General features: G+C 43.6%; 1 protein-coding gene across 2 annotated transcripts; it reads right to left on the bottom strand.

Annotated features, from left to right (window-relative positions):
* Positions 1–3,963: 3,963 nt before the first annotated feature.
* TMEM14A (transmembrane protein 14A) lies at positions 3,964–34,440 on the bottom strand. 2 transcript variants are annotated; one of them, XM_073673137.1, is made up of 5 exons: positions 34,251–34,440; positions 28,799–28,878; positions 21,393–21,494; positions 7,823–7,910; positions 3,964–4,211 (listed from the first exon to the last, which is right to left on the bottom strand). In XM_073673137.1, the coding sequence occupies exons 2-5, from the start codon at positions 28,872–28,874 to the stop codon at positions 4,172–4,174; spliced, it is 306 nt and encodes a 101-aa protein (XP_073529238.1). In that variant the 5' UTR covers positions 28,875–28,878; positions 34,251–34,440; the 3' UTR covers positions 3,964–4,171. The 2 variants fall into 2 exon arrangements, with proteins under 2 accessions (XP_073529238.1, XP_073529239.1); XM_073673138.1 differs by lacking the exon at positions 34,251–34,440 and adding an exon at positions 33,826–33,981.
* Between the last annotated feature and the right edge of the window lie 30,110 nt (positions 34,441–64,550).

Raw genomic sequence — 64,550 nt, 5'->3', positions numbered from 1 at the left:
CCATTTAAGTGCCTTGCGCAAAGCTGGAACATGCCAATTCTTGCTCAGTTTTGCTGTAGACAACACAACTACTATAAGCTCTCATTCCTCCACACGATGATACTGTTGCCTTATTATCCTGGACATATACATCAGTAATAATAAAAAAATGAAAGCAATATCACCACCTGCACAGAGTATAACAGTCTGAATAATATAGCTGCCTATTACTGCAGGGGTTCTGAGATACTAAGAATTCACTCCAATTGCTGTCCACCCTGTGTATCTGATCTAATACTGGAGATACTTTTGGTTGCCACTGTGTTTTTTTTGTTTAAAAAAAATAAGTGATTACTTCTGTCTGGTTGTTGTGATGCCATTTCTCTGGTGATGAATTGAAACTGCAGGAAGTTGTCATCAGGCAAGACAACTGACTTCCAAAAGTTTTGCCTATACTATTTATTGAGAGTAATTCATTTTTTACAATGCCATAACTTAGTATTTTGTAGCATAACCTCTTGATTTAATTACTGCACCACACCGACGAGGCATTGACGCCACTAGGGTATTCAAGACATCTTGAGGGATCTTGTTCCATGTGCAAATCTGCAAACAACCCATATTTATTGCTATGGGTCCAGGCCCCAACTTGTCACCCTAACTCATCCCAAAGGTGCTCTACAGGGTTTAAATCAGGTGATTGCCTTGGCCATTGCAACAGGTGAATATTTCTCTTTGCTAACCAATTTTTGACTAAATTGCATGTGTGCTTAGGATCATTGTCTTGCTGGAATTTCCATCCCCTGCCTACTTTGATTTTACCATGTGGCAGCATTACATTCTCCAGTATATCTTTGTGCATCGTAGCATTCATATTTCCATCAATTCTATGCAGAGGGCCAATGGCAGATGAAAAGCAGCCCCAAACCATGACGTTGCCACCACTAGGTTTCACTGTAGATGTTTGGTACCTTACATCATTACGTTTTCCAATTGTGCAGTATATATAGTGCTTGCCATCACTACCAAACCGATTGAACTTAGATTCATCCAACCACAACACTTTAGATCAATCTCCTTCCACTGGCTTTGTTCTTTGGCAAGCTCAAGTCGGAGAGATGAAAGGCTTCTTGACTGGAACTCGTACATTCAACTCTACTGCTCTTAGCCGTCACACCACAGTTTGGCGATTCACTTTGACCCCGTATTCTTTGTTCATTTTCGTGCTGTACAGCACTTTGATGTCCATAAATTAAGGACTTTCTTAATGTGATCAACTTTGGAGGAAGTTTTCCATGGTCGTTGACTTCTAGGTTTGTCAGCTGTTCCATAACCTTCTTTTTCTTTTAATATACGTGACACTTGACTCTGAGAACAAATGAATTCCATAGCTACCTTTTTTTGGCTTTTGCCTGACTTCTCTCTCAGAATAATAAGCTAAAACTCCACCTAGTCGCCACTGTACCAGGAGTGCTGAACGAGTATGTTCTGTTCCGAATATGCTCGGGCGAGCTCCGAGTATTTATAGCTGCTCGGTGATGTGTTTGAATTGCTCCCGTGTGCATGATTTGCAACTGTTTGACAGCTTTATTACATGTGAGGAATGTGTAAGAAATAGACATTCCTCACATGTAATAAAACTGTCAAACAGTCGCAAATCATGCACATGGGAGCGATTCAAACACATCACCGAGCAGCTGTGAATACTCGGAGCTCGGCCCGAGCATACTCGCCAAAAGGGTTAATAGAACATACTCGCTCAACACTAGTGCTGAGGTAAGAAGATGCTGCTCACACTGCTGTCCACCATGTGTATCTGATTGAATTCTGGAGCTACCAGAACAGCCATTTTAAAGTATTACGATGATTACCTCTGTAGACAAAAAGTGTGATTTAATAAATAAGGCTTTAGTGAAATATTTAGAATAGTGTTTACTATAAGGGGTTCTCCAGGAAACAGATAACCAAAAAGATAAAAACAAGTGAAGTGTTACAACCAGACAGGCAGTGACCCAGATGTCATACAGAACTACAATTAATTTCCCACATATTTGTTGTGCAGGAAACAATAGCAGCACCGAGAAACCAAATGAGATCAATAAGGTCCTGTTCACATGAGCACAGATTTGCTACAGGCAAATTCAGCTTTAACTTGACTGCATGGAATTTGTTGTTAATTTTCTGAAGAATTAATTTCCATGTGAAATATACATGCTGTGGATTTTAAAATATGGACAATATTTCTAAGGCATGTGACTAAGGCATGAAATGGTCCAGCTACATGCATTTCTAGAGGAACATCAGTGGATTCTGTCTGGACATCCTGACAGAATCCCAAATAACTACACTGCTCAAAAAAATAAAGGGAACACTTAAACAACAGAATATAACTCCAAGTAAGTCAAACTTCTGTGAAATCAAACTGTCTACTTAGGAAGCAACACTGATTGACAATCAATTTCACATGCTGTTGTGCAAATGGAAAAGACAATAGATGGAAATTATTGGCAATTATCAAGACACCCTCAATAAAGGAGTGGTTCTGCAGGTGGGGACTACAGACCACATCTCAGTACCAATGCTTTCTGGCTGATGTTTTGGTCACTTTTGAATGTTGGTTGTGCTTTCACACTCGTGGTAGCATGAGACGGACTCTACAACCCACAGAAGTTGCTCAGGTAGTGTAGCTCATTCAGGAATGCACATCAATGCGAGCTGTGGCAAGGTTTGTTGTGTCTGTCAGCGTAGTGTCCAGAGGCTGGAGGCACTACCAGGAGATGTGGAGGGGGCCATAGGAGGGCAACAACCCAGCAGCAGGACCGCTACCTCCGCCTTTGTGCAAGGAGAAACAGGAGGAGCACGGCCAGAGCCCTGCAAAATGACCTCCAGCAGGCCACAAATGTGCATGTGTCTGCATAAACGGTTAGAAACCGACTCCATGAGGATGGTATGAGGGCCCGACGTCCACAGATGGGGGTTGTGCTCACAGCCCAACACCGTGCAGGACGCTTGGCATTTGCCACAGAACACCAGGATTGGACAAGTCGCCCTGTGCTCTTCACAGATGAAAGCAGGTTCACACTGAGCACGTGACAGAGTCTTGAGAAGTTGTGGAGTGCGATCTGCTGCCTGCAACATCCTTCAGCATGACCGGTTTGGCAGTGGGTCAGTAATTGTGTAGGGTGGCATTTCTTTGGAGGGCCGCACAGCCCTCCATGTGCTCGCCAGAAGTAGCCTGACTGCCATCAGGTACCGAGACGAGATCCTCAGACCCCTTATGAGACCATATGCTGGTGCGGTTGGCCCTGGGTTCCTCCTAATGCAGGACAATGCCAGACCTCATGTGGCTGGAGTGTGTCAGCAGTTCCTGTAAGATGAAGGCATTGAAGCTATGGACTGGCCCGCCCGTTTCCCAGACCTGAATCTGACCGAGCACATCTGGGACACCATGTCTCGCTCCATCCACCAACGTCACATTGCCCCACAGACTGTCCAGGAGTTGGCGGATGATATAGTCCAGGTCTGGGAGGAGAACCCACAGGAGACCATCTGCAACCTCATCAGGAGCATGCCCAGGCATAGTAGGGAGGTCATACAGGCACATGGAGGCCACACACACACACACACACACACACAATACTGAGCCTCATTTTGACTTGTTTTAAAAGGACATTACATCAAAGTTGGATCAGCCTGTATTGTGTTTGTCCACTTTAATTTTGGGGGTGACTCCAAATCCAGGCCTCCATTGGTTAATAAATTTGATTTCCATTGATGATTTTTGTGTGATTTTGTTGCCAGTACATTCAATTTTGCACAGAACAAAGTATTCAATGAGAATATTTAATTCAGATCGAGGATGTGTTATTTGAGTGCTCCCTTTATTTTATTTTTTTTTTAAGCAGTGTATATATGTGGCGTGTTGTTACTTACTAGTAATATTTGCTGGCTACACAAGATTTACCCATATAAAATAGACACGAGTACATTTAGAACACTTGTTTTATTCAATCCAGCTGAATTTATTTAGCAATATGAAGGAAAAAAAAAATAGATTCAGTCACATAGAACAATCAATACAATAGAACAGATTATAAAGAGTCAGTGCAAATTTCATTTTTAGCAAAATGTATAAAATTGATCCATATCCAAAAGGGTCTGTTTGCAGAGTCTTTCCATTAAGTGCAGACCTCTAGGTCAGGTTGATCAGCAGCTTCAAGACCACGGCGAGGCTGTAGAAATTATGAAGCACTGATGAGTTTTACAATAGTAACCAGTGTCAGAGACTGCTACATTAGTAAGTAAAAGTAGGTTTCAACAGGATTACATACAAGACACCATCAATATCCGACCCTTATTTAGGATGTTTAGTTAATTAACCCTTTTGTACATTTTGATTTAGATCAGAACATGTCATTTGTCACGCACATTTAGGACACGTTGCATTTTCCATCATTTAAGAAATATTTTATTTTCATAGACAATTGATGAGACTCAAAAGACTAAAGCATAATAGTCAATAGATTGGTTCTGCCAACAGTCTAATGTGTATGCCCCCCGCCCACCCCCCCAACAGAAGAAGTCAGGCCAGATCCTTTTGTCTGGCAGAGCAAGCCGGCTAATATAACAGCCAGTAGCCATCTAGAGTGTATGGGGTGAGCTTTAGCAGGCCTTACTCTTAAACGCATCGTGGGCACACAGCCTAAGTGTTTCTGCAGTGGCAAAAACACATGGTAGAAGGCCGGCCATGTCCCCCACTGATAATCTGAATGTGCTGTGCACATGCTGCGGAAATTTCCGCTGCGGATTATCATTGCGGAAAAAAACGCAGCACTACCAATTATTTTGCGGAAGTGCTGCATCTTCACCGCCATTGACTTGCATTAGAACGCGCCAATTCCGCAAGACTGCATCTGTACTTGCGTAATTGGCGCGTTCTAATGTGCAGATGGTACCCGGGTGGAGAGGAGAGTCTCATCCACACCCAGGCCCGCGCTGCGCTCCTCCTTGCTTCCCGGAACTTCGTGATGGAATGAAGGACCTGCGCTGACAGAGTCATGTGACAGGTCACACGACGCTGAAGTCAGCAGGTCCTTCACTCTACCGCTGCCGGGACCGAGCGAAGCAAGACAGCGTAGGCCATCGGAGGGTAAGTATATATTTAATTTTTTGACATTCTCTCAGGTCACTATATAAATCCATGCGGTTTGCATGGATTTATATAGTGTGACCAAGTTGTCAAGCACTTTCCAAGTGATGCTAAAAATACTTGGAAAGTGCTTGTCAACCAGCATACGGAAATGCAAGTGAAGAACGCTTCACATCCGCATGTCCCTGGCAGGAAAACGGATGTACAATCCGCATGAGTTTTTTTCTGCCAGGGAGATGCAGAAAAGCTCAGGAAAAAATCCTGAGCATTTCTGCATCGTGGGCACATAGCCTTACAGCTTAAAAAGGACAGCAACTAATTGATATTTTTATTATTAGGTACCGAAAATAAATTTGTTACACTGAATATTTAATTTTTTTTATAGATTTTAATATATTAGACGCAATTACTTCTAAAGTCCACACATGATTATATGGTTAGACACTTCACTATATAGATAACGTGATTAGTTACAGCATATAAAACGTCAGCTAAGAGATTCCAACCCCCGCCCCCCCCCCCAAAAAAAAAAAAAAAAAGTTTGGGAGCACAAGGGAAAGAGTGACATTTTGATGGAATGGTTCGTTTAGACATATCAGGGGCTTCCCCCTCCCCAAGTGACACTATTTTGGAAACTAAACCCCTCAAGGAATGCATCTAGCTGTGTGGTGAGCACCTTGAACTCACAGAAGTTTAGAACAATGAAAAAAAAAAAAAAAAAAAAAAAAAAAAAAAAGTTGTTTTAGCCCCAGATTTAACATTTTTCATATGGAAGGGAGGGGGGTTGGGACAGGTAAAAAGTGGCATCAAAATTTGTCACAGAATTTCTGCTGAATGTAGAAATACCCCATATGTGGATGCACAGTACTGCTTAGCCACATGGCGAAACTCGGAAGCAGAGCGCCATTTGCCTCCTGGTGTGCAGATTTTCCTAGAATAGTTTGTAGACTCCATACAGAGAGCCCCCAAGTGCTGAAAGAGCAGAATGCCCCCTTAAGTGACCCCATTTTGGAAATTATACCCCTTTGAGAATTTATGTACAGGTGTGGTGATGATTTGACTCCATGAGTGTTTTGCAGCGACAAGCATCAGTGGATGACAGACCCGAGTGGGCACTTGCTTTTTTCTGGATCAAGTTGAAGGTATTATTGGGAACATTTTACATTGTCATCCAAAATGTTTTTATCTTCCGCTCTAGGCAGAGCACCTACATTGGGGTTTCCATCTAAATCTCCGAATGATGCAATTAAGGTGGCATGCCTGACCGGTCCATTCACTATAGTGAGGCAGAAGAGTTACTCTGGACTCAGTCTGGCCTCTGTTCAGGGGAGTCCCTCTTTTCAAAAGTGCACAAAACTGGTCGACAAGCTTTTATGCACACCTAAAAAGATGGAGACTGCTAGATCATAGGCCAGACAACATCCAAACTGACTCCATCTGTCTCATTGTAGGGAATCTTCTGTTGGGTGTTCCGTCTGAATCACGCATTTCAGACACCTACGTGGAAACACCGGTTTAAGCGCAGGAGAGAGATGTCAGCTGAGTCTTACTGCGCTCTTTGGGAGGCAAAATGAATGAAACAGCAGGTGAACAATTGGATTTTTAACACCATTCCTCATACAGTATAAGTGATTAGATGACTAATCTTTGGGTCGGTGCAATCAGAATTATAATTTTTTAGGACTGGCTGCTGTCACACCAAGACACTATTTATCGCAGCATTTAGTGTGTGAAACTGCTGAGAGCGGTTATGTTAGCTTAACACCCGGTGGGGATCGAGTGTCTGCTCCTGTTCGCATGCTTGCCCATGTTGTGCAGTGGGGAAAATATTTGATACACTGCCAATTTTGCAAGTTTTCCCACCTACAAAGAATGGAGGGGGGGGGGGGGGGGGTCTAATTTTTATTGTTGATATAGAATCTAAAAATAAAATCTGGACAATCATAATGTACTCCCCCACCACACACACCAAAATGCTAATTATTTGATACAACAGAAAAACAGAACTAATATTTGGTACAGAAACCTTTGTTTGCAATTACAGAGATCAGATGTTTTTTGGAGTTCTTGACCACGTTTGCACACTGCAATAGGGATTTTGGCCCACTACTCCATACAGATCTTTCATGTTTTAAGGCTGTTGCTGGGCAACATGGAGTTTCACCTCCCTCCAAAGATTTTCTATTGAGTTCAGGTCTGGAGGCTGGCTAGGCCACTCCAAGACCTTGAAATGGTTCTTACAGAACCACTCCTTAGTTGCCATTTGTATTTTGCGTCTTTGCAGGAAAGCACCCCCAAAGTACGTTGTTTCACCACCATGCTTCACGGTTGGGATGGTGGTTTTTTTGGGATTGTACTCCTTCCTCCCAAAACAAAAAAATAAAATCATAAAGGGTGTTTATTTTTATATTCGGTCTCAGTTTAAGTGTACCTACGATAAAAAATTACAGACCTCCCCATTCTTTGCATGTGGGAAAACTTGAAAAATCAGTAGTGTATCAAATACTTATTCTCCCCACTGTATCGATACTGCAAATGTCATGTAGGGGTTAAGCCATAATTACGGCTTTTGTAAACAGTATTAATGGCACATTAACTTTCACTGCAACTCTTTTCATAGGACCATGTATGTGCATCATACAATTATTCAAGATTTTTCATATGCATCTGAATAAATTAAGTGAAAACCCTCACCTTATTATTGTTAATAATCCAGCAGGCATGAGTTTCCTACCGTGATTGTACCTCAGGCCCATTATTACTGCAAGAGAGCCCGCAGCAACTATGCAAAAAAAAAAAAAAAAAAAAAAACACAATTGGTATAAAAACACAGGTAAAACCAAAACAGTATTTGTAAGTGCACCTTCATTACATGCCATTCACATACAAAAATAGAAGAAGAAGAAAAAAAAAAACAACACACCACAAACAACCCACTATTGCAGAATTTGCTAGATTTTATGGCATCTTGTATATCTTTGTAGACTGAAGCCAGTTTAAATGATACAATTACTCAGATGATTTGCATTATTTTTAAAATTAGAGAAGAGTGGCAGCACAGTGGCTCAGTGGTTAGCACTACAGCCTTGCAGCGCTGGTGTCCTGGGTTCAAATCCCACCAAGGACAACATCTGCAATGAGTTTGTATGTTCTCCCCGTGTTTGCGCGAGTTTCCTCCCACACGGCAAAGACATACTGATAAGGAATCTAGATTGTGAGCCCCAATGGGGACAGCAATGATAAATGTAAAGTGCTGTGGAACATATAGATGAAGATTTAATTAATTCACAGGACCCTGGTACAGTGGCCATGCTAGTTGTCTTGGAACCCTGCGAGCAGCCTTCTACCTGCCACCACTGCCATCTTCTCTTGATTTGTAGCCCTGATGCAACATCATGCATGCATCACAAATCAAAACAGGAGCTAGTGAGGACATCAGGAGGCGGTTTGCAGGACACGAATCTGGTGACCACCAACATAGCTGCTGGACCACAGTCATGAGAATAGATTTGCTCATCTCTAGGTAAGATAACAAAAAGTGATTGACTCGCTTCTATTACACAAAAGAACCTTGGGTGCTGGAAAGGTGGGATAAGTGTCTAGAACTGTGTGCACTGGCACAAGAAAAAAAAATAAATATGAAGACATACCCTAGCTTATTGAGGAAAATACAAAAAAAAAAAACAAATTACCAGTAATGGGATTTTCCAGAACCATGGCAGCACCACTAGAGGTGATCCGCCCATCAAGGATAGGAAACCACAAAATAAGGGTGGTAGCTCACCCCCACATCAGTTGCATTACAGAGAATAAGAGGACCTCCATTAACAGTTATGCACATAATTAACCCCTTCAGGACCCAGCCTATTTTGACCCTAAAGACCTTGGCATTTTTGTCAATTCTGACCAGTGTCCCTTTATGAAGTGAAAACTCTGGAACACTTCAACGGATCCTAGCGATTCTGAGATTGTTTTTTCGTGACATATTGGGCTTCATGTTAGTATTAAATTTAGGTCGATAATATTTGCGTTTATTTGTGAAAAAATCAAAAATATGGGAAAAAAAAAAGTGAAAATTTAGCAATTTTCAAATTTTGAATTTTTATTCTACTAAACCAGAGAGTGATGTGACACAAAATAGTTAAATAACATTTCCCACATGTCTACTTTACATCAGCACAATTTTGGAAAAAAAAAAAAAAAAAAAAAATTTGGTAGGAAGTTTGAAGGGTTCAAAGTTCATCAGCAATTTATCTTTTTTCCAGCAAAATTTACAAAACCATTTTTTTAGTGACCACATCACATTTGAAGTCCCTTTGAGGGGTCTTTATGACAGAAAACACCCAAAAGTGACACCATTCCAAAAACTGCACCCCTCAAGCTACTCAAAACTACATTCAAGAAGGTTATTAACCCTTCAGGTGCTTCACAGGAACTAAAGCCACATGGAAGAAAAAAAAAAAAAAAAAAAAAAAATGAACATTTTTATTTTTCTAACAAAAATTTTCTTTTAGCCTAAATTTTTTAATTTTCACATGGGTAACAGGATAAAATGCATCCTAAAATTTGTTGGTCAATTTCTCCTTAGTACACCGATACCTCATATGTGGTCATAAACCACTGTTTGGGCACACGGCAGGGCTCAGAAGGGAAGGAGCGCCATTTTACTTTTTGAATGGAAAATTAGCTCCAAAAGTCAAATTGCGCTCCTTCTCTTCTGAGCCCTGCCATGCGCCCAAACAGTGGTTTATGACCACATATGAGGTATCAGTGTACTCAGGAGAAATTTACCAATACATTTTAGGATGCATTTTATCCTGTTACCCATGTGAAAATTAAAAAATTTAGGCTAAAAGAAAATTTTTGTGAAAAAAAAAGTACTTTTTTGTTTTCACAGATCATTTTGTGAAGCACCTGGGGGTTCCAAGTGCTCACTATGCATCTAGAAAGGTGCCTTGGGGGGTCTAGTTTCCAAAATGGGGTCACTTGTGGGGGAGCTCCACTGTTTAGGCACATTAGGGGCTCTCCAACCGCAACATGGTGTCCGCTAACAAATTGTCGGCTCAAGTCCTTCACAAATTAATCTGTAAAAATAAAAAAGTTTTTTTTTTTTCAACTTTTTCATTTTTATGAATCAATTTGTGAAGCACCTGGGGGTTTCAAGTGCTCACTATGCATCTAAATAGGTGCCTTGGGGGGGGGTCTAGTTTCCAAAATGGGGTCACTTGTTGGGGAGCTCCAATGTTTGGGCACACAGGGACTCTCCAAACGCAACATGGTTCCAATTTGTTAGTGGACACCATTGTGTAGTGTATGTCAGGTTGGTGTGCGGTGTGGTATATTGTAGTGTATATACACACACACACCAACCTGACATAGCCTCCTAAGCTGAGTACGCCCTAGACTGGGATGAGTGGGACGGGCAGGACATTTTGTGTGCGTGTGTAAAAAAAAAAAAAAAAAAAAAAAAAAAATAATATAGAAACTTTATTATAGTGTGAGTGTACGTGTGTGTGTGTACATGTGTGTGTACACGTGTGTGTACACGTGTACGTGTGTGTGCGTGTACGTGTGTGTGTACGTGTGTGTGTACGTGTGTGTACGTGTGTGTGTGTGTACGTGTGTACGTGTGTGTGTGTACGTGTGTGTGCACGTGTGTGTGTGCACGTGTGTGTGTGCACGTGTGTGTGTGTGCACGTGTACGTGTGTGTGCACGTGTACGTGTGTGTGTACGTGTACGTGTGTGTGTGTACATGTGTGTGTACACGTGTGTGTACACGTGTGTACACGTGTGTGTACACGTGTACGTGTGTGTGCGTGTACGTGTGTGTGTACGTGTGTGTGTACGTGTGTGTGTACGTGTGTGTGTGTACGTGTGTGTGTGTGTACGTGTGTACGTGTGTGTGTGCACGTGTGTGTGTGCACGTGTGTGTGTGTGCACGTGTACGTGTGTGTGCACGTGTACGTGTGTGTGTACGTGTACGTGTGTGTGTACGTGTACGTGTGTACGTGTACGTGTGTGTGTGCACGTGTGTGTGTGCACGTGTGTGTACGTGTACGTGTGTACGTGTGTGTGTGTGTACGTGTACGTGTGTGTACGTGTGTGTGTACGTGTGTGTGTACGTGTGTGTGTACGTGTGTGTGTGTACGTGTGTGTGTGTACGCGTGTGTGTACGTGTGTGTGTGTACGCGTGTGTGTGTACGCGTGTGTGTGCGCACGTGTGTGTGTGCACGTGTGTGTGTGTGCACGTGTGTGTGTGTGCACGTGTGTGTGTGTGCACGTGTGTGTGTGTGCACGTGTGTGTGTGTGCACGTGTGTGTGTGTGCACGTGTGTGTGTGTGCACGTGTGTGTGTGTGTGCACGTGTGTGTACGTGTGTGTGTGTACGTGTGTGTACGTGTGTGTGTGTACGTGTGTGTGTGTACGTGCACGTGTGTGTACGTGTGCGTGTACGTGTACGTGTGTGTACGTGCACGTGTGTGTACGTGTGCGTGTACGTGTGCGTGTACGTGTGTGTGTACGTGTGTGTGTACGTGTGTGTGTACGTGTGTGTACACGTGTACGTGTGTGTGTGTACGTGTGTGTGCACGTGTGTGTGTGTGCACGTGTGTGTGTGTGCACGTGTGTGTGTGTGTGTGTACGTGTGTGTACGTGTGTGTGTGTACGTGTACGTGTGTGTGTGTGCACGTGTGTGTGTGCGTGTACGTGTGTGTGTGCGTGTGTACGTGTACGTGTGTGTGTACGTGTGTGTACGTGTACGTGTGCGTGTACGTGTGTGTGTGCGTGTGTGCGTGTACGTGTGTGTGTACGTGTGTGTGTGTGTGTGTGTACGTGTGTGTGTGTGTGTACGTGTGTGTGTACGTGTGTGTGTGTACGTGTGTACGTGTGTGTGTGTACGTGTGTGTGTACACGTGTGTGTGTACACGTGTGTGTGTACACGTGTGTGTACACGTGTGTGTGTACACGTGTGTGTGTACGTGTGTGTGTACGTGTGTGTGTACACGTGTGTGTGTGTGTGTACGTGTGCGTGTACGTGTGTGTACGTGTGTGTGTACGTGTGTACGTGTGTGTGTACGTGTGTGTGTGTACGTGTGTGTGTGTACGTGTGTGTGTACGTGTGTGTACGTGTGTGTACGTGTGTGTACGTGTGCGTACGTACGTGTGTACGTGTACGTGTGTGTGTGTGTACATGTACGTGTGTGTGTGTGTGTACGTGTACGTGTGTGTACGTGTGTGTGCGCTTGGTGTAACCTTCTGCAGTCACGTGTGGGGGCTGTCAGGCGTAGGGGGCTGTCAGGCGTAGGGGGCTGTCAGGCGTAGGGGGCTGTCAGGCGTAGGGGGCTGTCAGGCGTAGGGGGCTGTCAGGCGTAGGGGGCTGTCAGGCGTAGGGGGCTGTCAGGCGTAGGGGGCTGTCAGGCGTAGGGGGCTGTCAGGCGTAGGGGGCTGTCAGGCGTAGGGGGCTGTCAGGCGTAGGGGGGGGGGGGCTGAAGAGATGGAGGAGCCAGCAGCTGCAGCAAGGGGGGTGATCACTGGGGCAGGAGCCGGCAGCAGCAAGGGGGGTAGGAGGCCGGCAGCATCAGGGGGGTGATTACTGGGGCAGAAAGTGGAGCAGGAGCCAGCAGCAGGGGGGGTGATCACTGGGATGGGGTGGGTGCACACTGGGGATGGGGAGTGAACACTGGAGACAGGGGGGGTGATTATTGGGAGATGGGGGGGGGGGTGATATCACTGGGACTGGGGGATGGTGGGCTTGATCACAGGAGCAGGGCATTTTACACTGAGCCTGCTGCTGCTGTGATCACAGTCCACCGGCTGTCAGAAGGAGAGCAGCAGCCGGTGGATGAAGACGTGGGAGAGGGAGCAGAGGCGGAGGTCGGGGTGCAGGTATGAAAGTGGAGGGGGGGGGGGGTGGAGGGGTCATACTACCTGATGCAGATCAGCGGCGGCAGCAGGCGATCAGCGGCGGCAGAAGCGATCCACGAGCTCAGCAGCAGAGGGTCCACGGGGGGGGGGGGGCAGCAGCAGAGGGTCCACAACAGCCGGCATCATTAAAAACTCCCTCCACATCTGATTGGGGCTAGTATCCATGTGACGCTAGCCCCCCAATCAGATCTGGGGGGAGGGGGAGGGACAGAGGTGACACTCCCCCCAGCCAATGGCTGATGCTGTAAGCATCAGGCCATGCCCAGATTTAAATATTACACCAATTTTCATTGGTGAAATATTTAATTCATACCGATTGGCTGTTTCATTAAAAGTGAAAATGAAACAGCCAATCGGAGGGGTCCCAGGCACGGGGGGGTTAATCCACCCCCCGGGGGGGTCAACTTCAGGATGTCCAGTTGCAGTAGCAACTGTGAAACCTGAGCGACCCCGCTCGCAGGCGCTGCAGGGGCTCTTTCCCTCCATGTCACAGATGCTGTGACATGGGTCAGGAAGGAACTGTTTTCCATGTCACAAACGGTGTGACACGGGTCGGGAAGGGGTTAAATACCAATCACCAAATCCGTTAACCTAGGCACCACAAATCCATTAGTAGTGACAGGAGGGAATAGAAGGGTGCCACCATGGATTCTGGAAAATCCCATTACCGGTAAGCAATTACATATTTTCCCTTTACCCATTACAGCACCTCGAGAGAGATTTACAGAGAAATTCAACTTTCAGGGAGGGATCAGTCTGTAGAACCTCTCCCAAAAGATAGATCAGCAGAAGAAGCCAAGTCTATATAGTGTTTATGGAAAGTGGAAGCAGAGGCACACAATGCAGCCTTACATATCTGATCAATAGAAAACTCCGCCCAGGAGGCTGCAATGGCCCGTGTAGAATGAGCCTTCAGGTTCCCTGGAACCACCCCATAACTTGTGGCATATGCTAACTTTATAGATTTTCTGATCCACCAAGGTAAAGTACTTGGTTTCCTTCCAGAAAAGATCTTAAGACCGCAAACAGCAACTGGCTTCTTCTCCAAAGTTCTGTGGCCAAGATGTAGTTTTTAAACAAGTACGTTGGGAGAGTGTGTGGCAGTGCACCCAGCCCACCACCACCCAGAAGTGAATTAACAGTTCCGGCTCAGAAGTCACCAGAATGCTTGTCACCAGGACACACTTCTTGATGGACCTGCTGTGGAAGGAAAACTTCTACCCTCGTCCTGCAACTAGACACTCTGGATGTAGGTTTCCCCTCAAGGACAGAAAACTGGAATTAGTCTTACCAGTAATGAGGTTTCCAGGAGTCCACATGACAGCACCATAGGAGGAGTAATCCCATATTCTGTGTAGGGACAGGAAGCACAAGAGGTTAAAAGCCCTCCCACCCCCAACCTGCTCAGTGATTTTCCAAGAACCACATTGGTTGGGTACAAAAATTTTTAAATTTTATAGACTGCTTCAACATATGTTAGAGTCACATACAGTAGCAATATAGGGAGGGAAATAAGGGTGCCGTTATGTGGACTCCTGGAAATATCATTACCGGTAAGACCAATTCCGGTTTTCCAGTACGTCCCCATGACCGCACCATAGGAGTATACCCAAGAACTCATAGCTTAGGGTGGGATAACGCCTGAAGTACCTTCCTACCAAACACAGATCTCTGCTGTGAGAGAAAATCTAGCTTGTAGTTTTGCAGAAAGTAGCATGTCCTGACCATGTGGTTGCGGTACATATCTGTTCAATGGTAGCCCCTGCTCTAGTTGCCCATGAGGTGGAAATTGCTCTGGTGGAATGGGCTTTGATAATTTCAGGGGGAGGCTGTCCTTCTGAAAGATATGCTAGATTAATCATGGATGTGACCCATATAGCTAAGGATGGTTTTGAAGCCTTCCTGCCTCTACCCCCCCCCCCTCCCCCAAACTGTATAAAAAGATTAGAGCCTTATCTCCAGTTCCGAGTGGCTTCCAAATAGGCCAACACTGCTCTGCGGATATCAAGATGGTGGAACTCTTCCTACCTCCTAGGGTTTTCGCAGAATGATGGAAGAACCACTTCTTGGTTTAAGGTAGTCGATGGCACCACCTTCGGGGAGAAACTTTGATCCAGCTTGAGAATGATGCAATCATCCCGAATCTGCATACAAGGCTCTACAGATGGTTGGGTGAAATCCAGGCTCAGTTTAGCCGTGGTGATTGCCACCAAAAAGACTGTTTTCAGAATAAAGTTCTTTATTCCTAATTCATTAACTGGGCTGAAGGCAGGTTTGCAAAGGACTCTCAGGACAAGATTCAGGTCCCATGGAGGGGGAAGAAATTCTCTGGGTAGGCCTAAGTCTCTGGATTGCCTTGACAAACCCGAGTAGCCAGGGATGCAAGGACAATGATGTGTTGAAGAAAGCACCTAGTTCTGCAATCTGCACCTTCAAGGTACTTGGTCTAAGACCTGCGTCAAATCCCGCCTGCAAGAAATCAAGGATCGCAGGAATGTCTGGCTGAGAGGTGTCTACCGTCTTGTGGAACTGACAAAAGATCCTCCAGACTTTATATAAACCTGTAACCCAGGCCATTCTACTAGCTTGCATAGTCTGGATCACTCTGGTGGATAAGCCCTTATTCTTCAGGATCTCCCCTTCAGAAGCCAAGCTGAGAGCAGGAGTTGTTGAAGATTCCGATGAAACCGTGGACCTTGTGTCAGAAGATCCTCCTGAAATGGTAAAATGATTGGGTCTTCCAACGCTAGATGACATAGAAGGGAGAACCAACTCCTCCTTGGCCAGAACGGGACAATTGTCATGTCTGTCGCCCGATCTTCCTGAATTTTCCACAGCATTCTTGGAATTAGAGGAGCAGGTGGTAAGGCATATGTTAGGCCTTCTCCCCAATATTGTGAGCGAGCATCCACTGCCAGAGGATGATCTCCTGGGTTGAGAGAGAAGAAAGATGTAGTCTTTGCATTCGTTCTGGATGCAAAAAAGGTCTAGGTGTGGCTGACCCCATCTGAGAGTTAGTTGCTGGAACACCTCTTTGTGCAGTTCCCATTCTGAAGCCTTCCTCTGACGCCTGCTGAGGTAATCTGCCTCCTGATTGTCGGATCCCCGAAGGTGAACTGCTGAAATGGAGCTCACCATCTTCTCTATCCCCAAGAATATCCTGTTGGCCAGGGACTGGAGAAGTGGGTGTCTTGGTCCGCCCTGATGTCTGATCAAAGAGACTGCTGTGATGTTGTCCAACAAGATTTTTACATGTCAGTCTCTTAAGACCGCCCAGCTTCTCTGTAGGGCTTCCCAGATCGCCTGAAGTTCCCAAAAATTCGATCGGTTCTGAATCTCTGTGGACCATGTTCTTTGGAGATAAGAATCTCCCACTCGAGCTCCCAATCCTGAGAGACTTGCGTCAGAGGTCACTAAAAGACAAGGTTCCAGAATCCAACGCACTCCCTTCTGGTCGAGCCACCAGTGTAGAGAGTCCTGGGCGTCTCGGGACAGACATCTTCCTGGCTAGGTAATTCTGGTGTCCGTCTGTCACTTCCAGGATGCATTTCTGTAGAGGCCTGGAATGGAACTGGCTCCATCTGATGCAGGTGATGCATGACGGCATGATTCCCAAAATACTCATAGCCTTTCGGATCGAAGGTTTCTTCTCTTGCAAAAGAACGAATCCTTTGTGGAATGGAGAGCATTGTGTCTTCCGGGAGATAAGACATTCGCATTCAGGAGTCGAGATGGACTCCCAGGAAGATGTGTGAAGTACTGGGGATAAGACTGGATTTTTCTTTGTTCACAATCACACCCAGGCTGGTAAATGTATGTAGGACAAGTTCCAGATGTTGCATCATACTTGGACAACTTCCTGGTGGTGGCAGGATCTCCAAGTTCGGAATGATGGTAATATCCCCGAGTTGGATATAGGCCACCACCTCTGCCATGATCTTCGTAAAGATTCTGGGAGCAGATGACAGGCCAAAGGGAGGACATCGGAACTGGTAGTGTATAATCTGACTGCCTGATGGTAGTGCAAACCTCAGATATTGCCGACTTGAGGAATGCATGTGGTAGTATGCATCCCTGCGGTCCAGGGTACACATTACCACATCTGCATCTATTAGAGGAATGGCGGATCTTACCGATTCCATGTGGAATTTTTTGTAGCGGACCCATTGGTTTAGGGGTTTCAGGTTGATAATTGTACGGAACTCCCTTGACTGTTTTATTGAAAACAGAGAGGAGTAATGGCCCCGAGGATGTTAGTGTTCTGAACTGGCACAATAACCCTCCAATGTAGCAGCTTCTCTAAGTCTGCCCGTAGACATGAAAGAGGTAGGGGAACCATCTGTCAGGCGGAATTTGAGAAAACTATCTTGTAACCTTGTGCTATAGTTGTTAGTATCCAGGAATTTTGAGTGACCCGATGCCAACCGTTTTTGAAAAACTTTAATTGCCCCCTACTGACAGTCATTGTTGTTTTGGACAGGAGCTAGTACTGGGCTGGTATTTCCCCATCTTTGTTCCAGTTATTAAAACTCCAGCTTGTGGACCCCCTTTTTTCTGAGTTATATTTACGGGAGGGGAAGCGTTTGGGAAAGGGCTGCTCCTTTTTCTGCTCAGGGAAGCCCTTCTTTTTATTGGACGCTTTTTCTAGAATGTCGTCTAATACTGGTCCGAATACTCTGAGCCCTGAAAATGGAATGGAGCACAGTTTGTTCTTAGAAGCTGCATCTCCAGACCATGTTTTTAACCAAACAGCTCTACGGGCTGAGTTGGAAAGCACATTATTTCTGGCTGCAAATCTGACCGATTCCGCCGAAGCGTCGGCCATAAAATTTGTTGCCATTTTTAAGAGGGGGCAATGCTTGAAGGAAAGATTCCCTTGGGGTGCCATCCCGTTGGTGACTCTCTAGCTCTTCTAGCCAGACTCTCATGGATCTCGCAATAGATGTAGCAGCGACATTAGATTTAATAACTGCCACCGAAGCTTCCCAGGCTTTTTTCAAAAGTCCATCCGCCTTCCTATCCATAGGATCTTTAAGTCCTGACGAGTCCTCAAAGGGGATAGAGGTTTTCTTGACCACCTTAGCCACTGGGATGTCAATTTTAGGAACAGTGTCCCACACGTTGGTGTCCTCTGGGTCAAAAGATAGTCGGGCGCGGAAGTCTCGTGGTATAGAGAGTCTCTTCTCCGCATCCTCCCATTCCTCCAGTATCATGTCCTTCACATGAGCATTAACAAGGAAAACCATGGATCTCTGGGTTTTAAGACCACCAAACGTCTCATCCTGAATGTTACTGCTCTTCTCCATTTCCTCTACTTGCATCGTGTTTCGGACGGCTCGTAGAAGAATATCCATACCATCTGAGTGGAACATATATTTTTTTCGTTCCCTGCCCTGAGGTGGACTAATTGTCTCACTGTTGTCAGAGTTGCCAGATGGGTCGATTTCACCCTCAGAAGATGGTGCTATATATCTTCTCTGGGTCTTTTGGGTCCAGGGACATCCTAGACTCCTGAACCTGAGGGCTGCAGAGACTTAATAGAAGCCGGAACTTCATTGATTATACTACGCATCTCATTTAATAAAGCCCCGTTCTCCTCCTTTAGCATGGAGGCTCTCCATTTAGCACATAGATGTTTTGTATACGAGTTGATGTTACAATCCAGGCACCTCTTGGATTTTACTGTGGCCTTTCTCCCCTGTAGCCTCCTTTTTCTCAGAAGGAAGCTGTAATTGCCCAGAGACAGCCTATAAAAAAAAAAAAAAACCATGGAGGGCCTGGTAAGCGTAAGCTCCATTAGCCATTAAAAAAACAAACAAAAAGGTACACTTACCCTCCCTGGATCGCCCCACAGTCATGTATCAGGGTGAGACATATCTCCCATTTTGTTGTCAGTGGTGCCCAAGCTGTAAGCCTGCCTTTGATGCTCCCCAGCCCCCTCTTCTTACACCTTTCCTGGTTGTCCTGTCTTTTTCTCCTGCTCTTTGGCGTCCGGTCTAACCGCGATTTGAATTTCCCACGTGACCGCCACCGGAAATAGTCATCTCCGAACTTCTGGTTTCGACGCCGCTGGGGGGGGAGGGGGGGGGGGGGGGGGGGGGAGGAAGAGTCCTGAAGCCGGGAGAAGCCAGACCCGCCCAGAGCAGGACGCCGAGAGCCCTGGCGATGGGGAAGCGGCACCTGGAGGGCTCCAGCCCTAGCACACAGGAGGGCTGAGGGACTCCCGACAGGGAGTGTCAGCCCAGGACCTGCTTGGCAGCGGGAAGGAGAGCGCTGCGCCCCCTCCCCCTCCCGGGGTCCCTTGAGGTAAACTTTTCACCAGTGCTCCTCCTGTACTCCCTGTCCTGTGTAGGGGCAGGAAAAAAAAAACAAAAAAAACTGGAGGTTGGGGGTGGGAGGGCCATTTAACCTCGTGCTTCCTGACCCTACACAGGATATGGGATTACTCCTCCTGTTGTGCTGTCATGGGGAAATACTGGAAAACCAGTTGATGCAGGGGAGAGGTTCCGCCCTTTCATTCTGCAGGTTTCCTGTCTTTTATGGGCAGACCCCCCCCCTCCCCCCTCTAGTGGTGCTGTCATGGGTGAACGGAAAAAAATAAATAAATTGTATTTATGTCAATATACCATATTTTTCAGATTATAAAATGTACCCGTTTTCCTCCCAAATTTGGAGGGGGGGGGGGGTGCGTCTTATAATCCAAAGTGATGTTACTGGGGGTGGGTCGGTGTCACAGAAGTGCGGTGCCATCTAACGAGTGCCCATCATTGCACTCCTACCACAGTTTCCCTCCTGAAGCAGCGACCCTGCCTATGATCATACATACATTTTTTTTCCCACCCAAAGTTTGGAGGGAGTCTTATAATCTGCAAAATATTGTACTTTCCACTACATAAATGTTTGAAGTATTGCTTCGTGTACAGCAAGATTTTAAGAGTCTTGTACAGGCTCAGGCTGGCCCACAAAAGGAAGGGGGTGGAAGTTTTGGCAAGTCCCCTGTGCAGAAGTAGGTCCTCCAGCACTTTATATGAGCAGTGGTTGGCACAATACACTTGATTCACTGTGTACAGACAAAGGCATCATTCATTTAAACAAACTGCTCAGTTTATTATATGGTAAATTTGTGAATGTGGGCCCCCAGTTTCAATGTTAGTGGTGGGTCCTTGGGACCCCAGTCCTATACCAAGATCAAAAACAGAATTACATTGGGCACTTGCAGTCAAAAGTACTTCATATGCTGCAAGCAGATATCACAACCTGTGATGAGGCTCAAACCCATGCAGAGCTAGTGTCACATCTGAAGCATGCACCACGGCCTGTGGTGTACAGTTCACGCTGTTCCCACGCGTCGGGTGCTGAACACTGCTCATTGTACCCTGCTTGAGCTGTGATTAGCGCGAGGAAGGAACAATGATGAGGGCAGCGTTCAGCACCTGGCACTTGGGAACAGCGTAAACTGTACACAGATTCCCAGGTGCCGGTTCATGTGATCCCGATGCAGCATACGGTTGCCACACACAGATACGGATATCTCCGGTTCCGGAACCATCCGGATGTGTGAAACCGCCCCAATTGTGTATTGAATACACAAAAAAACATCTGTGCCAACTGGGGAGGTAACATTAGGAAAAGGAGGGGAGTGCGAGGGAGTTTGAATCATTCAAAGATATACATAGGCACCGGTAACTTAGTAAATGCAAAGCAGATTGTCAAAATGACATGTCACTTCCAAAAGTTGCAACCTTTTTGCCAAATGACTATAGCTAAGGGACAATGTAGTCATTTAACATCACTATAGCCGACACCAGCATAACACAGTGTGCCTGCACAGGATCAGCAGCTTTATACAATGCAACAGCCTTAAGGATGCTTTCACATTGGGTTCAGGCACCCGTTCAGTGGCCCTGATGGTGTATACGTCCAAATCCCCAGCAAAACGGGATTCGAGTGTATCTGCCAATGAGGCCATAGACTAGAATTGGGCTGAACAGAACGAACGTGCACACTCACGTGCATCATTTTTGGCTGTGTATGCCTACTGGAGGCGGACACAGCTTTAAAGGATTCATGACAGCCCACGTCTGCCCTGTCGGCACGATTATAGTATATCGCCCCACTGACGCATACACCCAAATCCAGTTTTGTGGGGGAAAAATGAACAGGTGCCTGAAGGCAGTGTGAGAGCAACCGTGTATAATTTAAGAGGTTAAAAGAGAACTAAACGTCTGATCCTATTACTTACAATATTCTCTGGACACACAACAACATTCTCTTGAATCACAAAATTAACAAAGTGCAGAAATCCAAATCACTGATCCTACAAGATTATAATTGTACTTACTTAGGGATATCTTGATATCCCTGGGATTGTATGAAACACGCAGGGCCCCATAAGCTGAAAGTAATCCAAAGAAAAGACCTGCAGCAAGCGATACAATACTGCCTGCAAGATAGAGAAACAGGGTAATTGAGTAAAGAAAAATTCCTTTCTGGTGGTTAGTGTTTTTTTTTTTTTTTTTCCCCCCTTAAGACATACACTACTGCACTGGGGAAGACTTCGCACGCTGCATCGAATTCTAGTACAAATTGCAAAAAAAAGACAAACCCTGTCTTTTATGACTTGTACCATGGTTAAAGTGTAGAAAGCATCTAAAAAACATATGCCTGACAAAGGTGTGTGGTCTATTGGAAATAGGACGCAGCTTATGCTACACAGTGTACCAAAACAGACAATGCAAGCCAAATTTGAGGTGTGAACTTAAATGTGGCATATTTTAAGATTGCCTAGTCAATGGGCAGATTCATTAGCATTTTGTACATCAGTCTTGATGTAAAATCTGCTGGAATAACACAAATGCACTTGTTAATGAATTTGGTGCATCTTTAAAGGGGTATTCCCATCTCCAAGTGCTTATCCCAATATGTAGTAGGTCAAATTATTTTAGCAATCCCTACAATTAGAAATGTAGTATATTTTTTCTGATTTGCTACGTCTTTCCTCATGTGCAGGCATTATAGGACCTTAGGCATCTATGATTATGACCACTAGCAACTAGCTGTCACCATCAGTGGCCATAACCATGGATACCCAAGGTCTTGCACATGAAGACATAGCAAATCAGAAAAAATAGAATTAGACTTACCGGTAATTCGATTTCTAATAACCACCACGACAGCACCAAAGGAGGATGTCACCCCACCCTAATAGGGACAGGAAACACAAAGAGGTTAAATAGCCCCTCCCACATCCTCCCTCCAGTGTTTTATAGAGGACCACACAAGTATGGATGCTTCAAATTATATTTATTCAAATTAAATGATTGGCTAACCAAGCCTGGGAGGGAATTACCAGTGCTGTCGTGGTGGCTATTAGAAGTCGAATTACCGGTAAGTCTTTCTATTTTCTCCAATAACCCCACGACAGCACCAAAGGAGGAGTACCAAAGACTCATGTTTAGGGAGGGACAATGGCCTGAAGCACTTTCCGCCCAAAGGCCAAGTCTTTAATGGACATTAAGTTTAGTTTGTAATGCTTGGTGAAGGTATGGACCGAAGACCATGTAGCTGCTTTGCATATCTGCTCGAGGGAAGCACTAGCCTTTTCTGCCCAGGAGAAGGACATGGCTCTAGTAGAGTGTGCTTTCAGTTTCTCTGGTGGTGAGAGATTTTGGATCGGATATGATTCCACGATTGCTTTCTTGATCCAAGTAGCGATGGTAACTTTTGAGACCTTTTTCCCCCTGTTCTGACCAAATGGCTGAATAAAGAGGTTCTGATCTTTTCTCCAGGACTCTGTCCTCTGGAGGTAGTGAAGAACAACCCGTCTTACATCCAAAGTATGGTATTCTTCTCTTTTATTTTTTGGGTCTTGACAGAAGGAAGGCAGAATTATCTCCTGAGACCTATGAAAGTCTGAGACTACCTTTGGTAAGAAAGATGGGTCCAATTGTAGAATAATCCTATCATCCAGGATTCTCAGATATGGATCATTTACTGAGAAGGCTTGGATTTCTCCCACTCTCCTGGCAGTGGTAATTGCTATTAGAAATGTTGTTTTCCAAGCTAGTTTATCCAGCTCTATTGAGGCCAAAGGTTCAAATGGTGGTAGTGTCAGACCTTTAAGGACAATATTAAGATCCCAGGAGGGAACGTGGTTAATTATTCTGGGACGCAGACGAGTAGCTGCTGTCATGAACCTTTTTACCCATCGGTGTTCGGCAAGGCTCTGGTCGAAGTAGATACTCAGTGCCGCAATCTGAACTTTGAGGGTGCTGGGTCTAAGACCCTTCTCCAGCCCTTCTTGTAGAAAATCCAAGATCTGGGTCATGTCAGGATGCCGAAGATCTGGTACATTTGGTTTATACCATGCTAGGAAGGTCTTTCATATCTTGCTGTATATGGAGTTTGTGATTTGTTTCCTACTTTTTTGCAGGGTATGAATTACTCGGTCTGAGAGCCCTCTAGCCTTCAGGATTGTGAATTCAGAAGTCAGGCTGCTAGATGGAGGTTCTCTGGGTCTGGATGGAGTATTGGACCCTGATGGAGAAGGTTTCTGATTGCTGGTAGAATGAGGGGTCCCTCTATGCTTAAATTGTTTAGTGCACAGAACCAACTTCTTTTGGGCCAAAGCGGGGCTATCAAGATTATCTTGACCTCCTCGGTCCTTACTTTCTGTAAGGTTCTGGGTAGCAATGGAATTGGGGGGAAAGGCGTAAGCCAGATGGAAACGCCATGGGTGAGCGAGCGAATGCATCTATCCCCAGGCATGCGTTGTCTGGATCTAGGGAGAAGTATTTTTCTGCCTTGGTGTTCTGGCGTCTTGCAAAGAGGTCCACCTCCGGACGACCCCATCGTTTGGTCTGCATGTGGAAAATGTCTGAGTCCAGCTCCCATTCTCCCGGATGGATATTCCTTCTGCTCAGAAAGTCGGCTTGGGTGTTGTCTGAGCCTTTTATGTGCAACCCTGATAAGGAACGAAGATGTCCTTCTGCCCAGAAGAATATTCTTGCCGAGATACTCCTTAGATTCTCGCACCTTGTGCTCCCTTGATGAGATAGATGAGCTACGGTAGTCATGTTGTTTGAGTAGACTTTTACGTGTTTGCCCGTAATGATTGGAGCCGATATCTTGAGTGCTTCCTCCACTGCCTTTAATTCGCGGAAGTTGGAGGATTTCTTGCTGGTTTCTTTTCTCCAGACCCCCTGGAAGGGGGTTTGAGCAACAACGGCTCCCCATCCTGTTTTGCTGGCATCTACCGTGACTGTTACCAGAGGGAACTGAGACCATGGAACCCCTATTCTTAGGTTCCTTGGGTTGAGCCACCATGATAGGGATGTTTTCACATAATGAGGGATCCTGATCTTCCTGTCTAGTGAGTTTGGGGATCCGTCCCACTGTGCAAGAATGAGAGTCTGCAAAACTCTGGTGTGAGGCTGAGCCCAGGCTACAGATTGAATGCAGGCTGTCATGGAGCCGAGGGTCGACATGGCAGACCTTAGGGACACTCAGGGTCTTTAGATTTGATATCTTGGACCTCAAGAGTATCCGTTTGTCCTTTGGTAGGAAGGAGGTTTGTCTGGCGGAATCTAGTAGAACCCCCAGGAACGTTTTTCCTGTGGCAGGGACCAGGTCTGACTTTTGATGATTTATCAACCACCCTAGGGTGGTCAGGATCTGGATTGTTCTTTGCAGATCTTCCTGGAGTGATTCTACCGAGGGACTTACTAGTAAGAAGTCGGCGAGGTAGGGAATGATGTAGATTTTCTCTTTCCTGATTGAAGCCACTACTTCTGACATAATTTTGGTGAATATTCTTGGTGCTGAAGATATCCCGAACGGCAATACGTTGAATTGGAAGTGTAACGTCTGATCCTCTTGAACCACTGCAAACCTTAGAAATTTCCAGTATGTTGGATGTATAGGGACGTGATAGTATGCGTCCTGTAAGTCTATGGTTGCCATCATATACCCCTGCCCTATTAAGGGAACTGCTGATTTGATTGACTCCATCTTGAATCTTCGGTAGACAATGTACTGGTTTAAGGGTTTTAGATTTATTATTATTCTGTATGTGCCGTTTGGTTTCTTTATCAAAAACAGGCGTGAATAGTGGCCTGTGTATCTTTCTGTTTTTTGGAACTGGTGAAATAGCCCCCAAGGAAAGTAGGTCTTTTAGGCCGGACATCAGAACGGTTTTTAATCTTGGAGAGGTTAGATGAGTTATCCTTACTCTTTTGGGAGGATATGAGGAGAATTCGATCTTTACCCCTTCTTGAATTACATTTAAGACCCATTGACTGGAGCAGATCTTTTGCCATTGGGGAAAGTATTTCATGATTCGTCCCCCCACCGCACTGTCGTCACCGCCCTTTTGGGGAAAAAAAATATTCCTATCTTTACCCCCTTTGGGGTAGCTCCATCGACCGGATTTGCCCTTCCCCCTGTATTGGGGATTCTGTTCCCGAGGGGGGCGAAAGGGGGTCTTCTTATAGTGTCTGGGTTCAGGCAAGGATTTCTTTGTCAGCCGCCTTTTCCAGAAGGTCGTCAAGGGCCTGGCCAAACATATATTCTCCCTTGAAGGGAATAGAACAAAGTTTTATTTTAGAGGCCACATCACCGCTCCACGATTTCAGCCATAGTGCTCGCCTTGTGGAGTTTGACAGGGCTGCTGCCCTGGCGGTTACCCTCACGGATTCTGCTGAAGCATCCGCCAGGAAGTCGGTGGCTTTCTGCAGTAAAGGTAGGGAAGCTTGTATCTCCTCTCTGGATGTGCCCATAGCCAGGTGTTCAAGCTGGTTGAGCCATCTTGACATGGACCGTGCAACGCATGTGGAGACTACATTTGTGTTCATAAGGACTGCTGATGTCTCCCAGGATTTCTTGAGAAGGCTGTCCATCTTACGGTCCAGAGGATATTTTAGTTGGGAGGAATCTTCGAATGGCAATACTGGTTTTTTAGCTACTCTTGCCACTTGAATGTCGACCTTAGGTATCTCGGTCCAACATTTTGCGGTTTCTTCATCTACGGGAAACCTATTTTTCATTTCCGCTGGTGTATTCAGCCGTCTTTCAGGGTTTCCCCATTCGTCCAGGATTAGATCCTGAATGTTTTTATGTATCGGGAACAACATCCTTTTCTTTGAACGGAGACCACCGAACATCTCTTCCTGGACTGATCTAGTGGGCTTCTCTTCTTCCACTTCCATCGTTCTTCTTACTGCTGAGAGGAGGTCTTCCATAAATTCCATTGAAAAATAATATTTTTTATTTTCCGGACCTTCCTCTGCTGAACTAAGTTCACCTTCCTCGGTAGGGTCTTCTGGAAGGAATGTCTCATCCTGGGAGTCCGAGTGTCCTCTTTCTTCCAGGGAAATTTTCCTCTTTTTTGCCTTTGGAGGCGAATCAGAAGTGGATCGGGAAAAGGAGGCCAATGAAGATTGAATCTCCTGACGGACTATTACTTTGATTTCGTCCATAAGGGACGGCTGCTCTTCCCTCATAATCTTTTCTGTGCATTTCTGGCATAAATATTTTTTGCTGGAAGAAGACAGTTTTTTTGAACATATCGCACACTTCCGGCTAGATTTATTTCCTGGTGCAGGATCCTTGTCCCCCTAAAAAAAGAGGGAGAAGGGTAATTAAATATTAATTCTAACCTGCACCTAGGAGAGGACCCCCAGTGCCAGACTTACTGGGACTGGAATCGCGCTGGGCTACGCAGACATGGCAAAGATAGACTTTTGACATCCAATGTAGCAAACAAATGGATTAGGTCCTACCTTAGCTGTCTTCAGTCCAGGGCTGTTACATAGGCGACTGGACTCAGCGCTCCTCCCCTTCCCTGGGGAGGGGGGTGGTGTAGCTCCTCCCCCTGGGTCCAATTTGGTAAAGCAGGAACACCTGCAGGGTTATTCACCTCTTTTTTTTTTTTGTACAGACCGGAAGTGACATCAGGGACCCATTTCCAGTGTCCCACGCAACTTTCCGGCCGCTTCCTGGTTTTTGCGTTCCAGGGTGGAACGCATACCGGAAGTGACATCTCCTGGCGGTCCGTGTCACTTCCGGGATTCCACACGTGGCGCTCCGCTACGGAGACCGCCGGAGGCCGCTTAGAGGGGTAGAGGAGCAGGGCTGGAGAGCTCGAGGAGGCCTCCAGCCCGACACCCACCGGACCTTACCCGCAGGCGCGGACACGGTGGGGACAGAAGTCCCGAGTCCAGAGGAGACGGGAGCAGCATCAGGGAAGGGGGAGAAAACTGCCCGGTCCCAGCTGCCCAGTTTAAACAGGCATGTCAGGTGTCTGCCGCCGGCACAGAGCACCCTGGATGACCTCTTCATCCCAATAGGGACAGGAAAAAACACTGGAGGGAGGGGCTATTTAACCTCTTTGTGTTTCCTGTCCCTATTAGGGTGGGGTGACATCCTCCTTTGGTGCTGTCGTGGGGTTATTGGAGAAACTAAGTTTACATTTCTAATTGTAGGTATTTGCTAATATTTTTACAGCTCCACATATTGGGGTAGGATCTTGGAGATGGGAATACCCTTTTAAGCTGCCGTCTGCAGAGATCTACCCTTGTTGTGGAATGGAGTACATTTTGTTTGCAATAATAATTTATGCTACCAAGCCCTGTCCAGTGTTAAAGAGTTGTCTGGACTGGCATAAAAGCTGCAAGTCACAAGACATTTGGGCAACTGCGTGATGTGCAAAAATTATGCTACTTTCCAGGGGAAAACTGTTGGCCCCAAGTTTGAATTAGACCATACTGAAAGCTGCATCAATAAGCTGCAAATAGCCTATATTTTTATGATTTGGGTGTTACATTTAGGTAACAATCTATAGAGCCCATACTGTACAGCTCTAGGTACACAGTATAATATATGTACCTTAACCTGTGAACTCCATGGAAACTAGATAAGACAGTGAAACTGAACAAACTCAATTACCCTTACTTTCCAACAAATGATTTAGCTAGCAAAATATATACATTCTTAAACACACACACACACACACACACACACACACACACACACACACACAGCGACCGTGCGGGCCTGCCAAAGCCGGCCTCCAATTCAGCCGGATGTGCATCCGGACTCACATTCAGCCGAAGTGTATTGAAGCGCAGGGACCCTCAGGCTAATCAGAGGCTGGCAGCTGACGGTGTGCCAGGTGCTCGTGTCACATGACATTGACATCACATGTCTCCATAACATACGTGCCACTGCACGTTGAGGGAGCAGAGGAAAGGGAGTAGTAGAATGGGGTTTTTTTATGCACAGGGCAAGAACATAGGACAAATAAGTGTTCAGGTAATCACCACCTGTACAAGGCCCCTAATGTGTTCAAGGATAAAATCGGCCATCAGGCCACGGCCATGATGTGGGTGTGAGGCGGCTGATGCCACTGGGGTTTTCAAACTGCCTATTAAAAGCAATTGTTTCATTTTGCAGGGGAATGGATGCGTCACATCTGACCTTCCTTACACTAGGCAATAATACAGGACAAATACTCTAACAATTGTTCAGGCGATCACCACTGCATGCAACAGCCCCTTATTGCATAAAAAGCTTTAGGTCACGTTCACATGTTCAGTATGTGCAAGCCAAAACAAGGAGTGGAACAGTCAGAGGAAAAGTGTAACAGAAACACGTCAACTCTTCTGTATTTATCACGCACTCCTGGTTTTGGCTTACACATACTGAATGTGGCCTTACAGTAACATGAATAACCATATATACTGTCCTTACCTTTACGGGAAAATCCTGTTAAGCCCCCAGCAACCAACATGGAGGCATATCCAAAACCAAACCAGTCTATAGCCATGATTCTGGTAAGATAAAAAGACATGAGCATTCCAGAAATATGTCCGGTCAGGATAAGACAAACAACTCATACAGTATATCACGGCGGGACAAGTCTAATTAAAGAGAAATACAAGTTTAGCAATATGATATAGAAAGGTCCTTTTCCGGTCATACAACATGGGCCTTGATTGGTTTTTCTATTAAAGCATTGGTACCAAGTTAATAAATTATCATCTATTATTAGGACAAAGGATAAGTTATTGCTCACTGGGATGCCTGGTCTGAATTGAGCACTGGGCTTCTCTCTGACAGTCCTATAGATGGAGCAAATACGCCATCTCCGCTCCATTCAGACAGGGCGTCAGAATGAGCAATTAGTTATCCTCTAAGCTTACAATAGGGGATAGCTCATTAGCTTGGTCCAAGCTCTTTAAGGAGGTTCCAAGCTTGTTCTATGTAAAGTTCTAATATAATGCGTTTTCTTTTTGGCATGTTTCAGTTCTCTGCAGGGCTGTGGAGTCGCAGTCCATTTTGGTGGAATCGGAGTTGGTATAAAATGGACCGACTCCATCTCCTAAAATATATAATAAATTGGGTACAGTAGTTCAATGCAGTTTGTGGGGAATATTTTTTTCATAAGAATTTGGGAAAGTTATGAAATGTCCTATAAATGTCTGTACTATTCCTGATCTAAGGGTCTAGACTTTTAGCTGAGATGAATCTGTGCTACAGTAAATTTATCACTTCAACATGAGCCGTGTATGAGGGAGTCGGAGTCATGGCGTCAGTGTCATGAAAATTGAGGAGTCAGAGGTTTGGCTTACCGACTCCACAGCCCTGGTTCTCTGTATGCAGTCAGTAATGTAATATGGAAGCAATGATGCATGTATCTACTAAGATACATGCAGCAGAAATCTTATATGCCTTGCATAACATTTATTATGTTGTCAACATATTCAACAAAGGGATGTAGCCTATCGGAAAGGGGGGGGGGGGGGGGGAATCACTGTTTAGACGGCACCCAGTGTGCCAAAACTGCCCCACAATTTGGTGTACTTCGGCTACGTTCAGTGTTAGGCCCTACGTTCTGTGGCTCCATCAGGTATTAGGTCCGAACCCTTGCAGAACTTCATTTGGAAGTATGCGCTGATGGGCCCATCACCTTTTTTTCTTTGAAGTTAAAAAATGGTTACAATAGTGACACGTTTGATATTAATGGTTTCATTTGGGCCTTTACGAAGCAGCTTTGATTTTTATTTTACAAATCTCATCAACTCACTATCACCGCTTTGCAGACTGTTACAAAAATGACAACAAATTTGAGAAAGAAATTTTTCAAAAACAAAATGAATCTGGGCCTTTGCACATCTAGAGACTGTATAGCCCAATTTACCTGAGTAACTCATGTTTGATAAATTTGGCTCATCTATATAGACTGTCTAGTCTAATTTTACACAGTCCATTAGGTGGATTTGTGCTAGCAATTTGCATCAAAATTTGGCCACAAGAGGTTGTATTGTTGTCCACCTCCTCTTGAAGTCATGACCATTTTGCTTGAAAAGATGCACAAATTGGCAAACCCCCACCCACCCCCACACAAATGCAGTGCAAGTCTTGAAAGAATAGTTTTCACTTTCACATTGCAGGTGAATTCTAGCACATCAGATTTGCAGATCTTCCACCACACTACACTTACATATACGGTCACCCTTTCAGAAGTGGTGGGTAAAAATACTCAATTTCAAATGGCTTCTGTAGAGAGAAAACCCTTTTTCCTCCTGACAGCATACTGGTTAAGAGGAACCGGAGGGGGACGATGACATTTGATCACAAAAAAAAAAAACAAACAAAAACCATAACCTTATATTTTTGATTGGATAGATAATTGAATCAGTCCCATTGAAGTGGATCCTAGCAGCACCTAGTTGGAAATAGTACTATGTCTAAAAACAACAAAACAACCCCCCCCCCCCCCAAAAAAAAAGCTGACTGAAGAGGCTAGTACATATCTGCACGCGTTACAAGCTGTATGTGTACAACGTCTTTCAGGTGGATACACATGAACAGCCCCATAAACTATAATGGATACGCGTTCTATCCAGGAAAACAGATAGGGCAAGGCCGTGAAAAACAGCCGTGTGATTGAGCTTAGCAAAGTGGACCAGGGGTGTAATGCATGCGGCCTATCATTTGAATGCATAATATAAGAAATAGCAAGGCAGTCCTTAGTTGCAGTGAAGAAACTTACACTTAGGCTGTGTGGCCACGATGCGTTTTTCAAGCGTTTACGCTGCCGAATTTCCGCAGCGGAAACGCTTGGTAAACCTTCCCCCTCCCCCCATGGTCTCCAATGCAATTCTGCACTGTCAATGCCCACGCTGCGGATTTTTCTGCAGCGTTTATGCTGCACTCAAAAATCCGCTGCATGTCCATTAATTTTGCGGAAGCGCAGTGTTTTCGCCGCCATTGACTTACATTAGAACGCGCCAATTCCGCAAGACTGCATCTGTACTTGCGTAATTGGCACGTTCTAATGTGCAGATGGTACCCGGGTGTAGAGGAGAGGAGAGGAGAGTCTCCTCCACACCCTGGTACCATAAAAAGAATAAAATAAAAAATAAAGATAATATTCACCTTCCGACGGCCCCCAGACTCCTTCCCTGTGCTGGCTGCCGACAGATCACGCAGGACAGAAGGACCTGCGGTGAAGTCACAGTCATGTGACGGCAGGTCTTTTAGTACAGCGTACCGCGATCTGCCGGCAGCCAGCACAGGAGCGCAGCAAGTCTCGGGGGCCATCGGAAGGTAAGTATTAGGTTTATTTTTTACCATTCTCACGGGTCACACTATATAAATCCATGCCGTTTGCATGGATTTATGTAGTGTGACCTAGTTGTCACAGGCACTTTCCAAGTGATGCTAATCGCTTGGAAAGCGCTTGTCAACCCGCATGCGGAAATGCATGTGACGAACTCTTCACATCCGCATGTCCCTGGCAGGAAAACGCATGTACAATCCGCATGCGTTTTTTCTGCCAGGGAGATGCAGAAATGCTCAAGAAAAAATCCTGAGCATTTCTGCATCGTGGGCACATAGCCTTATAGATTCATCAAAAGTAGAGATGGTCAAATTGATTTGCGGAACTACGGCTCATGGCCAGCGTCAGCATCTGATGCACCTGGGCCCTGAGGGGACTCACGCCATTGGGGACTCCGGCACACTATGGACCCGATGAGTCGGGAGAGCCCTATGCCAGCACCCACGAGTGCCCCCCCCCCCCACCCCAGGGCGCGCGCTCTCTCTGCTCACAGAACACACTGACAGCACGTTCCCAGCCGCCCTAGCCACATGTGCATCACAGCATTCAAATGATGAATGCTGCATGCGCACATCCCACCCCCAGTGATGCCACCAGTAAAATTAAAGGGGCCAGCAGTCGTAAAAACAGCTTGCATGTGAGCGGCGCTATTGCTGGCCGCTCACTGGCATCATGTGACCCCCGGCTGCAGAGGGCTTTTTCTTCTGCTGATGTCATGTCAAGTGAGGGGTGACAACAGTGACGTGTTCCCCGCTGTGGCTGCTGGGTTACCCTACGCATCACACCCATCACGTGCTTTCCCAATGAATGAGGAGAGGGAGAGAGTGCGGCGGATGCTGGGCTGTGGTGCTCGGGGTAACCCCACCCACAGCCGGAACTTGACGTGACATCAGTGGATGTCAGAGCCGGCTGCAGCCAGGGGTCACGTGATGCCTGTGAGCGGCCAGTGATAGCACCACTCACAGCCAAGAAGGACCGCAGAAGGTAATAAGAAAGACACTTATGGGCACAGGGTGAATACATTGGGGAGAAAAAACAATAAATAAAAATAATATAGCAGTTGACAACTCTGTTAAAGGGGCCCATGAAAACCTGGAGCCGGCCCTGCTCATCGGCCATGTCAGTAATCTGACTGCTGAGGGGGCCCTGCGAGTAGTCTTCCCTGGGTTTTCTTTTGATTAGCCAGGGCTGGCATGGTGTCATTGCAGTGTGACACACAAGCCTGGCCAAACCAAAAGAGAAGGTTCCGGACCAGTGGCCACAGATTACTGACCCGGCCAATGGATTCTCATCTCTAGTCAAATTATCATTGTTAGGGGTACCACACTTCAGTCTGCCTAGACCCAGATCATGGCATTACTTACACAGACCCTTAGGCTATGTTCCCACAATGAGCTTTTGACGTTACAGATTTTCTGCACCCATTAACTTACACACATTTTTCTCATTTTGGTGTGTCAGGTTTTAAACAAAGCTGTTTTGTTTTAGATACGTTCTGGTATTTGGCTTTGACAAAGCTTTATTAATATAGTCATGTGAGGATTAAATGCATCTTATGCAAAAACACCTGTGCATTTACCTGTAGATTTTCCACATAAAGCAGCAGTTCTATGGGGAAAAGCTGCACATTACACTCAGTGTAGCCACAGGAGATTGACATGTTGCAGATTTGAAACCTGCACCGCAGGTCAGTTTACACTGCGTAAAATAAAAGCAGAGTGCAGGAGTTTTCTGTAAATCCAATCCACTTTGCTGGGGCTATAAAACAAGGCGTATCTGACTCAAACATACACAGCGTTAAAACCTCATTGTGGGCACACAGCCTAAGTTCATCAAGATCGGAATATCGCAGCAGAAATTTCTACACAAGAAAAAAAAAAAAAAATTCTTGGCAGGCAAAAAAATACAGCATCTACATGTTTGTGTAAACTATGCCTAAAGCAGTGCTCACATTATGCGTTACTAATGCATTTTTTTTTTGCAGCAGTTTTAGGAAAATTGCTGCAAAAACACATTGTGTGAGTCACAGCAGTTGTGACATCTTGTATATTGCATTTTTTTTTTTTTTTTTTTTTTTAGGACTCCCTTTGAATTAAAAAAAAAAGTGTAGTTTCCAATAGACATGTAGGACACCATCTATAGCACCACTTACCTAAGCCTATCACATGAAGTAACACTGCTCCTCCCAACTGAAAAGTGCTGTGCATGCAGGAAAAATGCTGCAGCAGCCTTATATATAGGGAGGGAGGGCTAAACTGCACACGGCAGCCAATCACATTCCAGCTTTCATTGTACAGTGGGCCTTAACAGCTGAGAGCAGCCACCTTATTGGTTCCCTCCTAGACTTAGAGTTGTGATAGCCGCGCTGTGCCTCACGCCCGCGGCGGTCACTCCCTCATGAAGCCGCAGCAGGAAACAGCTACGTCTGGGAAATGACTGCAGCCTGAGAGGGCGTATGTAGTGTCCTGGGTGAGAGCGACCCCGGCTCCGCGCCCTGTGCGCCCCTCACTATAATAAGTTATAATTAATGCCCAAAGTATTAATGAAAGCGGAGACCCAGCGGGAGCCCGCACCTACCTCAGCCTGGTGCCGCCTCCAACTGTGACCTTTCACCAGTGACTGTGATACAAGGGGGTGTTTGTCCTTGTCCGGTCCTGGAGCGGCCCCTATGAGCAGTACACGGCCATATTATATGGGGTCGCACACATATAGCACGTTTAACAGTGGTAATTTCTAGAGGAAATGGGAAACTTGTTTTGGAATTTGACTGTTCGTTGTTTATTGTCTATTTTATGGTTGTGTATAGCGACATCTTGTGGCTGCATCCAGAATAGCACCATGTTTTAGAAGTGTGGAGAAATAAAGGCCATGTGCGTGCTGTTTACTTGGATTTTTCAGCCAGAAAACTCCACCTCTAAAAAGCAGTTTTTTGTATGTTGTTTGGTAAAAACATCCTTTTTGTTTAACGCTGTTCTGATGCTTTTTTTTCAGTTTTTGCAGCGGAAACCGCACCCATATTACAATTAGAAAGTAATAAAAAAAAAACTAATGGAAAAAACGCACTAAAAACAGCATGTCTTTTCAAAACCTTTTTAGAAGCATATTTAAACACATGGATTTTACTGCCTAAAAAAACCCACATAACAAAAAATCCATGTGAACAAATCTTTAGGTTACGTGCACATTGTGTCATTTTCAGGCAGGTACGATCCGTAACCCCCCTAGAAAAGCGGTCAATAAGAGAAAACCTATAAGAAACAATGTAAAAAAACCTTGCTGAGCATATATTTAGTCTTTTGATCACTTCAGGTTTGTAAAGACGAAAAGCAGGTAAAAGAAGTGACTTGACCTGTCTTCATGTGACCTCTGCTTGGAAACCGCTCACTATTTTATACATATAAGTATATAAAATAAAAATGCCTGTGGCACAGCTGCCAGTAGGAATGACATAGATGACAAAAAAAAATGATTTTGGGGATTAGTGATCACATTTTTCACCCCTCAATTCAAATGTGCATGCTGACTTCCAGTCAGGGTCGGACTGGGGTGCCTAGGGCCCACCAGCAGAACTGACTCTAGGGGCCCACACTACAGCCCACCATAAACGGTTTTATTACTTGTTATGCTTTTCTATAATGTACTATAATTACATGATTGGCCGCGCTGTGAAGCACTGAGCGGCAGGACTTTCTTCGAACAGTCATTCCGTACTGCCAGAGTGCCTTTAATGGTAACTTGTCACCTTGAAAAACGCTATTTATCTGCAGATATGGGGTTAATCTGCAGGTAAATAGGGTTTAAAGCCTGGTTAGACAGCTTATTGGAAAAGCATTGGCTACACGGAGAAAATTAGGCTGTGTGCCCACGTAGCGTTTTTCAAGCGTATATGCTGCGGAATTTCCGCAGCGTAAACGCTTGAAAAACGCATGTAGATCCGCACCCCATGGTCCCCAATGGCATTCCGCAATGTCAATGCCCATGCTGCGGATTTTTCCGCAGCGTATATGCTGCAGTCAAAAATCCGCAGCATGTTCATTAATTTTGCGGAAGCGCAGCGGAATCAATGTGCGGATGGTACCCAAGTCTGGAGGAGAGGAGACTCTCATCCAGACCTGGGTACCAAAGAACCTGTAAAAAAAAGAATAAAATAAAGTTTATACTTATCTTCTGATGTTTTCCCTCCGTCGCGCTGTTGTCTGAAGGACCTGCCACGTCATTGAGTCATGTGACCCACCACATGACTCAATGACGTCACCGCAGGTCCTGCACACAACAGCGTGAGCCGCTCAAGCCTCCGGACGGGGCAGAGAATGCATCAGAAGGTGAGTATAAAGTTTATTTTTTTATTTTTTACCATTCTGAACAAGTTGTCAAGCACTTTTCCAAGTGATGCTTGGAGAAGTGCTTGCTAACCCGCATGCGGAAATGCATGTAATTACGCCTCACAAACGCTTCTACCTGGCGGGAAAACCGCATGTAATATCCGCATGCGATTTTCCCGCCAGGGAGAAGCGTAAAAAATATGCTTCAGGTCCGCAACGTGGGCACATAGCCTTACATTTTATTCTCCCTACCGCCACTCGCTTCCTGTCATAGGATCGGTGCAAGGAGGGAGACTTTACAGTCACCGCGAACTACAAAGTGAGGGTGCTGCAATAACGTCCGGCACCTTGATTGTGACATCTTCCACGGAGGCCAACCTCAGGCTGAGCTTCATTGAATGACTAACATGGCAGCAGCACCTGGCAACTAGTGCTGAGCGAGCGTGGTCAGATAAGGTGTGATCCCAGCATGCTCGGGTGTTATCTGAGTATCTTGTAGTGCTCTGCTAATATGCTCAAATCCCCAGGGTAGCATGTTTTGCGGCGGTAGACAGACGCAACACATGCAGGAATTGCCTGTTTGTTAGGTAATCCCTGCATGTGTTGCTTCTGTCTACCGCCGCAAAACATGTTACCGCAGGGACTCGAGCATATTAGCAGAGCACTACAAGATACTCGGATAACACCCGAGCATGCTGGGATCACACCTTATCTGACCACGCTCGCTCAGCACTAGTTGCCAGGTGCTGCTGCCATGTTACTCATTCAATGAAGCCCAGCCTGAGGTTGGGCTCCATGGAAGTGTCACAATCAAGGTGCCGGACGTTATTGCAGCATGCTCACTTTGTAGTTCGCGGTGACTGTAATGTCTCTTATCCGACCATGCTCACTCAGCACTACTGGCAACCCATCAGCAACCAGCAACTGCGTCACAGGGGGCTGAAGGGAGCAGGTGACTGCATGCACCGGCCATTGTGCTATCTAAATGCCGCTGTCAGTGATTGAAAAGGGCACTTAAATACTCAAAACAGCAGCAATCAAGGCGAGCTCTGATCACTGCTGTTACAGGCAGACGCCGGCTATGTAACACAGCCGACATCTGCCCGGTATGGAACAGGCTCAGCTCCTGAACCCGCTCCATACAAGCACATCCCTATGGTGACAGTTATGACAAGGTTAGCAAATTTCACTTGTCTGTTCCTAAATGTGGAAAGACAAATGGAATTCCCTAACACATGTGAAAGAGACCTAATAGATTTAGTAAAGGTGCCTCAAGCATATGAATGTTATCACACACCACAATGCACACGCATCTTACAAAAATACATATTATTCCAGACACGCAGACGCGCGCAAACACACAGACGCGCGCAAACACACAGACGCGCACAAACACATCAGTACATGAATGCATCATCTGAACCACCATCATTTGTAATGTCAGGTCAGACCCATATATCTTTGTATCGCATAAACCTACAACTCCTAGTATGTAATTAACAATAGAGATACTGGGAGTTATGAGTCATCATCAGACTGCGGACTATACAGGAACCATAGTACTGATGAGACACAGGCAGGATCACAAATGAACATTTACATCCAGGGATCTTACCTGAGACGGCTTCTCTGATTAGAGTCGTTCTCTTTCTTTTCTTCTTCTTGTCCAGTCTCCATGATGACTTTTCTCATCCACAGCTCGTCTCTGCAGACTTCCATCTTCTCCGGTCTTCTGCAGCACATCCCCACACGATGCCCTTAAAGATAGCAGTGTCATTATAATGCTGCCGAATAAAAATATCTACACTGAGCCCCTGAATAAACCTAACTCTTACAATGCTCCCTGCACAAAACATGACATACACTCTACTCCCCTTATGGTACTACTGCTCTCCACACTGTCCTCTCCTTACCATACTGGGCCCCCTGCTCACATTGTCCTCTCACACTGTGTCCCCCCTATACTGCCCAGTGTCTATACTATGCCCCTTCATCACACTCCCCCCTCCTCAGCATACTGTTCCCCCCTTTCTGTGCCCTCACAGTGTTTCCCCCACATTGCCGTATCTCTATACCTTCCCCCACACTACCTAGTCTCTGTGCTGTGTCACCTCACACTTTTCTCCCTCCATACTGTCTCCTCACACTATTCCCCCACTCTCCATACTGTCTTATACATCCCTTCCCCATTCTGTTCCCGCACCCATTCCCACCTCTTCCCTAGTTCACTATACTGTTTTTTCACACATCTCCCCATTCTGTCTCCTAAAATTTCTCTTCCATCTCTCCCCAAATATAATAAATCTTCGGAAGAGCACATAGACATGCAGAAGCACGCTTACACACACGAAAACAAGCGCACACAGACACATACTAAGGGCTCTTTCACATGTCAGTACATGCGGTGACAGTTTCCACAATTACCAGAGACATTGGTACACGTAGACCCATTCAAATGAATGTTTTTACCTGCTGCACCTCCCGCAAAACGTCCCGCACACTGATGACAGCGCTCTTCCTAAGCACCGGGTGCTGAACGCTGCTCTCATCATAGATCCCTGCCGGCGCTGCGATCAGCAGCAGCAGAGTCAATGATGAGAGTAGTAGTCTACTCCCGCCGTGTAGAACTGTAAAAATAGGAATAAAACAAAAAAATCCTTATACTCACCTCTCCTAAGCGTCACCCGCTGTAATCCGTGCGAGCGCTCATGCCGAGGAGAACGACTCCTGCAGCGAGTGGGCCCCGGAGCTGCTCTCAACAAGGGGTGCCCTGTCAATCACTGAGTGCAGCTCCGGGGCCCTCTCGCTGCAGGAGTCATTCTCCTCGGCGTAAGCGCTCACACGGATTACAGCGGATTGACTCTGCTGCTGATCGCAGCACCGGCAGGGATCTATGATGAGGGCAGCGCTCAGCACCCGGCTCTTGGGAACAGCGCTAACTGTACACTGATTCCCAAGCGCCGGTACGTGTCACACGGATGACACAAAGGTGGACACGGATATCTCCAGTCCCGTAAATATCAGGACATGTGAAAGAGCCCTAATATACACACACAGATACACATACTCACAGAAATGGGGACACGTACACACGCAGGCAATCACACACAGAAATGCACACGCAGTCATGCACAGACACACTCAGACAATCACACACAAAAATGCAGACATGCAGGGAAGTACGCACACACGTGTGAAGACACATATACACACGTAGACATGCAGGCACTCAAATACATACACACAAACACATGCAGGCATATACACACACTGTACACACGCAGGCATATACACACACACTGTACACACGCAGGCATATACACACGCAGGCAGGCATATACACACACGCAGGCAGGCATATACACACACACACGCAGGCATATACACACACACGCAGGCACACACACACACACAGGCATATACACACACGCAGGCAGGCATATACACACACGCAGGCATATACACACACACGCAGGCATATACACACACGCAGGCATATACACACACACTGTACACACGCAGGCATATACACACACACTGTACACACGCAGGCATATACACACGCAGGCATATACACACGCAGGCAGGCATATACACACACACACGCAGGCATATACACACACATGCAGGCATATACACACACACAGGCACACACACACACAGGCATATACACACACAGGCATATACACACACAGCCATATAACTCACCCATAAAAACGTTATTTACTATTTGGCACGGTGCTCTTGACATGAAATTGAAGCAGTGAGAGCTGTAGACCTGCAGCCTTGTTTCCAATTCCAGGCCAGGCCACATTCCACATATCCAGCCCCGGAGCCGGTATTAAAAAGCCCAGAGTCAGAGCAGGAGAGAAGGGGGCGGTGCCACCACCTGGTCGGGAGCCGGTATTAGTACTGGGGAGCAGGCCAGAGCAGATATGGAGCCGGGATGGGACCGTATGAGAAGCCCGGGAGCAGGGAGAGCAGAGCGAGACGTCGGGTTCGGTGGCGCCGGCGTATCATAGGACTGCCCCGGAGCAGAGAGAAAGCACTGCAGAGCGCGGCCGCGGCGTATCAGAGGCCAGGAGACAGCGGCGTCAGCGTCAGTGTCACCTGACACCACACCACAGTCTGCCAGCCAGCAGGAAAGCAGAGCGCGGTGCGTGTCACCGCCCAGAAAGAGTCCATCCTCTTAGTGTCAGAGACTCATGTGGTAAGTATGCTGCATGCACGTCACTGCAGGCCCGCTGTCACCAATGAATATGCCGTGCGCGTGACGCTACATTTGATTCAACTGCATTTTTAAAGGGCTCACACTTTTAAAGGGCCCCCGCCACCAATTTTCTCACTCTCATGTCGGGGCCCACCGGGAAATTTCCCGATTTCCCGCCAGGCCAGACCGACCCTGCTTCCAGTTATAATGGAAAGGTAGAAAGCTCTAGCCACCGGTGCATTTATGGGGAAGCAGGCGAGGTATGTGCCTGGGTACCGCCAGGCCGCCTGAAGCAGCGGTCCAAGGTTTGTCAGCGGCGGCTGCATTTTGCCATCCCCCTCCCAGTGATCAAAATTTCAATCAATGATTTACAAGTTCTACTGAATCTTTTTTCAAGAAAGTATGTATTAGATAATCCTGTTCACAAGATGCTGGTTTCATAGGGAGTTTGTAACCCAAATGTACACCTCAAACTAACCACATAACCTTGTAGGAGATGGAGAAACAATAAAAAATCTTTATTTTGGTTTTCTAATCTGTTCCTCTATTGCCCCAAGAAATAACTTCATTGTAATATGTGTTAATATTAAATATTTTATACCTTGCTTTGATTATCATTTTAGACCAGGGGTCTCAAACACACGGCACTCAGGCACTGTAGACCCTTTGACGATCGCTACCCAGTCCAGGGCCGCCGACGTCAGCGCATTATTTCAGTTGAATGGGCATCCTTGAACGCACATTCAATTGAAATGTATTGCCCCACAAAGACAAGCTCTCTGCACAGCAATACTAAGGCCAGCAGCTGACATTGGCGTATCGGCCAGGCGGCTTATGAAGTCACGTCCAAGGATGCACATTCAACTGAAATAAAGTGCTGACATTGGCGGCTCCTGGACCGGGCCGAAATCATCAAAGGGTCTGCGAGCTGCATGTTCAGAAAGGACGCCAAGGAAGCATAGGACATGTGAGAAGAATATATATTTTTATTTTTGTGTGTATGTGAAGAACAGCACAACAGGTGACATTACTACAATATGGGGACCAGAATGGGGCAATACTACAATATGAAAACCAGGATGGGACAGTTCTATAAGAAGAGGATCAGGATAGATCATTCTTACAAGATGAAGACAGTATGGGGACATTACTGTAAGATGAGGACCAGAAAGGGGAAATTACTACACTATGGGGACCAGGGTGGGGACATTACTACAAGAAGGGGACCAGGGTGGGGACATTACTACAAGAAGGGCCCAGGATGGGGACATTACTGCAAGAAGGTGACTTGGTTGGGGACATTACTACAAGAAGGGTAGCAGGATTTGGCATTACTACAAGATGGGGACCAGGATGAGGCATATTAAAATACAATATGTTTGCCAGAATTACTATATGGTGCTAATTGTAAGACAATATTACTGTATGGGGGGAAACAAAAGTGTAAATAGTTGTTCCATATCCTGATATTCCCTATGCGCCTCCTAACGCGTTTCCTCCATCATGGGTTCCTCAGGGGAATAGCATGCATGACTTGATTAATCCATAGGGGATAATAAAGAAGGAATCTCTGTCACAGTAGTTCAGTATCTGTGAAGCACAAACACAGAATGAACTGATGTAACAGAGATGCCTTCTTTATTATCCCCTATTAAAATTCTCACATAATTGCTATGTTAATATATATCTTTCACATATAAAGTGTTGGCAACCTTGAAATTGTTCCAGAAAATGAAGTATTTCTCCAAGAAAATTGTTGCAATTGTACATGTTTTGTTATACACATGTTTATTTCCTTTGTGTGTATTGGAATAAGACAAAAACACAATGGGATTTAGATCCGAACTCATTGCTGCCCACTTCAGAACTCTCCAGAGCTTTGTTTCCATCCATTTCTGGGTGCTTCTTGAAGTATGTGGTCCGTGCTCATAGCAAGTGAGCATTACTGCTGCATACAAACTATCTGCTCATCGCTTGTATGCAGCAGAGGCAATCTGACAACTGCTACTTCTAGTCTTCTATGGAGACTATTGACGCAAGCAGAAAGTGTAAAAAAATGTTTTTAAAAATATAAAAAATTATAAAAGTTTAAATCACCCGCCTTTCAACCTATTCAAAATAAAATAATAAAAAAATCCACATACACATATTTGGTATCGCCGTTCAGAATTGCCCGATCTATCAATATAAAAATAGAATTAATCCGATCGGTAAACGGCGTAACGAGAATAAAATTCTAAATGGCAGAATTACGTTTTTTTGGTCATCGCAACATTGCAATAAAATGCAATAACAGGCGATCAAAACATTGGATCTACCCCAAAATGACATCAATAAAAATTTTAGCGCAACATGCAAAAAATGACCCATCACCAGCCCCAGATCCATAATGGCCGGTCAGTTTTAGCATTCAATGAACGTGGTAAAAAAAAACAACCCAAGCAACTGTGGAATTGCATTTTTTTTTTGCAATTTCACCGCACTTGGATTTTTTTTTTCCCATTTTCCCGCACACTATATGGTAAAACCAGTGATGGCGTTTAAAAGTACAACTTGTCCCGCAAAAAATAAGCCCTCACATGGCCATATTGACAGAAAAATAAAAAGGCTATGGCTCTGGGAAGAAGGGGAGCTAAAAATAAAAACACAAAAATGGAAAATCCCAAGGTTGTTAAGGTGTTAAATTATACCCTTTTCCCCTATTCAAAAATAAAGAATTTAAAAAAATAAAATATTTTCTATTGTCTGTCTGATCTATGAAAATATCAAGTTTTTTAACCTATATGGTAAAACTCGTAAAACAAAAGAAAAATTGAAATTCCTGAATCTTTTAGGCACTACAATTACCCCCCAAAACACAGAAAAGCAATCAAAATATCATATTTACTCCAAAATGGTATCAATAAGAACAGTTCGCCATGCAAAAAAAGAAGTCCTTGCACCTGTTCAACGAAAGAAAAATAAAAAAAGTTATGGGTCTCAGAAAACGGCAACACAAACCAATTTTTTTTTCTTTGACCCCTTTTTGACGAGAGGCGTAATAATAGTGACCTAGGCCTTAAAGGGGTATTCCCATCTCCAAGATCCTATCCCAATATGTAGTAGGTGTAATAATAGTAATATTAGCAAATATCTTCAATTATAAATTAGTATAGTATTTTTGATTTGCTATGTCTTTTACCTCATGTGCAGGCATTGCAGGACCTTAGGTATCCATGGTTACGACCACTAGCAACTAGCTAACAAACTGTGACTTTATCAGTGGACGTAACCATGAATACCTAAGGTCCTGCAATGCCTGCACATGAGGAAAGAGAGATAGTGAATCAGAAAAAATATACTACATTTCTAATTGGAGGTATATGCTAATATTATTATTATTACACCTACTACATATTGGGATAGGATCTTAGAGATGGGAATACCCCTTTAATGACCAGGTACGTATTATTACGCCTCGGCGATCGCGCCTGTACAGAGGTTGTGGGGGCGCGATCAACACCGAGTGTCAGCTGATTCTGACAGCTGACACCCGGTACTCTGTGCCAGGAGCGGTCCCCCGGAATGCTGTGATCGAAGTCGATCGCAGCATTTCCAGAGCAGGCATTGGCAAGAGAAGCCCCTCTTACCTTGGATCGGAAACCCTGCGCTGTCAGCCATGTCATGATGACATCTGGGTCACCAGGCATCAGCAAGTTAGTTAGATCATGCGCAGTGCACGATCTATCTAACTTGTGCCAGTGCAGAGCTGACAGCCTTCATAGCACAGAGATGCAGCTGCATCCCTATGCTATACAAGCAATCAGCCTGCAAAAAATGGAAGTCCCATAGTGGGACAAAGTGTAAAGGTGTCAGAAAGCGAAAAAAAAATTGTAAAAAATAAAGGAAACACTCAAATAACACATCCTAGATCTGAATGAATGAAATATTGTCATTGAATACTTTGTTCTGTACAAAGTTGAATGTGCTGACAACAAAATAACACAAAAATCATCAATGGAAATCAAATTTATTAAGCAATGGAGGCCTGGATTTGGAGTCACCCCCCAAAATTAAAGCGGAAAAACACACTACGGGCTGATCCAACTTTGATGTAATGTCCTTAAAACAAGTCAAAACGAGGCTCAGTATTGTGTGTGGCCTCCACGTGCCTGTATGACCTCCCTACAACGCCTGGGCATGCTCCTGATGAGGTTGCGAATGGTCTCCTGTGGGATCTCCTCCCAGACGACATGGACTAAAGCATCCGCCAACTCCTGGACAGTCTGTGGTGCAGCGTGACGTTGGTGGATGGAGCGAGACATGATATCCCAGATGTGCTCAATCAGATTCAGTTCTGGGGAACGGGCGGGCCAGTCCATAGCTTCAATGCCTTCATCTTGCAGGAACTGCTGACACACTCCAGCCACATGAGGTCTGGCATTGTCCTGCATTAGGAGAAACCCAGGGCCAACCCCACCAGCATATGGTCTCACAGTGGGTCTGAGGATCTCTTCTCGGTACCTAATGGTAGTCAGGCTACCTCTAGCAAGCACATGGAGGGCTGTGCGGCCCTCCAAAGAAATGCCACCCCATACCATTACTGACCCACTGCCAAACCGGTCATGCTGAAGTATGTTGAAGGCAGCAGATCGCTCTCCATGGCGTCTCCATATGTGCTCAGTGTGAACCTGCTTTCATCTGTGAAGAGCACAGGGCGCCAGTGGCAACTTTGCCAATCCTGGAGTTCTGTGGCAAATGTCAAGTGTCCTGCGCGGTGTTGGGCTGTGAGCACAACCCCCGTCTGTGGACGTCGGGCCCTCATACCACCCTCATGGAATCGGTTTCTAACAGTTTGTGCAGACACATGTACATTTGTGGCCTGCTGGAGGTCATTTTGCATGGCTCTGGCAGTGCTCCTCCTGTTCCTCATTTCACAAAGGCGGAGGTAGCCGTCCTGCTGCTGGGTTGTTGCCCTCTTATGGCCCCCTCCACGTCTCCTGGTGTTACTGGCCTCTCTCCTGGTAGTGCCTCCAGCCTCTGGCCCCTACGCTGACTGACACAGCAAACCTTCTTGCCACAGCTCGCATTGATGTGCCATCCTGGGTGAGCTGCACTACCTAAGCAACTTCTGTGGGTTGTAGAGTCCGTCTCATGCTACCACGAGTGTGAAAGCACAACCAACATTCAAGTGACCAAAACATCAGCCTAAAAGCATTGGTACTGAGATGTGGTCTGTGGTCCCCACCTGCAGAACCACTCCTTTATTGAGTGTGTCTTGATAATTGCCAATAATTTCCATCTATTTTCTATTCCATTTGCACAACAGCATGTGAAATTGATTGTCAATCAGTGTTGCTTCCTAAGTGGACAGTTTGAATTCACAGAAGTTTGATTTACTTGGAGTTATATTCTGTCGTTTAAGTGTTCCCTTTATTTTTTTGAGCAGTGTATATAAATGTAGTATCGCTGTAAACGCCGAAAAATAATGCTGCCTTATCAATTTTACCACACGCGGAACGGCATTAAAAAAATAGTTGTTTTTTACTTATTTTTCCTCCCAAAAATCAGAATAGAAAGCGATCAAAAAAGTCACGTGTCCAAAAATGGTACTAATAAAAACGTCAACTTGTCCAGCAAAAAACAAGCCCTTACATGACTCTGTCGGCCGAAATATGAAAAAATGATTGCAAAAACTAGGCTTTGCAAAAAAAAAAAAAGCATCTTTTAGTGTGTGACTGCCAAACATAAAAACCTGATATGAATCTGGTTTCGCTGTAAACGCACCAGCCTGAAGAATAAAGTTGCCTAATCACTTATACCGCATGAGGAACGGCGTAAAAAATAAAGTCTAGTATTCGAGTTAGGGTTGTGTTAGGGTTGGGGTTGTGTTAGGGTTGGGGTTGTATTAGGTTTGGGGTTGTGTTAGGGTTAGGGTTGTATTAGGGTTGGGGTTAGGGTTGTGTTGGGGTTGGGATTTTTTCAAAAGTAAAAAAAAAACAAAATGATGACGATATGGCGACTAGTGTTGAGCGCAAGTGCTCGCGGGGATTGCACCCGATGCAAACTCAAGTAGCATGTTTTTTTTTGGGGTGTCTAACAACTGTGAAACGTGGGGCATGTCACAAGAGCACCCATGATACTTGGTGCATACCCGAGTACCTGATGCAAACCCAGGTAGCGAGCACTTGCACTCAAGACTAATGACAACTTATTCAATATGATGACCTAATGTCATCCAGGGGCTCTCCAAATGCGAAATGGTGTCCACTCTCGATTCCAGCCAATTTTGCATTCAAAAAGTCACATAGTTCTCTTTCCCTTCTGTTTTTTCCCCACATATGGGGTATCCGCGTACTCAGGAGAAATTGCACAACATTTTTGGGGTCCATTTTCTCCTCTTTCCCTTGTGAAAATAAAAAAATTGGGGCTAAAAGATCATTTTTGTGGAAATTTTTTTATTTTTTTTTATTTTCATGGATCTACGTTATAAACCTCTGTGAAGCACCAGGGGGTTCAAGGTGCTCACCACACATCTAGATAAGTTCTCTGAGGGGTCTAGTTTCCAAAATGGTGTCACTTGTGGGGGTTTCCACTGTTTAGGCACATCAGGGGCTCCCCAAACACTACATAGCGTCCGCTGATTATTCAAGTAAATTTTACATTCAAAAAGTCAAATGGCGCTTCTTCCCTTCCGAGCCCTGCCGTGCGTCCAAACAGTGGTTTCCCCCCACATATGGGGTATCGGCGTGCTCAGGAGAAATTGCACAACAAATTTTGTTGTCCATTTTTCCTGTTACCCTTGCGAAAATAAAACAATTTGGATCTAAAGTAACATTTTTATTAAAGTTAAATGTTCATTGAAATCTTCCACATTCCAAAAATTCCTGTGAAGCACCTGAAGGGTTAATAAACTTCTTGAATGTGGTGTTGAGCACCTTGAGGGGTGCATGTTTTAGGTATTTTCTGTCATAAAGACCCCTCAAAGGCACTTCAAATGTGAAGTGGTCCCTAAAAAAATGGTTTTGTTAATTTTGTAGGAAAAATGAGAAATCGCTGGTCAACTTTTAACCCTTTTGGTTCCAAAATTGTGCTGATGTAAAGTAGACATGTGGGAAATGTTATTTATTAACTATTTTGTGTGACATATCTCTCTTACTTAAGGGCATAAAAATTCAAAGTTTGAAAATTGCTACATTTTCTAAATTTTCACCAAATTTCCTATTTTTTTCCCCAAAGTAATGGAAGTTATATCAAAGAAATTTTTACCACTATCATGAAGTACAATATGTCATGAAAAAACATTCTCAGAGTCAGTGGGATTCGTTGAAGCGTTCCAGAGTTATTACCTCATAAAGTGACAGTGGTCAGAATTGTAATAATTGGCCTGGTCTTTAACGTGCAAACCACCTTCGGGGGAAAAGAAGTTAAAAAAATTCAATTTTTTTAACCACTAAGATATAAATATCGAAGCAATTCCCATAATCCAATTGATCTAAACAATCATCTTGCCAAGTCATTTTTACCACATAATGAACACTAAAAACAGACCCCAAAAATTGGTGGGCTTGCATAATTTTCACCATTTTACCCAATTTTTCAGTACATTAGATAGTAAAATGAATAGTGTCAGTAACAACTACAACTCATCTTGAAAAAAAAGCCTCAATAGATATTATGATGATGGAAAAATTAAAAAGTTATAGCTTTTGAAAGAAAGGTAGGTAAAAAAACGAAAGCATAAAAATGAAAAAAAAAAGCCTATTGGTGAAGAGGTTAACATTTGTTTTAGACTAAAATTATTTTAAATCCAAAGAATCTATAAGTATATGCTTTTCTGCCCCCTCCAGCATAAATCTTTTCATGAGTTATGGTTTTTTTTAAAATACTTTTTCTGTTAAATCCTTCTGCTTTCCGAGCTCTTGGCTTGCTGCATTAATTGAATAATGTCATTAGTTATTTTGAGAGAATAAAATGTATCCATTGTCATGATGGACACACAAGTGCAGGACTGATCAGAGGCTAGTTTCACATCTGTGCAAAAATAACACCAAACAGCACTGCATGAAAATAATGGCCCTCCCAGATATGGCAGACACATATGGCACCAAAGATGAGATTTTTTGGGTTTCCATTATAGAGACTTTCACTTAAAAAATAGTGTAGTCTGCTTACCAGATCCTTATGAACCAAGCCTTACAGAATAGTTTACAGTTTTCTAAGAAGCTCTGAGTTTAAAGACTCAGATGTTCCTTTTCTGATTATAGTTTACTTTCTGCTCCTTACCACCATGCCCAGACTCGCATGAATGCTTATTCCAGCTGTCACATACGTCTCCAGAGTTTCTGGCTACACGTCTGCCTTTTAGATTCCTTACCTCCCATGATACTGTCCCCCTCTAAAGCCACAATGCCATTAGTGTCCCTATGACAGCCACAATGACGTAAGAGTCCTGTATCTCAGCCACAATGCTAAGGACATGGTTGCTTGAATGTGGGTCTCCTGGAACAGCTAACAAAAGACGCAGGGAATGTGCTGGTTACTTCTGCATTTTAGTTTTGCATTAGTTATATTTATTATTAGTCTGTCACATATTTGGCAGCTTAACCAGACTGGCCATTATGCCTTGACCTTGCTTGTTTTTGCCCAAAGGAGTAGCCCATAGTTTCCAGTTTGAAGATTGAAAGTAGATGTAAGTCCATCGTGTTCAACCCATAACCTATCATGTTGATCTAGACTAGAGGAAGGCAAAAACCCCACGAGGCAGATGCTAATTGCCCCATATTAGGGGAAAAATTCCTGACAAACTCCACATATGACAATCAGACTAGTTACCTGGATCAATGTCCCATCACAAAAATCTGGAACTCACAACCTCTAATATATTTTTCCATCCAGACTGGATGTGATGTGTTTTTCTCATCCGTTATAAATTCTATTTTATGGTGAAGGCCTGGTATATCACATGTCTACCTCATTCTTTGACCAACAGTTAATCTGATTAGTTCTCATGCATACTTTGGCTGTGTTCACATGTCGCAGATACCCTGCAAATGTTCTATGTGGATTTGGGAATGGAAAAGTGGCAGCACATTAAGTAGCAGCAAAGTGGATGACTTTTTACCAGAGCCCTCCACATGCTGTGGGAAAAAATAATTTCAAAATGTGTGCAGACATTAAAGGGAACCTGTCACGTTCCAAAACACTTAACCTGCAGATATGGGGTTAATCTGCAGGCTAATAGAGTTCCAAATCTGCCCGGCTGTTGCACTGAAAGCCCGGCTACTGGGAGAAAATGAACTTTATTCCTCCCTTCAGACTAGGGCTTTCAGTCATAGAGGTGTGGCTTCGGTCACTGCTCAATACATAGTGAGCGATGGCTGTAACCACGCCCCAGCACTGACTGACAACCAGCGCAGCAGTGAAGAGCTGGCTGTCAGTCGATGCTGGGGCACGCTCACTATATACTGAGTGGTGTCCGTGCTTGCCTCACCTCTATGACTGAAAGCCCGAGGCTGTTGGGAGGTATAAAGTTTATCTCCTCCCGATAGCCGGGCTTTCAGTGCATCGACCGGGCAGCTTTGGAATATTAATAAATTGCAGATTAACCCCAGATCTGCAGGTTAATAGCGCTTATGGATGTGACAGATTCCCTTTAACCTCCAGTGCAGATTTTATTTATTTATTTTACTGTTATTGATTCTTATTAATAAATGCAGTAATTGTAAAACAAGTAAAAACAATGAGGGTACTTGATGCACAGTACAGAGTAAATAGATGACTTTCATGTTCAATTATCACAAAGTGGGGTCTGGAAATACAAAGAAAACAATGAACAAAAGAACAGTCATATACAGTTGAAACCAGAAGTTTACATGCACTATATAAAAAGACACATATGCATGTTTTTCTCAATATCTGACAGGAAATCAGAATAAACCTTTCCCGTTTTAGTATAAAGAAAAAAAGTGTTTTTTCAGCTCACCATTAGATGAATTCCTATGGCTTTGGGTGTGGACTCCAGGATGGTGCTCGGATAAAGCGGCTGTGGTAATCAACAAAAATGTGCACATTACCGTTTTAGGTCAATTAGGATTAGCATAATTTTCAATATTTGCCAAATGCCAGAATAATGAGAAAGAGAATGTTTTAAGGCATTTTTATCACTTACTGCAAAGTCAAAAGTTTACATACATTTCATTAGTATTTGGTGCCATTGCCCTTAAACTGAATGACTTGGGTCAGACGTTTGGGATATCCTTCCACAAGCTTCTCACAATAGTTGGTCGGAATTTGGGCCCATTCTTCCTGACAAAACTAGTGTAACGGATCCAGGTTTGTAGGTCGCCTTGCTCGCACCTATCTTTTCAGCTTTGCCCATAAATTTTCAATAGGATTGAGATCAGGGCTTTGTGATGGCCACACCAAAACATTGACTTTGTTATCGTTAAGCCACTTTACCATTTTGGCAGTATGCTTCGGGTCATTGTCCATTTGGAAGACCCATTTCCGCCCAAGCTTTAACTTCCTCGCTGACGTCTTGAGATGTTGCTTCAGTATTTCCACATAATCTTCTTTTCTCATGATGCCATCTATTTTTTGAAGTGCACGAGTCGCTCCTGCAGCAAAACAACCTCACAACATGATGCTGCCACCCCAGTGTTTCACAGTTGGGATGGTGTTCTTAGGCTTCCAAGCTTCTCCCTTTTTCCTCCAAACGTAACGATGGTCATTATGCCCAAAAAGTTCAATTTTATTTTCTTCAGACCACAGGACATGTCTCCAAAAATGAATGTCTTTGTTCCTGTGTGCATTTGCAAACATTAATCTGGCTTTTTTATGTTTCTTTTGGAGTAATGGCTTCTTCCTGACAGAATGGCCTTTCATCCCATGTTGATACAGTACTCGTTTCACTATGGTTATTGACACAATCTTACCAGCTTCCGCCATCATCTTCACAAGGTCTTTTGCTTTTGTCCTTGGGTTGTTATGCTCATGTCTGATCAAAGCACGTTCATCTCTGGGACACAGAGCCCATCTCTTTCCTGAGAGGTATGATGGCTGGTCATTCCCATCTTGTTTGTACTTGCGTATAATTGTTTGTACAGATGAATGAGACAACTTCAGGAATCTTTAAATTGTACCCAAGCAATTCTCTTCCTGATATCTTGGCTGATTTCTTTAGACTTTCCCATGATGCTACACAAAGAAGCAGTGTGTTTCAGGTGTGCATTAAAATACATCCACAGGTGTATCTCTAATTAACTCAGATGTTGCCAAAAACCCTATCAGAAGCTTCCAAACACATGACCTCATCATATGAGCAGTCCAGAGTTGTTTAAAGGCATAGTAATCTTAGTGTATGTAAACTTTTTACTTTGCAGTAAGTAATAAAAATGCCTTAAAACATTCTCTCTCTCTCTCATTATTCTGGCATTTGGGAAATATTAACAATTATGGTAATAATAATTGACCTAAAACAGGAAAGGTTTATTCTGATTTCATGTCAGATATTGAGAAAAACATGCATATGTGTCTTTTTATATAGTATATGTAAACTTCTGGTTTCAACTGTATGTACTATAAAGAAGGATGGATGTTGTAAATATGGAACTGATAATGTCTCTGAATTCTGGCATGGAATAGCAAGAAAAAACAATAAGTGAAATGGTCACAAATATTTGGATATTAAAGGAAGTGGGATTATAAACCTTAGTAATGAGATGGTGGAGGAGTACTTCTAATCAGTAGATTGGCAGCATTTTTAGACCAGGGTAGCCAAGTATTGATGAATCGGGAATGTGTGAGTTTCCATACTGAAAATTTCTTCTAAATGGAAAATTGGATGAAGTCTTTCAGAAAGAGTTGGAGGATTAGCTTGTTTCCAATGTAAAGGAATCAGGTGTTTAGCAGTAGCCGTTGAAGAGGAAGTAGACTCTGTTTAAATGGTTTGTAGTGAAGATTGTAAATCAATAACGCATCAATTGTTTCTGATGATTTTTACCTCCGCGTAGTGTGACATCTGCAAAAAAATTCTCAATAAATTCTGCATCCCCAATATCTTCCGTGCATTTGCTGTGGGGTTATTCCATGTCTAGTGAACCAATGAATATTACCACTATATTTTTAATTCTTTTGAGAATTTGTTCCATGGTAATACTGTATTAGAGGATGCAAAATGTGAAGAAGAAAAATTCTATAAATTTTAATTTTTTTAAATTAATTTTCAAAGTTGTTAAAAAATGGGAATTTCTGTGTTTAATGCCTTTACGTTTCTCCTCATAACTTAGGCTAGAAACAAGATAGAGAAATGGTTAAAACACCATTAAGCTCAGAACAGGACAGGCTTTCAACCGATATTTTATAAGCGTATCTTAAATATTAATATTTTACCGACACAAAATCAAACGCAAAATTTCAAAATGCATTTCCAAAAAATCAATATAATAAGTTAGCAAAAAAATCACGTTTGCCTCCTATGCGCCTAGCTACATCTGTACCAAATTTCAAGTTGGCTCTCAATGGGATCATACTTAAGAAAAAAATAACAAAAAAAACCTATGTAAACAGTGTCAGTTCAAAGATCTTGAATTCAGATCTGTTCAGCTTGTGGTCTAAAAGTCTATGTTTTCCAAATAAAAAATTCATGTTTTTTTTTAGATGTTTTCTGCTTCTTCACACGACGAACAGCTGACTGGACCGTGAGATGAGATTTAGGGTATGTAATAATAATAATAATAATAATTTTTATTTTTATAGCCCCAACATATTCCGCAGCACTTTACAAATTTTAGGCGGGGACTTATACAAACAGGAAATGCTGGGATAAGGATTACATTGCGTTTTGGGCCATTTCTGCAGAGAAAAAACGCACCAAAAACGCACCGTGTGCACATAGCCTTACAAACACTCAAATCTTCCCGCTCCAACTGCTCTTCACCAGTCCAGTCACATCTCCTAGATCTGCCCAGTAATGGAGACAACCTGAGCAGATTCTAGAAAAGCGAGTACCACAAGCACACCCTAGAAGGGGTGTCGAATATAGCAATAATTAAAATAAAAAAGGAATAAATTAATAAATATCTCAAGGGAAATATTAAGGGGTTAATACTGACAAAAGTGAAGTATTATTTTAAGGCCATAGCCCTACTATCAGTATTTGGTCAGTATTTGGTCAGTATTTTTTCTCAGGAGTGGGAGCCAAAACCCGGTGAAGAACAATCAGAGAAAAGATATAAAAGAAACAAGTCACCAATTCTGCATTTATCACCCACTTCTGGTATTGGCTCCCACTTCTGAGAAAAAATACTGACAGAATACTGATAGTGGGGCCGTCGCCTAAAAGCGAGAGAGGCAAAGGAGAACCCATTAAAGGGACTCAGCAATAGCACACTTTCATTCCATTGAGTGAAACAGAAATAAAAACAAGGATTTCTTCATTCAGCAATGACAGTGAAGTTTCTTCGATGTGACTTGCATTTATTTGTGAAAAAATCGGAAATTTGGCAAAAAGTTTGAAAATTTAGCAATTTTCAAAATTAGAATTTTCATGCCATTAAATCAGAGAGATATGTCACACAAAATAGTTAATAAATAACATTTCCCACATGTCTACTTTACATCAGCACAATTTTGGAACCAAAATTTTTTTGGGTTAGGAAGTTATAAGGGTTAAAAGTTGACCAGCAGTTTCTCATTTTTCCAACAATATTTACAGGAATTCTTGGAATGTGGAAAAAAAAATGAACATTTAATTTTTTTTCACAAAAATGTTATTTGGACCCAAATTTTTTTATTTTCGCAACGGTAACAGGAAAAAATGGACCCCAAAATTAGTTGCGCAATTCCTCCTCAGTAGGCCGATACCCCATATGTGGGGGAAACCACTATTTGGGCGGACAGCAGGGTTCGGAAGGGAAGGAGCACCATTTGACTTTTTTAAAGGAAAATTTGCTTGAATATTTAGTGGACGCCATGTCGCGTTTAGGCACATCAGGCGCTCCCCAAACAGTGGAAACCCCCCACAAGTGACATCATTTTGGCAACTAGACCCATCAGGGAACTTATCTAGATGTGTAGTGAGCACCTTGAACCCCCAGGTGCTTCACAGAAGTTTATAACCTTCAGCCGTAAAAATAAAATTTTCACATTTTAAGCCCCCAATTTTGCCCATTTTCATAAAGGTAACAGGAGAAATTGTACCATGCAATTTGTTGTGCAATTTCTCCTGAGTACGTCGATACCCCATATGTGGGGAAAAACACTGTTTGGGTGCACGACAGGGTTAAGAAGGGAAGGAGCACTGTGTGACTTTTTGAACGCAAAATTGGCTGGAATCTACAGCGGACTTCATGTCGCGTTTGGAGAGCCCTTGTTGCGCCTAAACAGTGGAACCCCCCCCACACAAGTGACCCCATTTTGGAAACTAGACCCCTCAAGGATTTTATCAAGGGGTATAGTGAACATTTTAAACCCAGAGGTATGACACAGAATTTGATAACATTAGGTCATCACATTGAATAAATTGTCATTAGTCTTGAGCGCAAGTGCTCGCTACTTGGGTTTCATTGGGTATGCACCAAGTATCGCGGGTGCTCAAGTGACATGCTCGAGACCCTGCCCCGCATGTTTCACGGTTGTTAGACACCCAAAAATAAACATGCGGAGATTGCCCGTGCATGGCGGGCAATCCCCGTGTGTTTTTTTGGCTGTATAACAGCCACGAAACATATGGGGCAGAGACTCGAGCATGTCACTCGAGCACCCGCGATACTCTGTGCATTCCCGAGAACCCGATGCAAACTCAAGTAGCAAGCACTTGGGCTCAACACTAGTCGCCATATTGTCGTCATTTTTTTTTTTTTTACTTTTGAAAAATCCCTAACCCCAACCCTAATACAACCCCAACCCTAGCACAACCCTAACGGTAGCACAACCATAAACCTAGAGTTTATTTTTTACACCGTTCCTCGTGCGGTATAAGTGATTAGACGACTTTATTCTTCGGGTCGGCGCGATTACAGAGATACCAGATTTATATCGGGTTTTTATGATTGACAGCTGTCACTACTCTAAAAAAACCTTTTTTTTTTGCCAAGACTAGTTTTTGCATCGCCATATTTTGAAAGCTATAATTTTTCCATATTTCTGCCGACAGTCATGTAAGGGCTTGTTTTTTGCGGGACAAGTTGATGTTTTTATTGGTACCATTTTCGGGCAAGTGACATTTTTTGATCGCTTTCTATTCCGATTTTTGGGAGGCAGAATGAACAAAAACCAACAATTCAGGAATTGTTTTTTTTTTTTTATGCCGTTCCGCCTGTGGTAAAATAGATAAGGCTGCGTTAATCTTCGGGTTGGTACATTTACAGCCACATTTATATCTTTTTTTTATGTTTTAGCGCTTTTACACAAAAAGTATTTTATAGAAAAAATAATTTTTTTGCATCCTTTTATTCTGAGACCTATAACTTTTTTTATTTTTCAGCTGATGGAGGTTTATGGCGGCTTGTTTTTTGCAGGACAAGATGACGTTTTCAGCGGTAACATTTTTATTTACATTCGTCTTTTTGATCGCGCTTTATTCCATTTTTTGTTTGGTGGTATGATGATAAAGCATAGTTTTTTGCTTTTTTTTTTACCGTGTTCACTAAAGGGGTTAACTAATGGGACAGTTTTATAGGTCAGATCGTTACGGACGCGGCGATACCAAATATGTGTACTTTTTTTGCTTTTTTTCATTAGAATATTTATTTATGGGTACAGCATATTTTTATTTGTATTGTTTTTTCATTTAAAAAAAAATATTTTTAAAATTTTTTTTTCTTTTTAATTTTTTTCACTTTCTGAGACTTTTTTTTTAACTTTTACACTTTGTCCCACTATGGGACTTTCATTTTTTGCAGGCTGATCTCTTGCACAGCATAAGGATGAAGGATCATCCCCTATGCTGTGCAGGCTGCAGTCCCTGCACACACAAGTTAGGTAGATTGTGCACTGAGCACAAGATTAAATCGTTGTTTGCGCGACGTATTGTGTAGAAGTTTTAATTCCATTTCCACCACACTGTGGAAATCGGTCATGGCAGTGCTGCGGGTTTGGATCGGATAAAAATCCGGATTAGGTATTCTGTTATCAAAATTATCATCATGAATAGCAGATTGTTTGAAACCAGTTTCAGATAATGATTGTAAATGAATGACAAAAAGTTGCTCCATAAAGCTCTTCTCGAATATTTATATTATTAACCTAATTTTCCTTTACATCATTGATAAAGTGTTTTTGAATTGTTAATCTTCTTATAAATTTATTTACGTCCATTATGGTAGATAAAAGATTAAATCGTTGTGTCGGCACAAATTTTAGACCATTTTGTAGGACATTTAATTGTGCTTGTGTCAAAATAGAAGCTGATAAATTGACGACAGTCAGATCATCTTTTGAAACATTAGCATCTATTTTATTTATCTCGTTGAATAACCGTGTGCTTGTCCTTCGATGCTTTCTACCTGTCCTTTTGGTTTTCTTTGGTATAGCCGTTGATTCCTTACTAGGATACAATCCATTCCATTTTTTGCCATATTTTTCTTGGCAACAAGGGGTTCAGAAGTTCCAGATTCATAATCCGAGGAATCCATATTACCATTAGTAGTCTCCAATTCAGAGGATGTGAAACTAACACGTCTGTAACGATCTTTCTTTTTATATCCTTTTATATCCTTTTATATCCTTTTATATTTCTCAATATAGATCTTTGTCTTTCTTTGTGTTGATGCCAATCATAAACATGATCATTTTCATAATCTTTAATATCCCTTTTAAATTTATTTTGTTTTATAGTTGTAATAGAATCTTCCAATTTACATAGATTTTCATTTATTTGAGATTTCATTTTGATATAGCAATCAGTGGCGACATGTGGTGTTAAATTATCCTCAATTTCTTTAATGCTTGTATTTATAGACTTATTTTTTTCTTTTTCATTTTTTATTATTAATGTCATTAATTTGAACATTTGGAAAGAATTTCATCCCATTTTTTTTTACAAAATCTTCACTATAAATTGAGTTAGGGCATTTGTTCAGTCTTAATCCCCTCGGAATCATCATTTTGTCTATGTAGTTTTGCAATGTGACAGGGTCCCACCAGATTTTGAGTTTTTTTTATCATATGTTTTTCATTTGTTTAAAGGACTCCTTCAAATCACTTTGATCACCAGCAATTTTGGATACCGAAAAAATATTTGCAGCTTTACGGAGTTTAGTTTGGTTAGCCATATTAAAAAAATCATTTTCCCCAAAAGTTGTAGCGTCCATAATTTCTGTATTTATATTTGTATTTATTATATTTTTGTTTATATATGTGTAGGTAAGCTCGGATACATAGCCAACAATGCAGAAATACAAAAAATAAATGTTAAATCCAGCTCACCGATACTTGTCTTGAGTAAACGTCTTTTTTGTAAACATAACACCCAGACAGTGAGCCTGCTGGGTCAGCGTTATTGTGGTGCCACTCATGGAAAGGGAGAGGTCAGATTTAGGGAGGTAAGTAGAAGGTGGGAGCAGAAGTAGTTCAGATTTGGAAAGGTTGAGTTTCAGATAGAGAGCTGACATGATGTTGGAAACTGTGGACAGCCAGTCACTGATGTTCTGTAGTACAGTGGGGTAAGGTCAGGGGATGAAGTGTGTAGTTGTGTGTCATCAGCATAAAGATGGTACTGAAAGCCAAATTTGCTGGTGGTCTGTCCAATTGGGGCTGTGTAGAAAGAGGAGGGTGCCAAAGACTGAACCCTGAGAGACCCCAATAGTGAGAGGAAGAGGAGAAGTGGAGCCAGCAAACAATACACTGAAGGAGTGGTCAGAAAGATAAGAGGAGATCCAGGAAAGAGCAATGTCCTTTATGCGGATTGAGTGGAGCATAGAGAGTAGGAGAAGGTGGTCAACAATGTTGAAAGCTGCAGAGAGGTCAAGAAGAATGAGCAGAGAGTAGTCACTCTTACGTTTTGCTGTCAAAAGGTTATTCGTCACTTTGAGTACAGTTTCTGTAAAATGTAGGGGGCGGAAGCCGGACTGTGATGGATCTAGGAGAGAGTGAGTGGAGAGGTAACGGGTAAGGCGGGAGTAGACCAGGCACTCCAAGAGTTTAGAGATGAAGGGGAGATTGGAGACTGGTCTGTAGTTATTTGTGCAAGATGGGTCAAGAGAGGATTTTTTAATAATGGAGTAATGATAGAATGTTTGAAGGAGGAGGGGAAGATACCAGAAGAGGGGGAGAGATTGAAGATTTTAGTTACAGTGGAGAAAATAAGTATTTGATATACTGCCGATTTTGCAAGTTTTCCCACCTACTAAGAATTACTAAGAAAGGAGAGGTCTGTAATTTTTATTGTAGGTATACTTCAACTGTGAGAGACAGTATCTTACAATAATTTTCTGGATTTTTTTTATTATTTTTCCATAATTAATTTGCATTTTGTTGAATGAAATAAGTATTTAATGCAATAGAAAAATAGATCTTAATATTTGGTACAGAAACCTTTGTTTGCAATTACAGAGGTCAGATGTTTCCTGTAGTTCTTGACCAAGTTTGCACACACTGCAACAGGGATTTTGGCCCACTCCTTTATACAGATCTTCTCCAGATCTTTTAGGTTTCTTTTAGGGCTGTCACTGGGCAACATTGAGTTTCAGCTCCCTCCAAAGATGCTCTATTGGGTTCAGGTCTGAAGACTGGCTAGACTCCAGGAGCTTGAAATTGGACACTCCTTAGTTGCACTGGCTGTGTGTTTCAGGTCAATGTCATGCTGGAAGACCCAGCCATAATCCATCTTCAATGCTCTTACTTAGGGAAGGAGGTTGTTGGCCAAAATCTCGCAATACATGACCCCATCCATGATCCCTTCAATACGGTGCAGTCATCCTGTTCTCTTTGCAAAATGCACACCACAAAGTATGATGTTTTCCCCACCATGCTTCACGGTGGGAACGGTGTTCTTGGGGTTGTTGAACACAGCCTTCTTCTTCCTCCAAACCTATCAACAAAAAACTGCAACTAAGTCCCTGGTATAGGTAAGGTATCCCAAAATGGCACTAATGACTATATATAAACCTAAAACGAACAAATGCCAGGACTGAAGTACACCTATGAGGTTAAAAAGGTATCAATTTTATTAGATAAAAATAGTGATAATGTAATCATAAAAATCCATCATCCAGATATGTTGATGCATACAATGATGAATGAGAAACTAAGGGAACCCCACAATACATAAATAAATAAGTTTAAAGTGACAGTGCTCATATAAATCAGGCTAAAAATAGCATAATCAGTAATAAGTGCAGATAATAATACATAAATAATATACTGTATGTGTGTATATATAGCCATCGTCATGATTAAATATAATTAAATAGAAAATCCCTTAGTTAATAAAGTACATTAATCACATTAGTAACATAGTGAAGTCACCTACTCACTCACCAAGGACCCTATGTACATTTCAAGCTGCTTGCCTATTGTCCTGCAGCCCATCCCAGCCTTGTGCAGGTTTACAATTTTGTCCCTGTTGTCCTTAGACAGCTCTTTGGTCTAGGCCATGGTGGAGAGATTGGAAGTGTCTTTTATACAGTTAACAAGTTCAAACAGGTGCAATTAATACAGGTTATGAGTGCAGGGTAGGAGGGTTTCTTAAAGAAAAAATAACAGGTCTGTGAGAGCCAGAATTCTTGCTGGTTGGTAGGTGATCAAATACTTATTTCATGCAATAAAATGCAATTTAATTATTAATCATACAATGTGATTTTCTGGTTTTTATTTTTAAATTATGTCTCTCATAGGTGAAGTGTACCTACGATAAAAATGACTGACCTCTCCATTCTTTGTAGGTGGGAAAACTTGAAAAATCGGCAGTGTATCAAATACTTATTTTCCCCACGATAGGCAAGTAGTGACGACTGGAGAGAGAGACTGGAGTAGGTGTGAGGGAATGGGATCAGTATTTATTTATTTTACTCACTTATATTGCGCCATTAATTCCACAGTGCTTTACATACATTATCAGCACTGTCCCCATTGGGGCTCAATCTAAATTGCCTATCAGTATGTCTTTGGAACCGGAGAACCCGGAGGAAACCCACGCAAACACGGGGAGCGCATACAAATTCCTTGCAGATGTTGTCCTTGGTTGGATTTGAACCCAGGACCCCAGCGCTGCAAGGCTGCAGTGCTAACCACTGAGCCACCGTGCTGCCCAGTAGAGCATGTAGTAGGACAAGAGGAAGAGAGGAGCCTGGAGACTTCTTCTGTTACTGGGTCAAACGTGGAGAGTGAGCCAGAGGAGATGTGGGGAGGAATGGGAGTCACGACACTTGGTGGCTGGGAGCTGATTTCCTGATGGATATTCTCAATTTTCTCTGTGAACTAGGAGGCCAGATCCTCAGCACAAATGTCCGTGATAGGGGCTTGCGCTTTAGGACTGAGTAGGAAGAGTTTTTTTGGGTTGTTGGATAGTGAGTATATCAGGGTGGTGAAGTAGGTCTGTTTGGCAAGGTGAAGGGCAGAGATTTAGGTTCTTAACCTAAATTTATAGTGGATAAAATTTTATGGTGTGCGAGTTTTCCTCCATAGGCGTTCGGCACTCCTAGAGCATCGCTGGAGAAATCGAGTTTGCGGTGTGAGCAAGGTCTGTTTTACTCTGTATATGGAGGTTCTGAGGGTGAGGGGCGCTACTTGGTCCAGGGTGCTTCTGAGAGTGTCGTTATAGTGATTTACAGCCAGATCAGGACAGGAAAAAGAGGAGATTGGGGACAGTGATGAGTGTAGGGAGTCTGTAAGTGTATGAGGGTTAATGACTTTCAGATTTCATAATATGTAATAGGTAGGAGTGTGCTGGGGTGGGCGAGGATTTGTGAGTGCGAAGGAGAGAATGTTGTGGTCAGAGAGGGGAAGAGGTGAGTTATCTAGGTAGGAGATTGAACAGAGCCAGACAAAGACCAGATCAAGGGTGTTACCGTCTTTGTGTATTTCAGAGGTTGAAAGCTGTGAGAGGCCATGAGAAGTGGTTAGAGATAGAAGCTAGGATGCAGATGGGGAGGTGAGGCTGTTTATGGGGATGTTGAAGTCTCCCAGGATTGGTAATTCTGAGAACATGAAGTGCTGCAGGGTGGGTGGGTGAGTCTAGGGGGACGGTATACGACTGCTACTCTGAGGGAGAGGGGATTGAAGACCCTGATGGTGTGGACCTTAAATGAGGAAATGAGAGTGATAGAACTGGGGGGATGACCTGGAAAGTGCATTGTGGGGACAGGTGTAAGCCGACTCCACCACCACGTCTGTTCACAGGTCTCGGGGAATGGGTAAAATGTAAGCCGCCGTGAGAAATATCAGCAGGGGAAACAGTGCCAGAATCCTGAATCCAGGTTTCAGTGAGGGCCAGCAGATTAAGAGAATTAGTCAGAAAGTAGTTGTGCAGGAAAGGAAGCTTGTTGCATACAGACCGTGGATTCCAGAGTGCACAATTAAAAGAGGGAGATGGAGGAGTACAACTGATGTTAATAAGGTTAGCAGGGTTATGGTGTGAGGTGAAGGAGGGGTTGAAGTTTGCGCAAGGAGGATCGGGGTTAGGAGAGACATCCCCTGAAATAAGTAGGAGCGGTAAAAGAATGCAAATCGTTTTTGGATTTGTTACATGGTTTCTTGTGCAATGTCTGCACAAGATGGGCTGAGATTTTTCAGGAAGTTGAGAAGAGCATGGGAGCTGAACATGGGAGAGGGAAGGAGAGAGGGGCAGATGTGGATGAGTGGTTATGGAGGGGGGATGGTGCGGTGAATGTGGATGACTAGAGTACACATGAAGGTGGATGCAGAAATAAAGTACATAGTTAAAAAAGAGTACAAAGTGTGGTTTACCTGACTCCTGCCCTGACTAACTGCCAATGAACTAACTGCAGACACATAGCAATGATGACACTTTGCTTGAGAGGACACATGCACGCACCACACACACGTGCACCTCTTATGATAGATCTATATTTTTAGGGAAGACTATATCATCGGGTGAGAGGGATTGTGAGAAATGCTATGGGATAAATTAGCAGCTGATCAACACACCAGGGGATGCCTAACTGATCAAAGACAGAACTAGCACTATGCTTGGCTACATAGTCTAAGGCTAAGTGCCCACGATGCAAAAATGCTCCGGATTTTTCCTGAGCGTTTCTGCATCTCCCTGGCAGAAAAAACGCATGCGGATTTTGCATTCGTTTTTCCTGCCAGGGACATGCGTAAGTGAAGCGTTTTTCACATGCATTTCCGCATGCGGGTTGTCAAGTTCTTTCCAAGCGATTTTAGCATCCCTTGGAAAGTGCTTGACAACTTGGTCACACTATATAAATCCATGCAACCGGCATGGATTTATATAGTGTGACCAAGTTAATAGTTGAAAAAAAGTATTAAAAATGGTAAAAAAAAAAAGGTAAATGACGTCATGGCAGGTCCTTTTAGACCATCATGAGCCACCGGGAAGACCGGACGCAGCGGAGAAAAGACCGGGGGCCATCAGAAGGTGAGTATAATGTATTTTTTTATTTTAATTCTATTTTTTTTACAGGTACCATGGTACCTGGGTCTGGAGGAGAGTCTCCTCTTCTCCAGAACTGGGTACCTTCCGCACATTAAATCGCTTAATATCTGCATGTGCACATGTAGTCATGCGGATATTAAGCGATTCAATGCTAGTCAATGGCGGCGAAAACGCCACGATTCCGCAAAATAATTAGTTGTGCTGCGGATTTTTCCGCAATGATAATCTTCAGTGGAAATTTCCGCAGCATGTGCACAGCACATGCGGATTATCATTGGGGAACATTGCAGACCTTCTACCACGTGTTTTTTAAGCGTTTCTGCAGCGAAATTGCCGCTGCAGAAACCCTTAAAATACGCATAGTGGGCACACAGCCTAACACCTGTCACCATCAGATAAAGTCTACAATGAGGGAAAGACAGGCATATATCAGTGAGTATTGAATAAAATGCAACAGATAACATATAGCAGAGATACAGCAAGCATAAATATTATACCATTAAATTGTTTCAGAGGATATAGCAGCAGATGGCACATACAGCAAGCAGAAATATACCTGTGTGAAGAGAGGAAGATGGACGTTAATTGACTGCCAATGAACTAACTGCTGACACATAGCAATGATGACACTTTGCTTAAGAGGACACGTGCATGCACCCCACATGACTGCTAAATCCTCAAAAGAGTACATATTGTGAGTTTGTAAAGACAAATGCTGACACTATTTTTTAGAACAGCCCAATGTTCATTTTTTGTCATTTTCTGTAAAGTAGTTAAAAATTATATACATTTCTGTTCATGTTTTGAATTAGAAACAATGTGCAATGTTCCCAATGCATGGAAATAAAAACTAGTATAAAGATTTTGTGCTTAACTCATGTTTTTGAACACACTGCTATTATTTTGAACACTACTGTACTAGCAGGTTATTTGCTAATTGGACACAAACCTCAATATCTGGTGTTCATGCAGGCTTCAGTGAGAATTACAGCGTTACTTGCATTTTCACAGATTGAACATTACACTTAGCTGGTAATTACTTTAAAAATTCATGAGCCTGTTGCTTCACTAATAAAAGTTGCCAAGAACACTAAATCCATTTTGCAGCTTTTAAGGTTAGAGATAATATATCATCCATTGAACGACCAATCATGTTATCTAATTGGAATGTCAAACATACTGAATGAGGAGATAATAAAAGAGATGCCAGAAATAATTTGGTTTAGCGGTTATGTGGTACAATGTGATAACTGCCTGAAGTGCATGAAGATGTATTCACAAATGGCTGAAATATACAGGATATCTGTATACACCAGGTAGGATAAAGACAAATTACATAGGGATTATTAATCCTTCACTTCTGCTAACAATTTATGTACAGAAGTTTTACATTATGTATATTCCTATGTACCATAACTTTTCATTTGTTATCTAAAAACCAGCAGTTAAAGTGAAACAATCCAGTAATTACAATTGGGTGTTGTGTCGTAGCTTGTTGGTGGAGATTTATTAATAATTGCAGAGTACATGGAGTCAACAAATCATTTTATGCACACAAATAAGTCACTCTTCCTCATTTTGCTTATTAAATCTACCTCCTGACATAAAAAATATTTTTTTTCTATGTATTAATGTGTGTACGGATGCATCAACGTAGCTTGAAAAGAAACGGTAAGAAATGTTTACTTTTTATTCATATATATGTTTACTGTGGCCATGTAAAGCTATGTTCACATCAACAGTCAGTTCGAGTACAAGGTGCCTGAGTACAATAGACATAAGTG

Source organism: Phyllobates terribilis, unplaced genomic scaffold, assembly GCF_046119375.1.
Source record: "Phyllobates terribilis strain yellow unplaced genomic scaffold, ASM4611937v1 Scaffold_3__8_contigs__length_932513732, whole genome shotgun sequence".
In the NCBI taxonomy this organism is placed as follows: domain Eukaryota; kingdom Metazoa; phylum Chordata; class Amphibia; order Anura; family Dendrobatidae; genus Phyllobates; species Phyllobates terribilis.
This window is presented reverse-complemented; position numbering and strand designations above follow the sequence as displayed.

Coding starts and splice junctions, on each gene's coding strand:
- TMEM14A (XM_073673137.1), bottom strand. CDS start 28,874: ATGGCTATAGACTGGTTTGGTTTTGGATATGCCTCCATGTTGGTTGCT. Junction 21,495..28,798: donor AACAGGATTTTCCCGTAAAG/GTAAGGACAGTA, acceptor TCTATCTTGCAG/GCAGTATTGTATCGCTTGCT. Junction 7,911..21,392: donor GGATATCAAGATATCCCTAA/GTAAGTACAATT, acceptor TTTTTTGCATAG/TTGCTGCGGGCTCTCTTGCA.